The sequence below is a fragment of the Melospiza georgiana genome, chromosome 26 (assembly GCF_028018845.1).
Source record: "Melospiza georgiana isolate bMelGeo1 chromosome 26, bMelGeo1.pri, whole genome shotgun sequence".
In the NCBI taxonomy this organism is placed as follows: Eukaryota; Metazoa; Chordata; class Aves; order Passeriformes; family Passerellidae; genus Melospiza; species Melospiza georgiana.
Genome location: NC_080455.1, coordinates 7,589,416 through 7,661,504, shown reverse-complemented (window position 1 = coordinate 7,661,504; position 72,089 = coordinate 7,589,416). Strand labels below are relative to the sequence as shown.

General features: G+C 48.4%; 2 long non-coding RNA genes across 3 annotated transcripts; both read right to left on the bottom strand.

Moving 5' to 3' along the window:
• Positions 1 to 46,105: 46,105 nt before the first annotated feature.
• On the bottom strand, positions 46,106 to 49,868 carry LOC131093597 (uncharacterized). Its single transcript, XR_009115600.1, has 2 exons — positions 49,229 to 49,868; positions 46,106 to 48,394 (listed from the first exon to the last, which is right to left on the bottom strand). It is a non-coding gene; the product is annotated as an uncharacterized LOC131093597 (long non-coding RNA).
• Positions 49,869 to 62,672: 12,804 nt separating this feature from the next.
• LOC131093600 (uncharacterized) lies at positions 62,673 to 65,600 on the bottom strand. 2 transcript variants are annotated; one of them, XR_009115602.1, is made up of 4 exons: positions 65,171 to 65,600; positions 64,502 to 65,021; positions 64,044 to 64,161; positions 62,673 to 62,890 (listed from the first exon to the last, which is right to left on the bottom strand). It is a non-coding gene; the product is annotated as an uncharacterized LOC131093600 (long non-coding RNA). The 2 variants fall into 2 exon arrangements; XR_009115601.1 differs by lacking the exon at positions 65,171 to 65,600 and having other exon boundaries at positions 64,502 to 65,093.
• Between the last annotated feature and the right edge of the window lie 6,489 nt (positions 65,601 to 72,089).

The following is a 72,089-nucleotide window of genomic DNA, read 5'->3' as shown; positions in this document are numbered from 1 at the left end:
CTCTCTCCCAGTCACAACCCTCAACTCACCTGAAGCTTCAATCTCAAACATCATCCTTGACACTGGGCAGATCTCTCTTGCGACATGATCGATCTGCTGAAAAATTGTTGTTCTTGAGAGCTGAGCAATAACAACCACTTCTCTCCGCTGCTCACCTTGTCTGCTGGTATCCAGATTGACTTCCTAAAAAGAAGGACAAAGAACAGTGCTGTAACACAGTCACCATATACACTTCTGCTGCAGAGACAAATGGGGCCTCACCTGCTCGGGGCAACCCCCTCAACGGGATGGGGCCCTCTGACACAGATTCAATCCATCTCAATCTGAAAAAAAAGATAGGACAAGAGTCAAACTGCTGCAGGATAACTGAGGAGCTCCAGATATCCTGTGTCCATCTACAAATCCCACCTAGAGTCCAACTACACCCCACATTACACATTCCAAGTCCCCGGGCCCTCTCCTATCGCACCAGGCTGTGCGGCAGGGCAGAGCAGCTCCGGCACAAATGTGTGCTGACACCCGTGACGCAGGACAGACAGGACATGACAAACAAAGCACACAACACACAGACAGAAATCTACCGGCAAAGAAAATGGGCGCAAGGACTGATACAATGCAAAAGGACATGACCGAGTTGAAACTGATGGTGAGCTGATGAAGCTCAGAGAACCCTGGAGGAAGAAGGTAACTGAAGGATTTATTCCAAGAACAGCAAAACCGGATGCCTAAGAATCCTATGGTCGGAATCCTCTGCCTGCCCTCACATTCTTACAAGTCCTAATCCACCAAAATGGATCCAGGTGGGGCATAGCTGTCCGGACAGCTCAGAACAAGACCTGAAAAGACACCTGACTGGATGCTTCCAAAGAGAGAAGAGAGTCTGATGCCTGTCTGAGCTCCCCAGTCAAAAGTTCTGTGGCCAGGCTGCCAGGCCAAGGAATGCAGAGATCACAGATGCTAACAAGGATGCCAGGGTTTCTGACAGGCCCCCCTAAGGTAAAAGACATGGCATACACAAACAACACATAATGCACAACAGACAAGTGACACGAGACACACCGGGACTGCTCTGCCCTGCGCTCCTCAGCACTGGGATCAAAAGGTAGACGTGGCTTCTATGGGGCCTAAGGGGCCACTTCATGAACACCCCCCACCTCCAAATCGGACTCAAAAACCCCTCCCAGTAATTCCCAAACCAGCACCATGCCTTCATCCCCTCTGTGGGTCACAGCCCTCTACTTATCTCTCAGACATCCGGGGATGCCAGTCCGTCTCAGGTGCAGAGAAAGGCCACCTCGTCAGCTGGGAAGGTCCTGCTGGCAACGGGCTGGTGTCTCTCAGACAGCTAGATTAAAGACAACCAAACATCAGGGCCTGACCTTGGCACCGCATCGGCCAAAACCCCACCGCTCTGCTACTCACCGCGCTCCTAAGAAGGCCCGGCACCTCCTAACCCTGACCCTCTGCCACACCTGGAATGGAGCTGCACCTGAAAGAAAGTTAGAACATATGTCAAACACCACCAGGGTAACTCACAAGCAGCAAACACCTTATGTAAATCTAGGAAGAGCATCTAGAGCCCAAGTACAGCCCACATTACAAATTCCAACTCCCATGGGCTTGTCCTATTGCAGCAGGCTACACGGCAGGGCAGAACAGCTCCGGCACAAATACGTGCAGACACCCGTGACACGGAACCTGACAAACAGGGGAACGAGAAACACGAGACATCATGCTTGTTTTGAGGGCCTCTAAGGGGAGAAGGCAAAAGGCATGCCAAAGACACACTAGGGAACACGGCACAGTGGACAACATGACGCAGACCGGAGCTGTTCTGCGCTGCCCGCCGGAAAGCTGCCATCAAAAGTAGAGCCTCTCCCTTTAGCTGTCCTAAGAGGCCCTTGGACAAGATTGCTTTCCCCTCTGCTAATTTTTAAATCTGGCCCAAGAACTCCCAACCTGATACTCTCCCATCTCCAGGCCGTGACCCCCGACTTATCTTTTCAATGATGGGTGATGGGAATCCACGTTGCACCTGAAATAAGTCTGCCTCCGAGGGCCTCGTAATGACCTGCATGCCTCTCGGTCAGCTACAATAAAGAAAACCAAAACCAAAGTGTGAGTCCAGAGTTATGTGGGCCAAATCCCAGCAAGGCAGCTACTTGCCCTCTCCTGAGTGGGCCTGGCTCCCTCAGGCTCCAGCTTCATCCTGACTCCAAGGCTGCGGCCTTTATTCAGAATGGCAACTGGGTTAAACAAAGGGAATGTCAAATGGCATTCCTGTGACTGCAGTGGATGACCTTGTGTGAGAAAGACACGAAAATGCCCCTGCTATGCTTCTGAAAACCTTGGGTGGGGGAGCCCTCAAATAAACACCCTTTCACACCCTGCTGCCTACAATCCCCCCCCCCAAGAACTCCCAACTGGATACCTACTCACCCTCACTTCACCTACTCTCAATTCTCAAATCCCCTGAAGCCCCAATCTCACGCATCTTCTTGGACACAGGGACGATCCCTCTTATGACATGATTGATCTGCTGAAAAATGTACTGGAGTTGACACACCCTGGAATCTGTGAAAGCTGCCCTCCTACTAAAAACAATAGAAGAAAAAAAAAAAAAAAAACAAACACAAGAACAAAACCAGAAACTACAAACATACTTTACCCCCCCTAAACACAAAACTCGAAACCACAAACCTAAATACTCCCTGTATTCCATGGCGTTTTCTTCACTGTATTTCCCAAGCCTCTGTTACTTTAGATGCCCAGAAACACCTGCTGAAAATGAGCTGAGATAAGCTAAAAGAGACTCTTCACTGAAATGAGAGGAGAGCTCTTACCCCAGCAGTTCCCAGGGAGGGAATGAAGGCCCCCAGCCAAGGCTGGGGTTAATATACCCCTGATAGTGCCCGCCTCTTGTTCCCATGATGCCCTGGAAAAGGGAGGGGACTAATCCCACCGGGTATAAAAGCCCTCAGAAGAGCTGCAGCAGTTTGGCTCCTCTGACTCAGATTCAAGAGGAGCAAAGGGCTTGTTAAAGAAGAAAGCTCTTCATTGAAAAAACAGTGCTTTCCATTTTCACAGCGAATACTTGCAGCAGAAGAACAGAAAACTGGTAAGACATTAAACTTTTTCTTAAGGTTACATAGATAGATACATTGGGTGATAAGCTGCTGCCTTACATAATTAGTCTTTGGTAATTGCTAAGTAGAACATCATGTAGGACTGAGTAGGGTGGAGAAGAAGGATAATGACATAAATAGTCTAACTCCCATTGGGACTCCTAATTAGGCCTAACTGCATTAGAAATAAAAATGAGAAAAAAAACCTCCTGGGTGGCTTATGTGTTAAGTACACGCCGGGCTCGCTCTTCTCTAAGATACCGGCTCCAAAGGCACGGAAAAAAAGTGGCCAGAAATGAATACTTAAATTCTAAAAATGCTGAAAAAGACACAGCTTCCTTCAAGTGAACCCATAGAAATTAGACAGCGGGGCAGTTAGGTCCACTGAAACTGATAACATGACAAATAAACTGATTCTACCCTATAATTCGTTCTCCAAAAATATTGTGAAACGAAGGGTTCTCCTCAATTTAAATTCCTCAAGCAATGAAAAAACAGAATTTTTTCTGTCAATCAAAACCCTTAACAACGAGGGACAGCTGGGGAAGGTTTGCAGGAGGCACTTACGACTCACAAACTGACCTGACTTTCCGGTGGTGACGGCTTGTGTCTGTGAGACGTCTGGCGCGAGGCACGTTTTTCGGCAAGCGGCCGGCCGCTCTGGTCCGTAGACCTCTGAACGCCGGTGCTGGCCCTTATCCCTAGCAATGACAGCTAACTAACTCAGATTCAAGATGGCGATTTGCAAGAGGCACGTGGCACTACCAAAGTACCTTGAGGTGTCCCTGGTGCCAGCTGGAATCTGGAAGGCATACTTCACAAAACAGAATTTCAGGAGACACCGCACCGCTCCGGGCTACAGGCCCGTGAACGCGAACACCGGCCCTTTCCCCTGGCAAACGAAACTCACCTGCCCGGGTTGGTTCAGAGGAGGCGCTTGGGACTGACTACGCAGCCTGATTTTGCAGAGGTGCCGGTGTGGGCTTGAGAGGCATCCTGTGCCATGCAAAATATGAGGAGCCGGCTGGGCACTCGTGGCAGCTGAGTCCTGACCAAAAATGCCACCCCGTTTCCTAGGTAAACAAAACTAACCGTTCCGGGTTCCTGGTGTCCCTTTGCAGAAGGCGCTTGTTATTGTTAATGCAGCCTGAGTGTTCACTGCTGCCGGCTTGGGTCTGCAAGGCATCTGACACAATGCAGAATTTTAGGAGCCAAACAGCCGCTCCAGGCCACGGGCACCCAAACACCAAAGCTGGGTCTTTTCCCTGGAAAGAAAATGCAACAGACTACGTTCCTGATGGCAGATTGCGGGAGCGCCTTAAGACACTCAAACCAGCCTGACCTGCAAGTTGTGCCAGCTTACGACCTGGAAGCATCCTGTGCAATAGGGAATTTCAACAGGCAGCGGAACACGCTGGGCCTGAGGCGCCTGAAAAAAAATGCTGACCCGTTGCCCTGGGAAACGACGCTCAACGGCGCAGGGTCCTGATGGCAGATTCCGGGAGACGCTGGGCGCTGTCAAAGTAGCCTGACTTTGCAGTGGTGGCAGCTAGAGTCCGGGAGGCATCCTCTGCAATGCAGAAGTTCAGCAGGCGATGGGCCTCTCCGGACAACTGGCCCCTCAACACAGAGACCGGCCTTTTCCCCAATCAATCCACACTCACCAGATCACATTCGAGATGGCAGATTACAGAAGCCACTTAGCACTGTGAAACCAGCTAGAGTTGGAACTGATTCCACCTGAGGTCTAGGGGGCACCTGCGCAAGGCAAAAGGTCAGTAGGCAGACAGCCCCTAGGACCTGAACACAATAGGCAGCCCTTTACACAGGGAAGTGTAACTCACCGGCCGAGGTTCCTGATGGCAGACGGCAGGAGACGCGTGCTGAGGAAAAAGCAGCTGGAGTTGGAACTCGTGCCACCTTGGCTCGAAGAGGCATATTTGGCAATACAGAACTTTCAGCAGGCAGCCAGCAACTCCGGGCAAGGCCTCCTGAACACCACTGCCGGCCCTTTCCCAGAAGAAGAAAACTCAGCATCCCAGGTTCCTGATGGAATATTGCTGGAGCCATTTGGGACCCTCAACCGAGACTGACTGTACGGTGGTGGCAGCTTGGGTCTGGGAGCCATCCTGCGCAATGCAGAATTTTAGCCGGCTGATGGCCACGAAGGGCCCCTGGGCCCTGAATGTGAACACCAGCCCTTTTCTCGGGTAAGCGTGACTCAGCTGCCAGGTTCCTGATGGGAGATAGGAGACACGTGCCGAGGCCAAAGCGGCTGGTATTGGGACAGGGGCCAACTGGGTCTGGGAGGCAGATTGGGAAATGCAGAAGTTCAGAAGGCAAACAGCCGGCCACTCCGGGCCAAACGCCCCTGAACACTAATGCTGACCCTTTTCCCAGGTAAAGAAAACCGAGCAACCCGGGTTCCTGATTTCAAATTGCTGGAGGCGCTTAGGAGTCTCAAATCGTCTCGACTCGGCACCTGTGACAACTTGGATCTGGGAGGCATCCTGCGCAATGTGGAATTTCAGGAGCTAGCCGTCCACTAAGGGCCCCCGGCCCCTGAACGGGAACGCCAGCCCATTTCTCAGGGAAGCGTTACTCAACCACCCGGGTTCCTGATGGCAGATGGCAGGAGACACGTGCCGAGGGAAAAGGAGCTGGACTTGGAACTGGTGCCGGCTTGGGTCTGGGAGGCACATTTGGCAATGCAGAATTTCAGCAGGCAGTCAGCCGCTCGAGGCAAGGCCTCCTGAACAACGCCAGCCCTGTCCCAGAAAATGAAAACTCAGCAGCCCAGGTTCCTGATGGAATATTGCTGGAGCTATTTGGGACCCTCAAACCAGCCTGACTTGGCGGCGGTGGCAGCTTGGGTCCGGGAGGGATCCTGTGCGATACAGAATTTCACCAGACAGCCGTCCACAAAGGGCCCCTGCGCCCTGGACACAAATGCCGCCCGTTACCCCAGGTAAGTGTAACTCACCAGCTCGGGTTCTTCATGGAAGATTGCTGGGGACATTCTGAACCTTCAAACCAGCCTGACTTTGCGGTGCAGGGAGCTAGGGTCTGGGAGGCATACTGTGCGTTGCAGAATTTCAGATGGCAGACAGCCAGCCCCTCTGGACCAGAGGCTCCTAAACACTAGTGCTGTCCCTTTTCCCAGGTAAGCAAAACTCAGCCCCCAGGTTCCTTGTTGCAGATTAGTGGAGGCACTTGGGACTCTCAAATGAGCTCGACGCGAGTGAGGTGGCAGCTTTGGTCGGGGAGGCATCCTGAGCGATGCAGAACTTCAGCAGGCAGACGGCCGGCCACTCCGGGCCACGGGATCCTTAAAATTAGTCCTGTCCCTTTTCCCAGATAAGGAAAACTCAGCCACCCAAGTTCCTGGTGGCATATTGTTCGAGGCGCTTGGGACTCTCAAAAAGATCAACTAGGCACAGGTGGCAGCTTGGGGCTGGGACGCATCCAGACCAATGCAGAATTTCAGGACGCAGCAGGCCACTACGGGCCACTAAGGGCCCGGGACACCAATGCTGCCCTTTACACAGGGAAGTGTAACTCAGCAGCTCAGATTCCTGAAGGAAGATTGCTGGAGCCACTTGAGACTCCCAAACCAGCTTGACTTTGCGGTGGTGGCAGCTGGGGTGCGGGAGGCATCCTGCCCGATGCGGAATTTCACCGGGCGGCCGGCCGCTAAGGGCCCCTGGGCACTGGACAAAAATGCTGCCCATTACGCAGGGAAATGTAACCCAGCCACCTGGGTTCCTGATGGCAGGAGACACGTGCCGAGGACAAAGCAGCTGGAGTTGGAACTGGTGCCGGCTTCGGTCTGGGAGGCACGTTTGGCAAAGCAGAAATATCAGCAGGGAGCCAGCCAATCCAGTCAGGGCCTCCTGAACACAAATGCCAGCCCTGTCCCAGAAGAAGAAAACTCAGCACCCCAAGTTCCTGATGGGAGATTGCTGAAGCCATTTGGGAGCCTCAAAGCCTCCTCACTCTGCAGCGGTGGCAGCTTGGGTCGGGGTGGCATCCTGCGTAATGCAGAAATTCAGCACGCAGCAGGTCACTAAGGGCCCCTGGGCCCTGAAAAAAGATGCTGCCCTTTACACAGGGAAGTGTAACTCACCAGCTTAGGTTCTTGATGGCAGATTTCTGGGGCCATTTGGGACCCTCAAACCAGCCTGACTCTGCGGTGGAGGCACCTTGGTCCGGCAGGCGTCCTGCGCAATGCGGAATTTCAGCAGGCAGACAGCCACTCCAGGCAAGACCTCCGGAACACCACTGCCAGCCCTTTCCCAGAAGAAGAAAACTCAGCAGCCCAGGTTCCTGATGGCATATTGCTGTAGGAGCTTGGGAGTCTCAAACAAGTTCGACTCAGGTGAGGTGGCAGCCTGGGTCTGGGAGGGATCCTGCGCATTGCAGAATTTCAGAATGCAACCGGCCACTAAAGGCCCCTGGGCCCTGTATACAAATAATGCCCTTTACACAGGGAAGTGGAACTCACCAGCTCCGGTTCCTGATGTCAGATTGGTGGAGCCATTTGGGACCCTCAAACCAGCCTGACTTTTAGGTGGTGGCAGCTTGGGTCTGGGAGGCATCCTGTGCAATGTGAAATTTCAGCAGACATCCGGACACTCCTGTCCCCAGCCTCCTGAAGACACATGCTGACCCTGTACCCAGGTGAGCAAAACTCAACCCCCAGGTTCCTTGTTGCAGATTGGTGGAGGCGCTTGGGACTCTCAAACCAGCTCGACTCGGCTGAGGTGGCAGTTTGGGTCTGGGAGGCATCCTGCGCAATGTGGAATTTCAGAAGTCAGCCGGCCACTAAGGGCCCCTGGGCCCTGAAAAGCAAAGCCGCCCTTTACACAGGGAAGTGTAACTCGCCAGCACAGGTTCCTGATGGCAGATTGCTGGGCCCATTTGGGACCTTCAAACCAGCCTGACTTTGCGATGGTGGCACCTGGGGTCGGGGAGGCATCCTGCGCACTGCAGAATATGAAGAGCCAGCCGGCCACTAAGGGCCCCTGGGCACTGGAACCAAATGCCGCCCATTACACAGGGAACTGTAACTCACCAGCTCAGGTTCTTGATGGCAGATTGCTGGACTTACTTGGGACTCTCAAACCAGCCTGACTTTACGGTGGGGGCAGCTTGGGTCGGGGAGGCATCCTGCACAATGTGGAATTTCAGAAGTCAGCCGGCCACTAAGGGCCCCAGGACCCTGAAAATCAAAGCCGCCCTTTACACAGGGAAGTGTAACTCACCAGCTCAGGTTCCTGATGGCAGATTGCTGGGCCCATTTGGGACCTTCAAACCAGCCTGACTTTGCGGTGGGGGCAGCTGGGGTCGGGGAGGCATCCTGCGCACTGCAGAATATGAAGAGCCAGCCGGCCACTAAGGGCCCCTGGGCCCTGAAAACCAAAGCCGCCCTTTACACAGGGAAGTGTAACTCACCAGCTCAGGTTCCTGATGGCAGATTTCTGGGGCCATTTGGGACCCTCAAACCAGCCTGACTTTACGGTGGGGGCAGCTTGGGTCTGGGAGGCATCCTGTGCAGTCCTAAATTTCAGAAGGCAGCCGGTCCCTCCGGTCCCCAGGCTCCTGAACAGTCATGCTGACCCTTTCCCCAGGTAAGCAAAAGTCAGCAGCCCAAGTTCCTGGTGGCATATTCCTCGAGGCACTTGGGACTCTCAATCGAGCTCAACTCGGCTGTGGCAGCAGCTTGGGTCTGGGAGGCATCCTGCACAATGTGGAATTTCAGAAGTCAGCCGGCCACTAAGGGCCCCTGGGCCCTGAAAACCAAAGCCGCCCTTTACACAGGGAAGTGTAACTCACCAGCTCAGGTTCCTGATGGCAGATTGCTGGGCCCATTTGGGACCTTCAAACCAGCCTGACTTTGCGGTGGTGGCAGCTTTGGTCGGGGAGGCATCCTGCGCAATCTTAAATTTCAGAAGACAGCCGGCCCCTCCGGTCCCCAGGCTCCTGAACAGTCATGCTGACCCTTTCCCCAGGTAAGCAAAAGTCAGCAGCCCAAGTTCCTGGTGGCATATTCCTCGAGGCGCTTGGGACTCTCAATTGAGCTCAACTCGGCTGTGGCAGCAGCTTGGGTCTGGGAGGCATCCTGCACAATGTGGAATTTCAGAAGTCAGCCGGCCACTAAGGGCCCCTGGGCCCTGAAAACCAAAGCCGCCCTTTACACAGGGAAGTGTAACTCACCAGTTCAGGTTCCTGATGGAAGACTGCTGGGCCCATTTGGGACCTTCAAACCAGCCTGACTTTGCGGAGGGGGCAGCTGGGGTCGGGGGGGCATCCTGCGCAATCTTAAATTTCAGAAGACAGCCGGCAACTCCGGTCCCCAGGCTCCTGAACAGTCATGCTGACCCTTTCCCCAGGTAAGCAAAAGTCAGCAGCCCAAGTTCCTGGTGGCATATTCCTCGAGGCGCTTGGGAGTCTCCATCGAGCTCAACTCGGCTGTGGCAGCAGCTTGGGTCTGGGAGGCATCCTGCGCAATGGAGAATTTCAGCAGGCAAACGGCCGGCCACTCCAGACCGCAGGTCCCTGATCATTAGGGCTGACCCTTTCCACACGTAAGCAAAAGTCAGCAGCCCAAGTTCCTAGTGGCAGATTGTTTAAGGTGCTTGGGACTCTCAATCGAGCTCAACTCGGCTGTGGCAGCAGCTTGGGTCTGGGAGGCATCCTGCGCCATGTGGAATTTCAGAAGTCAGCCGGCCACTCTGGTCCCCAGGCTCCTGAACAGTAATGCTGACACTTCCCCCAGATAAGCAAAACTCAGATGCCCAGGTTCCTTGTTGCAGATTGCTGGTGGTGCTTGGACTCTCAAACGAGCTCGACTCGGCTTAGGTGGCAGCTTACGTCTGGGAGGCATCCTGCGCAATGCGGAATTTCAGAAGGCACACAGACAGCCACTCCGGGCCACAGGCTCCTGAAAACTAATGATGACCCTTTCCCCAGGAAAGCAAAAGTCAGCAGCCCAAGTTCCTGGTGGCATATTCCTCGAGGCGCTTGGGACTCTCAAACAAGCTCGACTCAGCTGAGGTGGCAGCTTGGATCCGGGAGGCATCCTGCGCACTGGAGAACTTCAGCAGGCAGACGGCCGGCCACTCAGACCACAGGCCCCTGATCATTAGGGCTGACCCTTTCCCCACGTAAGCAAAAGTCAGCAGCCCAAGTTCCTGGTGGCAGATTGCTCAAGGCGCTTGGGACCCTCAAATGAGCTTGACTCAGGTGAGGTGGCAGCTTGGCTCTGGGAGGAATCCTGCGCCATGTGAAATTTCAGCAGGCAGCCGGCCCCTCCAGGCCGCAGGTTCCTGAAAACTAATGCTGCCCCTTACCCAGGTAAGAAAATCTCAGCCCCCCATGTTCCTAGTTGCAGATTGGTGGAGGCGCTTGGGACTCTCAAACGAGCTCGACTCGGCTGAGGTGGCAGCTTGGCTCTGAGAGGCAGCCTGCGCAATGCAGAATTTCAGCAGACAGCCTGTCACTAAGGGCCCCTGAGTCCTCAACACCAATGCTGCCCTTTACACAGGTAAGTGTAACTCACCAGCTCAGGTTCCTGATGGCAGATTGCTGGACACATTTGGGGGCCCTCAAAGCAGCCTGACTCTCCAGTGCTGGCAGCTTGGGTCTGGGAGGCATACTGCGCAATGCAGAATTTCAGCAGGCAGACGGCTGGCCACTCCGGGCCACAGGCTCCTGAACACTAGTCCTGTCTCTTTTCTCAGGTAAGCCAAACTCAGCCGCCCAGGTTCCTTGTTGCAGATTGCTGGTGGTACTTGGGACTCTCAAATGAGCTCGATTTGGCTGAGGTGGCAGCTTACATCTAGGAGGCATCCTGTGCAAGGCAGAATATCAGAAGTCACACAGACAGCCACTCCGGGCCACCGGCTCTCTAAAACTAATGCTGACCCTTTGCCCAGGTAAGCAAAACTCAGCCCCCCAGGTTCCTTGTTGCAGATTGATGGAGCTGCTTGGGACTCTCAAACGAGCTCGTCTCAGGTGAGGTGGCAGCTTGGGTCTGGGAGGCATCCAGGTGTTCCCCCCGACCCTGTGAGAAGCTCTCGCAGTCCTTCCATGAGACAGTGCCGGGAGCGGCCCATAAACCCCTCCACTCAGCAGCTCCATGCAAAAGGGAGCTGAGGCAAAGCCTCCCCCTAAAACAGCCTCGCCCCGGCAGGAGCCACCCCCTCATCATCCTCACACTCACACCTGGGCTGCTCCCAGCCCCCATCATATATTTTTCATATTTATATTCACATGTATATTTAGAATTTATATTACTGTATAATAAAAATTATATTATATATTGCATCTCTTCATGTTACTTACATAGATTTCTATTTCTATTTCTATTCATAGTTTGGTATTATATAATAAATATATAGAGATATAAAGATATATTTCTGTATGTCGATTTACATTTCTATAGTACTTATAGTATTTAAAATAAAACCCCTGCCTCTAACGACATAAAAAGCTAAGACACCCCTTTCTTTAAAACACATTTAAAATTTTAAAAATAATTTTGTTTGTCATAATTCTATTCACATCTATATTTGTAATTTTCATTTGTTATATTTATAGATATATATATTGGAGAGAATACCTTTTTATATAATAATAGATACATTCTTTTGACACAATATATTTCTTTTACTTATATAAATATATATTAAATATTTATTGATATCGACATATATCTGATATATTTGCATTTCTAGTTTTATATTTTTTATGAAATCTCCAGCCCATACCCCAATAAAAGCCAAACAATCCCCAATTCATTTAAACTGTATTTAGACATAAATCCTGTCACAGCTGCGTTGCTCAGCAGTGCCCCAAGCTAATCTGACACTTGTTCATCTCCTGGACCTGAATCTGAACCCGCTCACCTTGATCGCACCTGGCAGAACCATTTTCGTACCTTTTTCTGGCATGTCTTGTTTTTGGTTTTTTTTTGTCTTGAGTTTTTGTGCCCTTTATTGCCTCTCTTTCTTGCCTTGTTTCTTGGGGCTTTTACTCCCTTTTTCCTTGATTTTTTTCTGGCATTTCTTGGGGTTTTTTCTTCGTTTCTTCTTGCCCATTTTGGTGTTTATTCTGGTTTTTCCTTGCCCCCCTTGGGGGTTTTTTTTCAGTTTGTTTTTTTTTTTTTTCTTCCCCATCTTGGTTTTTTGTTGTGATTTTGTTTCTTGCCCATCTTGGGGTTTTTCTCTGGTCTGTTTTCAGGGATTTTTCTTGCCCATCTTGGTTTTCTTCTGTGGGTTTGTTTTTTGTTGTTTTTTTTTTTCTTTTCTTTTTCTTTTTTCCCCCCCTAGGTTTCTCCTTGCCCTCCTTGTTTTTGGTTTTTTTTGTCTGTCTTCCTTCCTTCCTTCTTTCTTCCTTTCAGTTCCTTTCCTTATTTTCTTTTTTTCTTTCTCTTCCTTTCTTTCTTTCTTTCCCTGTATTTCTAATCTTGGTTTTCATTTCTAGCTTTAGAATAAAAAAGCAGCAGTAGAAACTTTCAGGCTATCTGGGATTAAAAAAACTCCAAAATGAAAATGATTTAAAAAAAACTATTTATTTCCTGGGAACCTGAAATTTTCTACTGCTGCACGTGACATAGAGCGTTTATTCCTTCTTATAGATAGTTGATATTTCATACTTACTTTATACAGCGCTCCCTGCTGTGTGCACCGGTGCGCTGCAGGCACAGCGCCCCCTGCTGTCTGCACAGGCGCACTGCAGGCACAGCGGTGCGGCGACGTTCAGTTCTGTTTAATGAAACTCGGCTAGGTTCAGCTTGGTTCGGCTCTTGGTCTAAACTCATTTAAGTTCGGCTCTTCGGAACAATTCGCACAGTAACGCTTTACGGCACCTTTTACGACAGTCGCGCTTTACGGCAGTGTTTACGACAGTCGTGCTTTACGGCAGTCTTTACGACAGACGCGCTTTACGGCACCTTTTACGACAGTCGCGCTTTACGGCACCTTTTACGACAGTCGCGCTTTACGGCCGTATTTACGACAGTCGTGCTTTACGACGTCTTTTACGACAGTCGTGCTTTACGGCCGTATTTACGACAGTCGTGCTTTACGACGTCTTTTACGACAGTCGTGCTTTACGACGTCTTTACGACAGTCGCGCTTTACGACGTCTTTTACGACAGTCGCGCTTTACGGCCGTATTTACGACAGTCGTGCTTTACGACGTCTTTTACGACAGTCGTGCTTTACGACGTCTTTACGACAGTCACGCTTTACGACGTCTTTACGACAGTCGCGCTTTACGGCCGTATTTACGACAGTCGCGCTTTACGACCCCTTTTACGACAGTCGCGCTTTACGGCACCTTTTACGACAGTCGCGCTTTACGGCACCTTTTACGACAGTCGCGCTTTACGGCCATATTTACGACAGTCGCGCTTTACGGCACCTTTTACGACAGTCGCGCTTTACGACGTCTTTTACGACAGTCGCGCTTTACGGCCGTATTTACGACAGTCGCGCTTTACGACGTCTTTTACGACAGTCGTGCTTTACGACGTCTTCACGACAGTCGCGCTTTACGGCACCTTTTACGACAGTCGCGCTTTACGGCACCTTTTACGACAGTCGCGCTTTACGGCCGTATTTACGACAGTCGCGCTTTACGGCCGTATTTACGACAGTCGCGCTTTACGGCCGTATTTACGACAGTCGCGCTTTACGGCACCTTTTACGACAGTCGCGCTTTACGGCCGTATTTACGACAGTCGCGCTTTACGACGTCTTTACGACAGTCGCGCTTTACGGCCGCATTTACGACAGTCGTGCTTTACGACGTCTTTACGACAGTCACGCTTTACGACGTCTTTACGACAGTCGCGCTTTACGGCCGTATTTACGACAGTCGCGCTTTACGACACCTTTTACGACAGTCGCGCTTTACGGCCATATTTACGACAGTCGCGCTTTACGGCACCTTTTACGACAGTCGCGCTTTACGACGTCTTTTACGACAGTCGCGCTTTACGGCACCTTTTACGACAGTCGCGCTTTACGGCACCTTTTACGACAGTCGCGCTTTACGGCACCTTTTACGACAGTCGCGCTTTACGGCCGTATTTACGACAGTCGCGCTTTACGGCACCTTTTACTACAGTCGCGCTTTACGGCACCTTTTACGACAGTCGCGCTTTACGGCCGTATTTACGACAGTCGCGCTTTACGGCACCTTTTACGACAGTCGTGCTTTACGGCCGTATTTACGACAGTCGCGCTTTACGGCCGTATTTACGACAGTCGCGCTTTACGGCCGTATTTACGACAGTCGCGCTTTACGACGTCTTTTACGACAGTCGCGCTTTACGACGTCTTTTACGACAGTCGCGCTTTACGGCACCTTTTACGACAGTCGCGCTTTACGGCACCTTTTACGACAGTCGTGCTTTACGACGTCTTTTACGACAGTCGTGCTTTACGACGTCTTTACGACAGTCGCGCTTTACGGCGCCCTTTACGACAGTCGCGCTTTACGGCCGTATTTACGACAGTCGCGCTTTATGGCACCTTTTACGACAGTCGCGCTTTACGACGTCTTTTACGACAGTCGTGCTTTACGACGTCTTTACGACAGTCACGCTTTACGACGTCTTTACGACAGTCGCGCTTTACGGCCGTATTTACGACAGTCGCGCTTTACGACACCTTTTACGACAGTCGCGCTTTACGGCGCCCTTTACGACAGTCGCGCTTTACGGCCGTATTTACGACAGTCGCGCTTTACGGCACCTTTTACGACAGTCGTGCTTTACGACGTCTTTACGACAGTCACGCTTTACGACGTCTTTACGACAGTCGCGCTTTACGGCCGTATTTACGACAGTCGCGCTTTACGGCCGTATTTACGACAGTCGCGCTTTACGACGTCTTTTACGACAGTCGCGCTTTACGACGTCTTTTACGACAGTCGCGCTTTACGGCACCTTTTACGACAGTCGCGCTTTACGGCAGTCTTTACGACAGTCGCGCTTTACGGCACCTTTTACGACAGTCGCGCTTTACGGCAGTCTTTACGACAGTCGCGCTTTACGGCAGTCTTTACGACAGTCGCGCTTTACGGCAGCTTTTACGACAGTCGCGCTTTACGGCAGCTTTTACGACAGTCGCGCTTTACGACACCTTTTACGACAGTCGCGCTTTACGGCACCTTTTACGACAGTCGCGCTTTACGGCACCTTTTACGACAGTTTTTTCTTGCCGATCTTGGCGCTTTTTCTGTTTTTTTCTTGCCAGTCTTGCGGGGTTATTTCCAGATTTCTTCTTGCCCTTCTTGGGGTTTTTTTTCTTGGTTTTTTCTAGGTTTTTTCTTGCCCATCTTGGGATTTTTTTCCGGGGTTTTTTTCCCTGGTTTTTTTTTTTTTTTTTTCCTGGTTTTTCTGGGGTTTTTTCTGGTCCATCTAGCGTTTTTTGTCTGGGATTCTTCCTGCATATCTTGGTGTTTTTTCTGGTTTTTCCTTGTCGCCCTTGGGGGTTTTCTTTCAGTTTTTTTTTTTTTCCTGGGTTTTTCTTTTCTGGATTTTTTCTTCCACATCTTGGTTTTTTGTTGTGATTTTTTTTCTTGCCCATCTTGGGATTTTTCGGGGGGGGGGGGTTTCTCGCCCATCCCGAGGTTTTTTTCTGTGGGTTTTTTTTCTTTTCTTTTTCTTTTTTTTTTTTTTCCTTAGGTTTCTCCTTACCCTCCTGGTTTATGGGTTTTTTTGTCTGTCTTCATTCCTTCCTTCCTTTCTTCCTGTCCTTCCTTCTTTCTTCCTTTCATTTCCTTTCCTTCTTTTCTTTTTTTTTTTTTCTTTCTTTTTTTCTTTCCCTGCATTTCTAATCTTGGTTTTCCTTTCTAGCTTTAGAATAAAAAAGCAGCAGTAGTAACTTTCAGGCTACCTGGGAGTAAAAAAAAAACTCCAAAACGAAAATGATTTAAAGAAAACTATTCATTCCCTGGGAGCCTGATTTAAAGAAAACTATTCATTCCCTGGGAGCCTGAAATTTTCTACTGCTGCACATGACATAGAGCTTTTATTCCTTCTTATACATAGCTGATATTTTATACTTTATACAGCGGCTCCTGCCGTCTGCACAGGCGCACTGCATGCACAGCGCTGTGGCGTCATTCGGTTCTGTTTAATGAAACTCGGCTGAATTCGGCTTGGTTCGGCTCTTGGTCTAAACTCGTTTCAGTTAGGCTCTCCGGCTAAACTCAGTCGTATTCGGCACGTTGTCTAAATGCAGCTCAAGTCAGCTACACTCGGCTATCGGTTCCAGTCGGCTATCATCGGCTCTTGGTGTAAACTCGGCTATTTTCGGCCGCACTGGGCTCTTCAGTTCAAGTAGGCTGTTTCCGCACTCGGCTCTTCGGGGAAACTCTGCTGTTTCTGGCCACACCCGGCTCTTCGGGGAAACTCGGCTGTTTCCGGCCACACTTGGCTCTTCGGAACAATTCGGCCCGGCTTGGCTTCCTCAGGGCGGGAAAGTGGACGCGAGAGGACCCCGGCACAGCGAGGCGTTTACCCAGATGCCTGTCACAAACCCGCCAAAATACGCTTGCCCACGGTGCCCCTGAGCCCACAGCATGTCTCGAGTACACATGAAACGCCACAGAAAAAACCGTCGGGGCTGCCATGAGGTCGGTATTCCGTGCAGGCAGTCCAGTTACACCCACCCGGTCCTCCGCTTCCCCGCCCTTTTCGCCGCCATGCTGAGAAGGTCAACCAAAAGTCCGCGACATCAGCCACGCGCCACTCCCAAGGTGGCGGCCTCTCGGTGCAGGGCTGCAGTACCGCACTCTGCCCACAAGGCGGCAGCACTGCCGCCCACCCCAGCCGGGGGCGCAGCGCGCCTCGGGGCTGCGGGCAGCGAAGGCGGCAAAAAAGAACAGGGGCGACCCCCGCCGAAAACTGCTCTGAAATAAATGCCCCAAAACAACCGGGAAGAGGAAAAAAAAACCGTCTGCCTCTAATCCAATAGGATAAAAGACAAAAAAAAATTTAAATATTTTTCAAATAAATTGATGTCTTTTTTTTTTTTTTTTTGTAGTGTTTTGTTTTAAGTATTTTTTCATATTAATATGACATTTCTATTTACGATGTATATTGATGTAAACTGTCCATTTATACATTTCTTTTTATAAATACATTTCTATTCCATATTGCATATATCCCTAAAACTTAAATAGATACTTACTATGTAAAAATATGTATAAAAATATACAAATAAATTTCTGTTACGATTTTTACTTCTGTAACACTTGGATGATTTAAAATAAAACCTTTACCTCCATCCAAATTAAAGCCAAAAAGAACCCCTTTTTTCTAAAGTGTATTTAAATATTTTTTAAAATTTTATTTTTCAGGTTCATATTCACATGTACATTTAAAATGTATACTTACGTATACTGTTATTTGTATTCTTCATTACATCTCTTCCTATTATTTGTGTTTCTTTGTATTTTGTGTTTATATATATTTATATCTTGTTTGTATATCTCAATATTTAGAAATATGAGAATAATATCTACATTCATATTATTTAAAATAAAAACCATGCCTCTAACACAATAAGAATAAAAAAACCCCAACCCTTTATTTTAAACAAAATTGAAATAGGTTTTATCCTAATGCTCAATTTTTCTATTCATATTTGTATTTATAATGTATATTAATATATATTGCTTACTTACACATTTATCTTTACCAATGTCAATTTAAAACTAAATTTCTATTCTTTATTAGATCTGATGCGAGTAGTTTTTAAAATTTTTTATATCTTTTTATTCATATTCTTTTATATTTGATTAAATATTTCTGCGTCAAGATTTTTACTTCTGGAATATTTACTACGGCAGCAGGCCATGCAGCAGGGCAGAACAGCTCCAGCACAAAGGTGTGCACACACCCGTGACACAGAACGTGACAAACAGGGGGACATGAAACACAACACATCATGCTTGTGGTGAGGGGATTGAGGTGGGAAGGGAAAAGGGACCCCAAAGACACACCAGGTAACAAGGCACACGAGACAACACCAGACAGACCAGAGCTGTTCTGCACTGCGTACCTGACTTCTGCCATCAAAAGTAGAGCCTCTCCCTTTAGCTGTCCTAAGAGGCCCTTGGAGAAGATTGCTTTTCCCACAGCCAATTTTTAAATCTGGTGCAAGAACTCCCACCCTGATACACTCCCATCTCCAGGCTGTGGCCCGCGACTTATCTTTTGGATGATCGGTGATGGGAATCCACGCTGCACCTGAAATGCGTCTGCCTCGGAAGGCTCTGTGATGGCCTGTGAGCCTCTCGGTCAGCTGCAATAAAGAAAACCAAAACCAAAGTGTGAGTCCAGAGTTATGTAGTCCAAATCCCTGCAAGTCAGCTACTTGCCCTTTCCTAAGTGTGCCTGGCTCCTTCAGGCTCCAGCTTCATCCTGATTCCAAGGCTGTGGCCTTCCTTAGGAGTGGCACCTGGGTTAGAGAAAGGCAAAGTTAAATGGCATTGTTGTGAGTGCAGTGGAGGACCTTGTGTGCTCTAAGAGACGTCAATGCCTCTGCTAGGCTTCTGAACAGACTTGTGTGGGGGGGCCCTCAAATAAACAAATAAACACCCTTTCTCACCCTGCTGCCTGCAAACCCCCTCCCAAGAACTCCTAACTGGATACCTGAACACCCTCCCTCTCCCAGTCACCATCCTCAACTCACCTGAAGCCTCAATCTCAAACATCATCCTTGACACTGGGCAGATCCCTCTTGTGACACGATGAAAAATTGTTGTGCTTGAGAGCTGAGCAATAACAACCACTTCTCCCCGCTGCCCACCTTGACTGCTGGCATCCAGATTGACTTCCTAAAAGAAAGACAAAGAACAGAGCTGTAACACAGTCACCATACACACTTCTGCTGCAGAGACAAATGGGGCCTCACCTGCTCGGGGCAATCCCCTCACCCGGGATGGGGCCCTCTGGCACAGATTTAATCCATCTCAATCTGAAAAAAAAGTTAGGACAAGAGTCAAACTGTTGCAGGATAACTGAAGAGCTCCAGATATGATGTGTCCATCTACAAATCCCATCTAGAGTCCAACTACACCCCACATTACAAATTCCAAGTCCCCGGGCCCTCTCCTATCGCACCAGGCTGTGCGGCAGGGCAGAGCAGCCCCGGCACTAATGTGTGCAGACACCCGTGACACAGGACAGTCAGGACAGGACAGGACAGACAACGGGGACACAACAGGAACAGAAATCTCTTGGCAAGGAAAATGGCTGCAAGGACTGAGAGAATGCAAAAGGAGATGACCGAGCTGAGACCGATGGTGAGCTGATGAGGCTCAGAGAACCCTGGAGGAAGAAGATGCTAACTGAATGCAGTTATTGCAATAAATCAAAGATGGATGCCTAGGAATCCTACAGTCAAAACCCTCTACCTAACCTCGTAATATTACAAGTCCTAATCCACCATAATGGAACCAGGTGGTGCATAGCTGTCCGTACAGCTCAGAAGAAGACCTGACAAGACACCTGACGGGATGCTTCCAAAGACAGAAGAGAATCGGATGCCTGCCTGAGCTCCCGAGTCAAAAGTTCTGTGGCCCGGGTGCCAGGCCAAGGAATGCAGAGATCACAGATGCTAACAAGGATGCCAAGGTTTCTGACAGGCCCCCCTAAGATAAAGATATGGGATACACAAACAACACATAATGCACAATAGACAAGTGACACGAGACACACCGGGACTGCTCTGCCCTGCACACCTCAGCACTGTGATCAAAAGTGAGACGTGGCTTTTATGGGGCCTAAGGGGCCACTCCATTAAAACACTACCCCACCCCCCCCCCAAAAATTGGACTTAAAAACCCCTCCCAGTAATTCCCAAACCAGCACCATGCCTTCATCCCCACTGTGGGCCACAGCCCTCTACTTATCTCTCAGACATCTGCGGATGCCGGGCCCTGTCAGGTGCAAAGAAAGGCCACCTCGTCACCTGGGAAGGTCCTGCTGGCACCGGGCTGGTGTCTCTCAGACAGCTAGATTAAAGAGAACCAAACATCAGGGCCTGATCTTGGCACCGCATCGCCCAAAACCCCACCACTCTGCTACTCACCGCGCTCCTAAGAAGGCCCGGCACCTCCTAACCCTGACCCTCTGCCACACATGGAATGCATCTGCACCTGAAAGAAAGTTACAACATATGTCAAACACCACCAGGATAACTCACAAGCTGCAAACACCTTATGCCAACCTAGGAATAGCATCTAGAGCCCAAGTACAGCCCACATGACAAATTCCCACTCCCTATGGTTTGTCCTACTGCAGCAGGCCATGGGCAGGGCAGAACAGCTCCGGCACAAATGTGTGCACACACCCGTGAAACAGAACGTGACAAACAGGGGGACATGAAACACAACACATCATGCTTGTGGTGAGGGCCTCGAGGGGAGAAGGCAAAAGGGACCCCAAAGACACACTAGGGAACACGGCACACCGGTCAACAGGACACAGACCGGAGCTGTTCTGCCCTGCCCACCTGAAAGCTGCCATCAAAAGTAGAGCCTCTCCCTTTAGCTGTCCTAAGAGGCCCTTGGAGAAGATTGCTTTTCCCTCTGCTCATTTTTAAATCTGCCCCATGAACTCCCAACCTGCTATTCTGCCATCCCAAGGCCGTGGCCCCCGACTTATCTTTTGGATGATCAGTGATGGGAATCCACGTTGCACCTGAAATGAGTCTGCCTCAGAGGGGTCTGTGATGGCCTGTGAGCCTCTCAGTCAGCTGCAATAAAGAAAACCAAAACCAAAGTGTGAGTCCAGAGTTATGTGGGCCAAATCCCTGCAAGTCAGCTACTTGCCCTTTCCTGAGCGTGCCTGGCTCCTTCAGGCTCCAGCTTCATCCTGATTCCAAGGCTGTGGCCTTCCTTAGGAGTGGCACCTGGGTTAGAGAAAGGCAAAGTTAAATGGCATTGCTGTGAGTGCAGTGGAGGACCTTGTGTGCTCTAAGACATGGCAATGCCTCTGCTAGGCTTCTGAACAGCCTTGTGAGGAGGGGGGCCCTCAAATAAACAAATAAACACCCTTTCTCACCCTGCTGCCTGCAAACCCCCTCCCAAGAACTCCTAACTGGATACCTGAACACCCTCCCTCTCCCAGTCACCATCCTTAACTCACCTGAAGCCTCAATCTCAAACATCATCCTTGACACTGGGCAGATCCCTCTTGTGACACGATGAAAAATTGTTGTGCTTGAGAGCTGAGCAATAACAACCACTTCTCCCCGCTGCCCACCTTGACTGCTGGCATCCAGATTGACTTCCTAAAAGAAAGACAAAGAACAGAGCTGTAACACAGTCACCATACACACTTCTGCTGCAGAGACAAATGGGGCCTCACCTGCTCGGGGCAATCCCCTCACCCGGGATGGGGCCCTCTGGCACAGATTTAATCCATCTCAATCTGAAAAAAAAGTTAGGACAAGAGTCAAACTGTTGCAGGATAACTGAAGAGCTCCAGATATGATGTGTCCATCTACAAATCCCATCTAGAGTCCAACTACACCCCACATTACAAATTCCAAGTCCCCGGGCCCTCTCCTATCGCACCAGGCTGTGCGGCAGGGCAGAGCAGCCCCGGCACTAATGTGTGCAGACACCCGTGACACAGGACAGGCAGGACAGGACAGGACAGACAACGGGGACACAACAGGAACAGAAATCTCTTGGCAAGGAAAATGGCTGCAAGGACTGAGAGAATGCAAAAGGACATGACCGAGCTGAGACCGATGGTGAGCTGATGAGGCTCAGAGAACCCTGGAGGAAGAAGATGCTAACTGAATGCAGTTATTGGAATAAATCAAAGATGGATGCCTAGGAATCCTACAGTCAAAACCCTCTACCTAACCTCGTAATATTACAAGTCCTAATCCACCATAATGGAACCAGGTGGTGCATAGCTGTCCGTACAGCTCAGAAGAAGACCTGACAAGACACCTGACGGGATGCTTCCAAAGACAGAAGAGAATCGGATGCCTGCCTGAGCTCCCGAGTCAAAAGTTCTGTGGCCCGGGTGCCAGGCCAAGGAATGCAGAGATCACAGATGCTAACAAGGATGCCAAGGTTTCTGACAGGCCCCCCTAAGATAAAGATATGGGATACACAAACAACACATAATGCACAATAGACAAGTGACACGAGACACACCGGGACTGCTCTGCCCTGCACACCTCAGCACTGTGATCAAAAGTGAGACGTGGCTTTTATGGGGCCTAAGGGGCCACTCCATTAAAACACTACCCCACCCCCCCCCCCAAAAATTGGACTTAAAAACCCCTCCCAGTAATTCCCAAACCAGCACCATGCCTTCATCCCCACTGTGGGCCACAGCCCTCTACTTATCTCTCAGACATCTGCGGATGCCGGGCCCTGTCAGGTGCAAAGAAAGGCCACCTCGTCACCTGGGAAGGTCCTGCTGGCACCGGGCTGGTGTCTCTCAGACAGCTAGATTAAAGAGAACCAAACATCAGGGCCTGATCTTGGCACCGCATCGCCCAAAACCCCACCACTCTGCTACTCACCGCGCTCCTAAGAAGGCCCGGCACCTCCTAACCCTGACCCTCTGCCACACATGGAATGCATCTGCACCTGAAAGAAAGTTACAACATATGTCAAACACCACCAGGATAACTCACAAGCTGCAAACACCTTATGCCAACCTAGGAATAGCATCTAGAGCCCAAGTACAGCCCACATGACAAATTCCCACTCCCTATGGTTTGTCCTACTGCAGCAGGCCATGGGCAGGGCAGAACAGCTCCGGCACAAATGTGTGCACACACCCGTGAAACAGAACGTGACAAACAGGGGGACATGAAACACAACACATCATGCTTGTGGTGAGGGCCTCGAGGGGAGAAGGCAAAAGGGACCCCAAAGACACACTAGGGAACACGGCACACCGGTCAACAGGACACAGACCGGAGCTGTTCTGCCCTGCCCGCCTGAAAGCTGCCATCAAAAGTAGAGCCTCTCCCTTTAGCTGTCCTAAGAGGCCCTTGGAGAAGATTGCTTTTCCCTCTGCTCATTTTTAAATCTGCCCCATAAACTCCCAACCTGCTACTCTGCCATCCCCAGGCCGTGGCCCCCGACTTATCTTTTGGATGATCGGTGATGGGAATCCACATTGCACCTGAAATGAGTCTGCCTCGGAGGGCTCTGTGATGGCCTGTGAGCCTCTCGGTCAGCTGCAATAAAGAAAACCAAAACCAAAGTGTGAGTCCAGAGTTATGTGGGCCAAATCCCTGCAAGTCAGCTACTTGCCCTTTCCTGAGCGTGCCTGGCTCCTTCAGGCTCCAGCTTCATCCTGATTCCAAGGCTGTGGCCTTTATTAAGGTTGGCACCTGGGTTAGAGAAAGGCAAAGTTAAATGGCATTGCTGTGAGTGCAGTGGAGGACCTTGTGTGCTCTAAGACATGGCAATGCCTCTGCTAGGCTTCTGAACAGCCTTGTCGGGGGGAGCCCTCAAATAAACACCCTTTCTCACCCTGCTGCCTGCAAACCCCCTCCCAAGAGCTCCTAACTGGATACCTGAACACCCTCCCTCTCCCAGTCACCATCCTCAACTCACCTGAAGCCTCAATCTCAAACATCATCCTTGACACTGGGCAGATCCCTCTTGTGACACGATGAAAAATTGTTGTGCTTGAGAGCTGAGCAATAACAACCACTTCTCCCCGCTGCCCACCTTGACTGCTGGCATCCAGATTGACTTCCTAAAAGAAAGACAAAGAACAGAGCTGTAACACAGTCACCATACACACTTCTGCTGCAGAGACAAATGGGGCCTCACCTGCTCGGGGCAATCCCCTCACCCGGGATGGGGCCCTCTGGCACAGATTTAATCCATCTCAATCTGAAAAAAAAGTTAGGACAAGAGTCAAACTGTTGCAGGATAACTGAAGAGCTCCAGATATGATGTGTCCATCTACAAATCCCATCTAGAGTCCAACTACACCCCACATTACAAATTCCAAGTCCCCGGGCCCTCTCCTATCGCACCAGGCTGTGCGGCAGGGCAGAGCAGCCCCGGCACTAATGTGTGCAGACACCCGTGACACAGGACAGTCAGGACAGGACAGGACAGACAACGGGGACACAACAGGAACAGAAATCTCTTGGCAAGGAAAATGGCTGCAAGGACTGAGAGAATGCAAAAGGAGATGACCGAGCTGAGACCGATGGTGAGCTGATGAGGCTCAGAGAACCCTGGAGGAAGAAGATGCTAACTGAATGCAGTTATTGGAATAAATCAAAGATGGATGCCTAGGAATCCTACAGTCAAAACCCTCTACCTAACCTCGTAATATTACAAGTCCTAATCCACCATAATGGAACCAGGTGGTGCATAGCTGTCCGTACAGCTCAGAAGAAGACCTGACAAGACACCTGACGGGATGCTTCCAAAGACAGAAGAGAATCGGATGCCTGCCTGAGCTCCCGAGTCAAAAGTTCTGTGGCCCGGGTGCCAGGCCAAGGAATGCAGAGATCACAGATGCTAACAAGGATGCCAAGGTTTCTGACAGGCCCCCCTAAGATAAAGATATGGGATACACAAACAACACATAATGCACAATAGACAAGTGACACGAGACACACCGGGACTGCTCTGCCCTGCACACCTCAGCACTGTGATCAAAAGTGAGACGTGGCTTTTATGGGGCCTAAGGGGCCACTCCATTAAAACACTACCCCACCCCCACCCCCAAAAATTGGACTTAAAAACCCCTCCCAGTAATTCCCAAACCAGCACCATGCCTTCATCCCCACTGTGGGCCACAGCCCTCTACTTATCTCTCAGACATCTGCGGATGCCGGGCCCTGTCAGGTGCAAAGAAAGGCCACCTCGTCACCTGGGAAGGTCCTGCTGGCACCGGGCTGGTGTCTCTCAGACAGCTAGATTAAAGAGAACCAAACATCAGGGCCTGATCTTGGCACCGCATCGCCCAAAACCCCACCACTCTGCTACTCACCGCGCTCCTAAGAAGGCCGGCACCTCCTAACCCTGACCCTCTGCCACACATGGAATGCATCTGCACCTGAAAGAAAGTTACAACATATGTCAAACACCACCAGGATAACTCACAAGCTGCAAACACCTTATGCCAACCTAGGAATAGCATCTAGAGCCCAAGTACAGCCCACATGACAAATTCCCACTCCCTATGGTTTGTCCTACTGCAGCAGGCCATGGGCAGGGCAGAACAGCTCCGGCACAAATGTGTGCACACACCCGTGAAACAGAACGTGACAAACAGGGGGACATGAAACACAACACATCATGCTTGTGGTGAGGGCCTCGAGGGGAGAAGGCAAAAGGGACCCCAAAGACACACTAGGGAACACGGCACACCGGTCAACAGGACACAGACCGGAGCTGTTCTGCCCTGCCCGCCTGAAAGCTGCCATCAAAAGTAGAGCCTCTCCCTTTAGCTGTCCTAAGAGGCCCTTGGAGAAGATTGCTTTTCCCTCTGCTCATTTTTAAATCTGCCCCATAAACTCCCAACCTGCTACTCTGCCATCCCCAGGCCGTGGCCCCCGACTTATCTTTTGGATGATCGGTGATGGGAATCCACATTGCACCTGAAATGAGTCTGCCTCGGAGGGCTCTGTGATGGCCTGTGAGCCTCTCGGTCAGCTGCAATAAAGAAAACCAAAACCAAAGTGTGAGTCCAGAGTTATGTGGGCCAAATCCCTGCAAGTCAGCTACTTGCCCTTTCCTGAGCGTGCCTGGCTCCTTCAGGCTCCAGCTTCATCCTGATTCCAAGGCTGTGGCCTTTATTAAGGTTGGCACCTGGGTTAGAGAAAGGCAAAGTTAAATGGCATTGCTGTGAGTGCAGTGGAGGACCTTGTGTGCTCTAAGACATGGCAATGCCTCTGCTAGGCTTCTGAACAGCCTTGTCGGGGGGAGCCCTCAAATAAACACCCTTTCTCACCCTGCTGCCTGCAAACCCCCTCCCAAGAGCTCCTAACTGGATACCTGAACACCCTCCCTCTCCCAGTCACCATCCTCAACTCACCTGAAGCCTCAATCTCAAACATCATCCTTGACACTGGGCAGATCCCTCTTGTGACACGATGAAAAATTGTTGTGCTTGAGAGCTGAGCAATAACAACCACTTCTCCCCGCTGCCCACCTTGACTGCTGGCATCCAGATTGACTTCCTAAAAGAAAGACAAAGAACAGAGCTGTAACACAGTCACCATACACACTTCTGCTGCAGAGACAAATGGGGCCTCACCTGCTCGGGGCAATCCCCTCACCCGGGATGGGGGCCTCTGGCACAGATTTAATCCATCTCAATCTGAAAAAACAGTTAGGACAAGAGTCAAACTGTTGCAGGATAACTGAAGAGCTCCAGATATGATGTGTCCATCTACAAATCCCATCTAGAGTCCAACTACACCCCACATTACAAATTCCAAGTCCCCGGGCCCTCTCCTATCGCACCAGGCTGTGCGGCAGGGCAGAGCAGCCCCGGCACTAATGTGTGCAGACACCCGTGACACAGGACAGTCAGGACAGGACAGGACAGACAACGGGGACACAACAGGAACAGAAATCTCTTGGCAAGGAAAATGGCTGCAAGGACTGAGAGAATGCAAAAGGAGATGACCGAGCTGAGACCGATGGTGAGCTGATGAGGCTCAGAGAACCCTGGAGGAAGAAGATGCTAACTGAATGCAGTTATTGGAATAAATCAAAGATGGATGCCTAGGAATCCTACAGTCAAAACCCTCTACCTAACCTCGTAATATTACAAGTCCTAATCCACCATAATGGAACCAGGTGGTGCATAGCTGTCCGTACAGCTCAGAAGAAGACCTGACAAGACACCTGACGGGATGCTTCCAAAGACAGAAGAGAATCGGATGCCTGCCTGAGCTCCCGAGTCAAAAGTTCTGTGGCCCGGGTGCCAGGCCAAGGAATGCAGAGATCACAGATGCTAACAAGGATGCCAAGGTTTCTGACAGGCCCCCCTAAGATAAAGATATGGGATACACAAACAACACATAATGCACAATAGACAAGTGACACGAGACACACCGGGACTGCTCTGCCCTGCACACCTCAGCACTGTGATCAAAAGTGAGACGTGGCTTTTATGGGGCCTAAGGGGCCACTCCATTAAAACACTACCCCACCCCCACCCCCAAAAATTGGACTTAAAAACCCCTCCCAGTAATTCCCAAACCAGCACCATGCCTTCATCCCCACTGTGGGCCACAGCCCTCTACTTATCTCTCAGACATCTGCGGATGCCGGGCCCTGTCAGGTGCAAAGAAAGGCCACCTCGTCACCTGGGAAGGTCCTGCTGGCACCGGGCTGGTGTCTCTCAGACAGCTAGATTAAAGAGAACCAAACATCAGGGCCTGATCTTGGCACCGCATCGCCCAAAACCCCACCACTCTGCTACTCACCGCGCTCCTAAGAAGGCCCGGCACCTCCTAACCCTGACCCTCTGCCACACATGGAATGCATCTGCACCTGAAAGAAAGTTACAACATATGTCAAACACCACCAGGATAACTCACAAGCTGCAAACACCTTATGCCAACCTAGGAATAGCATCTAGAGCCCAAGTACAGCCCACATGACAAATTCCCACTCCCTATGGTTTGTCCTACTGCAGCAGGCCATGGGCAGCGCAGAACAGCTCCGGCACAAATGTGTGCACACACCCGTGAAACAGAACGTGACAAACAGGGGGACATGAAACACAACACATCATGCTTGTGGTGAGGGCCTCGAGGGGAGAAGGCAAAAGGGACCCCAAAGACACACTAGGGAACACGGCACACCGGTCAACAGGACACAGACCGGAGCTGTTCTGCCCTGCCCGCCTGAAAGCTGCCATCAAAAGTAGAGCCTCTCCCTTTAGCTGTCCTAAGAGGCCCTTGGAGAAGATTGCTTTTCCCTCTGCTCATTTTTAAATCTGCCCCATAAACTCCCAACCTGCTACTCTGCCATCCCCAGGCCGTGGCCCCCGACTTATCTTTTGGATGATCGGTGATGGGAATCCACATTGCACCTGAAATGAGTCTGCCTCGGAGGGCTCTGTGATGGCCTGTGAGCCTCTCGGTCAGCTGCAATAAAGAAAACCAAAACCAAAGTGTGAGTCCAGAGTTATGTGGGCCAAATCCCTGCAAGTCAGCTACTTGCCCTTTCCTGAGCGTGCCTGGCTCCTTCAGGCTCCAGCTTCATCCTGATTCCAAGGCTGTGGCCTTTATTAAGGTTGGCACCTGGGTTAGAGAAAGGCAAAGTTAAATGGCATTGCTGTGAGTGCAGTGGAGGACCTTGTGTGCTCTAAGACATGGCAATGCCTCTGCTAGGCTTCTGAACAGCCTTGTCGGGGGGAGCCCTCAAATAAACACCCTTTCTCACCCTGCTGCCTGCAAACCCCCTCCCAAGAGCTCCTAACTGGATACCTGAACACCCTCCCTCTCCCAGTCACCATCCTCAACTCACCTGAAGCCTCAATCTCAAACATCATCCTTGACACTGGGCAGATCCCTCTTGTGACACGATGAAAAATTGTTGTGCTTGAGAGCTGAGCAATAACAACCACTTCTCCCCGCTGCCCACCTTGACTGCTGGCATCCAGATTGACTTCCTAAAAGAAAGACAAAGAACAGAGCTGTAACACAGTCACCATACACACTTCTGCTGCAGAGACAAATGGGGCCTCACCTGCTCGGGGCAATCCCCTCACCCGGGATGGGGGCCTCTGGCACAGATTTAATCCATCTCAATCTGAAAAAAAAGTTAGGACAAGAGTCAAACTGTTGCAGGACAACTGAAGAGCTCCAGATATGATGTGTCCATCTACAAATCCCATCTAGAGTCCAACTACACCCCACATTACAAATTCCAAGTCCCCGGGCCCTCTCCTATCGCACCAGGCTATGCGGCAGGGCAGAGCAGCCCCGGCACTAATGTGTGCAGACACCCGTAACACAGGACAGGCAGGACAGGACAGGACAGACAACGGGGACACAACAGGAACAGAAATCTCTTGGCAAGGAAAATGGCTGCAAGGACTGAGAGAATGCAAAAGGAGATGACCGAGCTGAGACCGATGGTGAGCTGATGAGGCTCAGAGAACCCTGGAGGAAGAATGCTAACTGAATGCAGTTATTGGAATAAATCAAAGATGGATGCCTAGGAATCCTACAGTCAAAACCCTCTACCTAACCTCGTAATATTACAAGTCCTAATCCACCATAATGGAACCAGGTGGTGCATAGCTGTCCGTAAAGCTCAGAAGAAGATCTGACAAGACACCTGACTGGATGCTTCCAAAGACAGAAGAGAATCGGATGCCTGCCTGAGCTCCCGAGTCAAAAGTTCTGTGGCCCGGGTGCCAGGCCAAGGAATGCAGAGATCACAGATGCTAACAAGGATGCCAAGGTTTCTGACAGGCCCCCCTAAGATAAAGATATGGGATACACAAACAACACATAATGCACAATAGACAAGTGACACGAGACACACCGGGACTGCTCTGCCCTGCACACCTCAGCACTGTGATCAAAAGTGAGACGTGGCTTTTATGGGGCCTAAGGGGCCACTTCATGAAAACACTACCCCCCCCACCCCCAAAATTGGACTCAAAAACCCCTCCCAGTAATTCCCAAACCAGCACCATGCCTTCATCCCCACTGTGGGCCACAGCCCTCTACTTATCTCTCAGACATCTGCGGATGCCGGGCCCTGTCAGGTGCAAAGAAAGGCCACCTCGTCACCTGGGAAGGTCCTGCTGGCACCGGGCTGGTGTCTCTCAGACAGCTAGATTAAAGAGAACCAAACATCAGAGCCTGATCTTGGCACCGCATCGCCCAAAACCCCACCACTCTGCTACTCACCGCGCTCCTAAGAAGGCCCGGCACCTCCTAACCCTGACTCTCTGCCACACATGGAATGCATCTGCACCTGAAAGAAAGTTACAACATATGTCAAACACCACCAGGATAACTCACAAGCTGCAAACACCTTATGCCAACCTAGGAATAGCATCTAGAGCCCAAGTACAGCCCACATGACAAATTCCCACTCCCTATGGTTTGTCCTACTGCAGCAGGCCATGGGCAGCGCAGAACAGCTCCGGCACAAATGTGTGCACACACCCGTGAAACAGAACGTGACAAACAGGGGGACATGAAACACAACACATCATGCTTGTGGTGAGGGCCTCGAGGGGAGAAGGCAAAAGGGACCCCAAAGACACACTAGGGAACACGGCACACCGGTCAACAGGACACAGACCGGAGCTGTTCTGCCCTGCCCGCCTGAAAGCTGCCATCAAAAGTAGAGCCTTTCCCTTTAGCTGTCCTAAGAGGCCCTTGGAGAAGATTGCTTTTCCCTCTGCTCATTTTTAAATCTGCCCCATGAACTCCCAACCTGCTACTCCGCCATCCCCAGGCCGTGGCCCCCGACTTATCTTTTGGATGATCGGTGATGGGAATCCACGTTGCACCTGAAATGAGTCTGCCTCGGAGGGGTCTGTGATGGCCTGTGAGCCTCTCGGTCAGCTGCAATAAAGAAAACCAAAACCAAAGTGTGAGTCCAGAGTTATGTGGGCCAAATGCCAGCAAGGCAGCTACTTGCCCTTTCCTGAGTGTGCCTGGCTCCTTCAGGCTCCAGCTTCATCCTGATTCCAAGGCTGTGGCCTTCCTTAGGAGTGGCACCTGGGTTAGAGAAAGGCAAAGTTAAATGGCATTGCTGTGAGTGCAGTGGAGGACCTTGTGTGCTCTAAGACATGGCAATGCCTCTGCTAGGCTTCTGAACAGCCATGTGAGGAGGGGGGCCCTCAAATAAACAAATAAAAACCCTTTCTCACCCTGCTGCCTGCAAACCCCCTCCCAAGAACTCCTAACTGGATACCTGAACACCCTCCCTCTCCCAGTCACCATCCTCAACTCACCTGAAGCCTCAATCTCAAACATCATCCTTGACACTGGGCAGATCCCTCTTGTGACACGATGAAAAATTGTTGTGCTTGAGAGCTGAGCAATAACAACCACTTCTCCCCGCTGCCCACCTTGACTGCTGGCATCCAGATTGACTTCCTAAAAGAAAGACAAAGAACAGAGCTGTAACACAGTCACCATACACACTTCTGCTGCAGAGACAAATGGGGCCTCACCTGCTCGGGGCAATCCCCTCACCCGGGATGGGGCCCTCTGGCACAGATTTAATCCATCTCAATCTGAAAAAAAAGTTAGGACAAGAGTCAAACTGTTGCAGGATAACTGAAGAGCTCCAGATATGATGTGTCCATTTACAAATCCCATCTAGAGTCCAACTACACCCCACATTACAAATTCCAAGTCCCCGGGCCCTCTCCTATCGCACCAGGCTGTGCGGCAGGGCAGAGCAGCCCCGGCACTAATGTGTGCAGACACCCGTGACACAGGACAGGCAGGACAGGACAGGACAGACAATGGGGACACAACAGGAACAGAAATCTCTTGGCAAGGAAAATGGCTGCAAGGACTGAGAGAATGCAAAAGGAGATGACCGAGCTGAGACCGATGGTGAGCTGATGAGGCTCAGAGAACCCTGGAGGAAGAAGATGCTAACTGAATGCAGTTATTGGAATAAATCAAAGATGGATGCCTAGGAATCCTACAGTCAAAACCCTCTACCTAACTTCGTAATATTACAAGTCCTAATCCACCATAATGGAACCAGGTGGTGCATAGCTGTCCGTACAGCTCAGAAGAAGACCTGACAAGACACCTGACGGGATGCTTCCAAAGACAGAAGAGAATCGGATGCCTGCCTGAGCTCCCGAGTCAAAAGTTCTGTGGCCCGGGTGCCAGGCCAAGGAATGCAGAGATCACAGACGCTAACAAGGATGCCAAGGTTTCTGACAGGCCCCCCTAAGATAAAGATATGGGATACACAAACAACACATAATGCACAATAGACAAGTGACACGAGACACACCGGGACCGCTCTGCCCTGCACACCTCAGCACTGTGATCAAAAGTGAGACGTGGCTTTTATGGGGCCTAAGGGGCCACTCCATTAAAACACTACCCCACCCACCCACCGCCAAAATTGGACTTAAAAACCCCTCCCAGTAATTCCCAAACCAGCACCATGCCTTCATCCCCACTGTGGGCCACAGCCCTCTACTTATCTCTCAGACATCTGTGGATGCCGGTCCCTGTCAGGTGCAAAGAAAGGCCACCCCGTCACCTGGGAAGGTCCTGCTGGCACCGGGCTGGTGTCTCTCAGACAGCTAGATTAAAGAGAACCAAACATCAGGGCCTGATCTTGGCACCGCATCGCCCAAAACCCCACCACTCTGCTACTCACCGCGCACCAAAGAAGGCCGGCACCTCCTAACCCTGACCCTCTGCCACACATGGAATGCATCTGCACCTGAAAGAAAGTTACAACATATGTCAAACACCACCAGGATAACTCACAAGCTGCAAACACCTTATGCCAACCTAGGAATAGCATCTAGAGCCCAAGTACAGCCCACATGACAAATTCCCACTCCCTATGGTTTGTCCTACTGCAGCAGGCCATGGGCAGCGCAGAACAGCTCCGGCACAAATGTGTGCACACACCCGTGAAACAGAACGTGACAAACAGGGGGACATGAAACACAACACATCATGCTTGTGGTGAGGGCCTCGAGGGGAAAAGGCAAAAGGGACCCCAAAGACACACTAGGGAACACGGCACACACGACACCACGACACACACCGGAGCTGTTCTGCCCTGCCCGCCTGAAAGCTGCCATCAAAAGTAGAGCCTCTCCCTTTAGCTGTCCTAAGAGGCCCTTGGAGAAGATTGCTTTTCCCGCTGCCAATTTTTAAATCTGTCCCAGGGATTCCCAACCTGCTACTCTCCCATCTCCAGGCCGTAGCCCCAAACTTATCTTTTGAATGATCGGTGATGTGGATCCACGCTGCACCTGAAATGAGTCTGCCTCGGAGGGCTCTGTGATGTCCTGTTTGTCTCTGGTCACCTACAATAAAGAAAACCAAAACCAAAGTGTGAGTCCAGAGTTATGTGGGCCAAATCCCTGCAAGTCAGCTACTTGCCCTTTCCTGAGCGTGCCTGGCTCCCTCAGGCTCCAGCTTCATCCTGATTCCAAGGCTGTGGCCTTCATTAGGGGTGGCACCTGGGTTAGAGAAAGGCAAAGTTAAATGGCATTCCTGTGAGTGCAGTGGATGACCTTGTGTGCTGCAAGACATGGCAATGCCTCTGCTAGGCTGCTGAACAGCCTTGTGGGGGAGCCCTCAAATAAACAAATAAACAGCCTTTCTCACTCTGCTGTCTTCAAAGCCCCCTGACCACATTAACTCTGAACAGGATACCTGCTCACCCTCCCTCTCCCAGTCACCATCCTCAATCACCTGAAGCCTCAATCTCAAACATCACCCTTGACACTGGGCAGATTTGTCTTGTGACACGATGAATCTGCTGAAAAATTGTTGTGCTTGAGAGCTGAGCAATAACCACTTCTCTCCGCTGCCCACCTTGGCTGCTGGTATCCAGATTTATTTCCTAAAAACAAAGACAAAGAACAGAGCTGTAACACAGTCACCATACACACTTCTGCTGCAGAGACAAATGGGGCCTCACCTGCTCGGGGCAATCCCCTCACCCGGGATGGGGCCCTCTGGCACAGATTTAATCCATCTGAATCTGAAAAGAAAGTTAGGACAAGAGTCACACTGTTGCAGGACAACTGAAGAGCTCCAGATATCCTCTGTCCATCTACAAATCCCATCTAGAGTCCAACTACACCCCACATTACAAATTCCAAGTCCCCAGGACTTCTCCTATCGCACCAGGCTGTGCGGCAGGGCAGAGCAGCTCCATCACAAATGTGTGCAGACACCCGTGACACAGGACAGACAGGCAGGACAGGACAGACAACGGGGACACAACAGGAACAGAAATCTCTTGGCAAGGAAAATGGCTGCAAGGACTGAGAGAATGCAAAAGGAGATGACCGAGCTGAGACCGATGGTGAGCTGATGAGGCTCAGAGAACCCTGGAGGAAGAAGATGCTAACTGAATGATTTATTCCAAGGACAGCCGCGATGGATGCCCAGGAATCCTACTGTCAGAATGCTGCACCTAACCTCATATTATTGCAAGTCCTAATCCACCATAATGGATCATTGGGGGGCAGAGCTGTCCGTACAGCTCAGAAGAAGACCTGACAAGATACCTGACTGGATGCTTCCAAAGAGAGAACTTCTGACTGGAGAGCTCAGACAGGTGTCAGAATCGCATCTATGGCCTGGGTGCCAGGCCTAGGAATGCAGAGATCACAGATGCCAACAATGATGCCAGGGTGTCTGACAGGCCCCACAAAGGCTCACGTAAAAGAAACGGGATACACAAACAACACACAATGCGCAATAGAAAAGTGACACGAGACACACCGGGACTGCTCTGCCCTGCACACCTCAGCACTGCGATCAAAAGTGAGACGTGGCTTTTATGGGGGCCTAAGGGGCCACTTCATGAACACACAACTCCCCGCCCGCAAAATTGGACTCAAAACCCCCTCCCAGGAATTCCCAAACCAGCACCCTGCTTTCATCCCCTCTGTGGGTCACAGCCCTCTACTTATCTCTCAGACATCTGGGGATGCCGGTCCCTGTCAGGTGCAAAGAAAGGCCACCTCGTCACCTGGGAAGGTCCTGCTGGCACCGGGCTGGTGTCTCTCAGACAGCTAGATTAAAGAGAACCAAACATCAGGGCCTGACCTTGGCACCGCATCGCCCACAACCCCACCACTCAGCTACTTTCCGCGCTCCTAAGAAGGCCCGGCACCTCCTAACTCTGACCCTCTGCCACACATGGAATGCATCTGCACCTGAAAGAAAGTTACAACATATGTCAAACACCACCAGGATAACTTAAAAGCATCAAACACCTTATGTCAATCTAGGAATAGCATCCAGAGCCCAAGTACCGCCCACATTACAAATTCCAACTCCCCATGGTTTCTCCTACTGCAGCATGCCATGCAGCAGGGCAGAAGAGCTCCGGCATAAACGTGTGCACACACCCGTGACACAGAACATGACAAACAGGGGGGACAAGAAACACGACACATCATGCTTGTGGTGAGGGCCTCGAGGGAAGAGAGCAAAAGGGACCCCAAAGACACACTAGGGAACACGGCACACTGGACAACACGGCACACAGCGGAGCTGTTCTGCACTGCCCGCCTGAAAGCTGCCATCAAAAGTAGAGCCTCTCCTCTCCTCCTAAGAGGCCCTTGGAGAAGATTGCTTTTCCTGCTGCCAATTTTCAAATCTGCCCCAAGAACTCCCAAACCCACTATTCTCTCATCTCCAGGCCGTGGCCCCCGACTTATCTTTTGGATGATCGGTGATGGGAATCCACGTTGCACCTGAAATAAGTCTGCCTCGGAGGGCCTCATGATGGCCTGTGAGCCTCTCGGTCAGCTACAATAAAGAAAACCAAAACCAAAGTATGAGTCCTGAGTTATGTGGGCCAAATCCCACCAAGGCAGCTACTTGCCCTTTCCTGAGTGTGCCTGGCTCCTTCAGGCTCCAGCTTCATCCTGATTCCAAGGCTGTGGCCTTCATTAGGGGTGGTACCTGGGTAAGAGAAAGGCAAAGTTAAACGGCATTGCTGTGAGTGCAGTGGAGGACCTTGTGTGCTGTATGACATGGCAATGCCTCTGCTAGGCTTCTGAGAAGCCTTGTGTGGGGGAGGCCTCAAATAAAAAAAAGACCCTTTCTCACCCTGCTGCCTGCACACCCCCTCCCAAGAACTCCTAAACTGGATACCTGATCACCCTCCCTCTCCCAATCACAATCCTCAACTCACCTGAAGCCTCAATCTCAAACATCATCTTGGACACTTGGCAGATCCCTCTTGTGACATGATCAATCTGCTGAAAAAAATGTTGTGCTTGATACAGCTTGGAATTTCAGGGAGTTGCACTCCTCAATTAAAAGAAAAAAAAAAAAACCAAAAAAAAACCAAAAAAAAAAACCAAAATTCAAAACAAATCCCAAAAACAAACAAATAAAAAAAAAAAAAAAGAAACAAACAAAAACCCACAAAAACAATAAAACCCAAAACACCTAACTCCCCACAGGAACAAAAAAACCACAGAAAACATCAAAAAATCCACAAACCCCACAAAAACCAACTAAAAACCCCAAAATGAAAACCAAAAAAACCAAAAATTCCACCAAAAGAAATCCAACCAAAAAAACAACCAGAGCAAAATTAAAAGTTACAAAAGCACCTTACCACTCCTAAACACAAAACCCAAAATCATAAACCTAAATACTCCCTGTATTCCATGCTGTTTTCTTCACAGAATCTTCCAAGCCTCTGCGCTTTAGATGCCCAGAAACACCTGCTGAAAACAAGCTGAGACGAGCTGAAAGAGCCTCTTCACTGAAATGAGAGGAGAGCTCTTACCCCAGCACATCCCCGAGAGGGAATGAAGCCCCTCAGCCACGGCTGGGGTTAATATACCCCTGATTGTGCCCGCCTCTCGTTCCCATGGCACCCAGGAAAAGGGAGGGGGCGAATCCCACCAAGCCCTCAGAGCAGCTGCAGCTGTTTGGCTCCTCTGACTCACATTCAAAGGCAGTAAAGGGCTTGTTATAGAAGAAAACTCTTCAGAAAAGTAACCGTGTTTTCTTTTTTGCAACAACTACTTGGAGCAGAAGAACAGAAAACTGGCAAGATATAAAACTTTGTGGTAAGGTTACATAGCTGGATAAATTGGGTAATTGAGTAATTTGCTGTTACCTTACATAATTATTCTGTGTTTAACAAAAGCCATCTAATAAATTCACACCCAAAACTCCAGCAGCCCAGCTGGCCCTACCAAAGCTCTATGTTTATGCATACAGTAAACAAAACCAAAATCCCAGTAATACCTATCAGAAGTCTGTGAAAGAAATCTATTGAAATTGATCCTACCTCAAATAAAAAACAACTGATGCAAAGTTAGCTTCACTCAAAAAACAATTTACACAGAGCTAATAACACCAAGAAATAAAACAACACACCATATACCAGCAAAGAATATAATAGTGAAGAAAAAAGAAACCACTTTTTTTTTTTTTTTTTTTTTTTAATTTAAACTAACTTCTTTTATTAGCTAGAACAAAAGCTTTTGCCAGGACTGCAACAACAACTTCTTCTCCTTCTGAAATGTCCCTTCTCCTTCCTAAATTCCTTACAACTTCTGAGTTTCCATCCAAGCAAAAAGCAAAATTCGTGCACTTGTGCATTCGATGCTCCTGTCAGATTCTCTGTTTCTCTCCACATCTTCTTACACTTTCAGTCTTCACGCTGTCCTGCCGTGATGAGTTTGACGGAAGAATTGGTAAACGTTAGGAGAGGATTTCCCTGCCTCCCTCCCCAAAGCTGGTTTCCTTAGTGCATTTCACTCAATCCCAAGCCGGCAATGATGCACGCTCACCTCAAGGCTCACAGCTGCTCGGCTAAACTCGGCTGTAATCGGCTAAACTCGGCCACTGTCATCTGCATTCGGCCAGACTCGACCCTTCGGCACAGCTCGGCTCACTTCGGCCGAACTCGGAGCCGCTCTCTGCGCTCGGAGCGGCTCAGCTCGCTTCGGCCGAACTCGGAGCCGCTCTCTGCGCTCGGCGCGGCCCGGCTCGCTTCGGCCGAACTCGGAGCCGCTCTCTGCGCTCGGGCCACCTTGGCTCGCTTCGGCCGAAATCGGTACGGCTCTGCAGTGATTTTAGCTCCCACCGAGCAGTCCCCAGTCACTTTGCACACCCCTGCATAAGTCGTCCTGGATGCCCACGGCCCCGTTCACAGGTCTAGTGCCTTTGCCATTTTCATTCAAATTGCCAGCCCTGCAGTCCACTTCCCAGCCCCACAGAGATTCCAGCCGCACCCCAAGAGGTGCCATCACAGGCGCAGGCAATATTCTAGCATCGACGGGGTTTTCAGGCGCGAGCTTGCCGCCCCCTTTCCCCACTCCACACATCCTGTTCTACTATTAGCGGCAATACCCAGCCCCTGCACCCATGTCCCAGGCCTACAGTGACCTCGGTGCAAGAACAATACACTGCCTTTACCAGCCCTAAGGTTGCTGTCATGTGTTAAGCTGCAATGCCAGTCCCACAGTGATTAAGACCAGGCCCAGTGATTTCAGCTCTTGACCCACAAGCTTTATTTTACTGCCAGCTCTCTTCTTCCAGCTCCAGCTCTGTGTTTCTCCAGCTTCAAATGGCAGCATCTGGCTCTTGGCTCCAGCTGGGCAACAATTCAGCTCTGGCACGAGCCTCTGGAAGCCCACCCCACCATCCATATGCTAGCCCTGCAGTGATTTTAGCTCCCACCGAGCAGTCCCCAGTCACTTTGCACACCCCTGCATAAGTCGTCCTGGATGCCCACGGCCCCGTTCACAGGTCTAGTGCCTTTGCCATTTTCATTCAAATTGCCAGCCCCGCAGTCCACTTCCCAGCCCCACAGAGATTTCAGCCGCACCCCAAGAGGTGCCATCACAGGCGCAGGCAATATTCTAGCATCGACGGGGTTTTCAGGCGCGAGCTTGCCGCCCCCTTTCCCCACTCCACACATCCTGTTCTACTATTAGCGGCAATACCCAGCCCCTGCATCCACGTCACAGGCCTACAGTGACCTCGGCGCAAGAACAATACACTGCCTTTACCAGCCCTAAGGTTGCTGTCATGTGTTAAGCTGCAATGCCAGTCCCACAGTGATTAAGACCAGGCCCAGTGATTTCAGCTCTTGACCCACAAGCTTTATTTTACTGCCAGCTCTCTTCTTCCAGCTCCAGCTCTGTGTTTCTCCAGCTTCAAATGGCAGCATCTGGCTCTTGGCTCCAGCTGGGCAACAATTCAGCTCTGGCACGAGCCTCTGGAAGCCCACCCCACCATCCATATGCTAGCCCTGCAGTGATTTTAGCTCCCACCGAGCAGTCCCCAGTCACTTTGCACACCCCTGCATAAGTCGTCCTGGATGCCCACGGCCCCGTTCACAGGTCTAGTGCCTTTGCCATTTTCATTCAAATTGCCAGCCCCGCAGTCCACTTCCCAGCCCCACAGAGATTCCAGCCGCACCCCAAGAGGTGCCATCACAGGCGCAGGCAATATTCTAGCATCGACGGGGTTTTCAGGCGCGAGCTTGCCGCCCCCTTTCCCCACTCCACACATCCTGCTCTACTATTAGCGGCAATACCCAGCCCCTGCATCCATGTCCCAGGCCTACAGTGACCTCGGCGCAAGAACAATACACTGCCTTTACCAGCCCTAAGGTTGCTGTCATGTGTTAAGCTGCAATGCCAGTCCCACAGTGATTAAGACCAGGCCCAGTGATTTCAGCTCTTGACCCACAAGCTTTATTTTACTGCCAGCTCTCTTCTTCCAGCTCCAGCTCTGTGTTTCTCCAGCTTCAAATGGCAGCATCTGGCTCTTGGCTCCAGCTGGGCAACAATTCAGCTCTGGCACGAGCCTCTGGAAGCCCACCCCACCATCCATATGCTAGCCCTGCAGTGATTTTAGCTCCCACCAAGCAGTCCCCAGTCACTTTGCACACCCCTGCATAAGTCGTCCTGGATGCCCACGGCCCCGTTCACAGGTCTAGTGCCTTTGCCATTTTCATTCAAATTGCCAGCCCCGCAGTCCACTTCCCAGCCTCACAGAGATTTCAGCCGCACCCCAAGAGGTGCCATCACAGGCGCAGGCAATATTCTAGCATCGACGGGGTTTTCAGGCGCAAGCTTGCTGGCTTGCGCCCCCTTTCCCCACTCCACACATCCTGTTCTACTATTAGCGGCAATACCCAGCCCCTGCATCCATGTCACAGGCCTACAGTGACCTCAGTGCAAGAACAATACACTGCCTTTACCAGCCCTAAGGTTGCTGTCATGTGTTAAGCTGCAATGCCAGTCCCACAGTGATTAAGACCAGGCCCAGTGATTTCAGCTCTTGACCCACAAGCTTTATTTTACTGCCAGCTCTCTTCTTCCAGCTCCAGCTCTGTGTTTCTCCAGCTTCAAATGGCAGCATCTGGCTCTTGGCTCCAGCTGGGCAACAATTCAGCTCTGGCACGAGCCTCTGGAAGCCCACCCCACCATCCATATGCTAGCCCTGCAGTGATTTTAGCTCCCACCGAGCAATCCCCAGTCACTTTGCACACCCCTGCATAAGTCGTCCTGGATGCCCACGGCCCCGTTCACAGGTCTAGTGCCTTTGCCATTTTCATTCAAATTGCCAGCCCCGCAGTCCACTTCCCAGCCCCACAGAGATTTCAGCCGCACCCCAAGAGGTGCCATCACAGGCGCAGGCAATATTCTAGCATCGACGGGGTTTTCAGGCGCGAGCTTGCCGCCCCCTTTCCCCACTCCACACATCCTGTTCTACTATTAGCGGCAATACCCAGCCCCTGCATCCATGTCCCAGGCCTACAGTGACCTCGGTGCAAGAACAATACACTGCCTTTACCAGCCCTAAGGTTGCTGTCATGTGTTAAGCTGCAATGCCAGTCCCACAGTGATTAAGACCAGGCCCAGTGATTTCAGCTCTTGACCCACAAGCTTTATTTTACTGCCAGCTCTCTTCTTCCAGCTCCAGCTCTGTGTTTCTCCAGCTTCAAATGGCAGCATCTGGCTCTTGGCTCCAGCTGGGCAACAATTCAGCTCTGGCACGAGCCTCTGGAAGCCCACCCCACCATCCATATGCTAGCCCTGCAGTGATTTTAGCTCCCACCGAGCAGTCCCCAGTCACTTTGCACACCCCTGCATAAGTCGTCCTGGATGCCCACGGCCCCGTTCACAGGTCTAGTGCCTTTGCCATTTTCATTCAAATTGCCAGCCCCGCAGTCCACTTCCCAGCCCCACAGAGATTCCAGCCGCACCCCAAGAGGTGCCATCACAGGCGCAGGCAATATTCTAGCATCGACGGGGTTTTCAGGCGCGAGCTTGCCGCCCCCTTTCCCCACTCCACACATCCTGCTCTACTATTAGCGGCAATACCCAGCCCCTGCATCCATGTCCCAGGCCTACAGTGACCTCGGCGCAAGAACAATACACTGCCTTTACCAGCCCTAAGGTTGCTGTCATGTGTTAAGCTGCAATGCCAGTCCCACAGTGATTAAGACCAGGCCCAGTGATTTCAGCTCTTGACCCACAAGCTTTATTTTACTGCCAGCTCTCTTCTTCCAGCTCCAGCTCTGTGTTTCTCCAGCTTCAAATGGCAGCATCTGGCTCTTGGCTCCAGCTGGGCAACAATTCAGCTCTGCCACGAGCCTCTGGAAGCCCACCCCACCATCCATATGCTAGCCCTGCAGTGATTTTAGCTCCCACCGAGCAGTCCCCAGTCACTTTGCACACCCCTGCATAAGTCGTCCTGGATGCCCACGGCCCCGTTCACAGGTCTAGTGCCTTTGCCATTTTCATTCAAATTGCCAGCCCCGCAGTCCACTTCCCAGCCTCACAGAGATTTCAGCCGCACCCCAAGAGGTGCCATCACAGGCGCAGGCAATATTCTAGCATCGACGGGGTTTTCAGGCACGAGCTTGCTGGCTTGCGCCCCCTTTCCCCACTCCACACATCCTGTTCTACTATTAGCGGCAATACCCAGCCCCTGCATCCATGTCACAGGCCTACAGTGACCTCAGTGCAAGAACAATACACTGCCTTTACCAGCCCTAAGGTTGCTGTCATGTGTTAAGCTGCAATGCCAGTCCCACAGTGATTAAGACCAGGCCCAGTGATTTCAGCTCTTGACCCACAAGCTTTATTTTACTGCCAGCTCTCTTCTTCCAGCTCCAGCTCTGTGTTTCTCCAGCTTCAAATGGCAGCATCTGGCTCTTGGCTCCAGCTGGGCAACAATTCAGCTCTGGCACGAGCCTCTGGAAGCCCACCCCACCATCCATATGCTAGCCCTGCAGTGATTTTAGCTCCCACCGAGCAATCCCCAGTCACTTTGCACACCCCTGCATAAGTCGTCCTGGATGCCCACGGCCCCGTTCACAGGTCTAGTGCCTTTGCCATTTTCATTCAAATTGCCAGCCCCGCAGTCCACTTCCCAGCCCCACAGAGATTTCAGCCGCACCCCAAGAGGTGCCATCACAGGCGCAGGCAATATTCTAGCATCGACGGGGTTTTCAGGCGCGAGCTTGCCGCCCCCTTTCCCCACTCCACACATCCTGTTCTACTATTAGCGGCAATACCCAGCCCCTGCATCCATGTCCCAGGCCTACAGTGACCTCGGTGCAAGAACAATACACTGCCTTTACCAGCCCTAAGGTTGCTGTCATGTGTTAAGCTGCAATGCCAGTCCCACAGTGATTAAGACCAGGCCCAGTGATTTCAGCTCTTGACCCACAAGCTTTATTTTACTGCCAGTTCTCTTCTTCCAGCTCCAGCTCTGTGTTTCTCCAGCTTCAAATGGCAGCATCTGGCTCTTGGCTCCAGCTGGGCAACAATTCAGCTCTGGCACGAGCCTCTGGAAGCCCACCCCACCATCCATATGCTAGCCCTGCAGTGATTTTAGCTCCCACCGAGCAGTCCCCAGTCACTTTGCACACCCCTGCATAAGTCGTCCTGGATGCCCACGGCCCCGTTCACAGGTCTAGTGCCTTTGCCATTTTCATTCAAATTGCCAGCCCCGCAGTCCACTTCCCAGCCCCACAGAGATTCCAGCCGCACCCCAAGAGGTGCCATCACAGGCGCAGGCAATATTCTAGCATCGACGGGGTTTTCAGGCGCGAGCTTGCCGCCCCCTTTCCCCACTCCACACATCCTGTTCTACTATTAGCGGCAATACCCAGCCCCTGCATCCATGTCCCAGGCCTACAGTGACCTCGGCGCAAGAACAATACACTGCCTTTACCAGCCCTAAGGTTGCTGTCATGTGTTAAGCTGCAATGCCAGTCCCACAGTGATTAAGACCAGGCCCAGTGATTTCAGCTCTTGACCCACAAGCTTTATTTTATCGTCTTTGTGCCAGCCCTATAGTTCCCGCGTTGTGTGCAGACCCGATCCCAGTCCCACAATGATAAGACCAGACCCAGTGATTCCAGCCCTTTCAGTTCTTGACCCACAAGCTTTATTTTACTGCCAGCTCTCTTCTTCCAGCTCTGTATCCCATTCCACGTTTAGTCCTGAGATCCACAGTGTGTATCCCTTGTAGCAATGACTGTTTCTGCAGCACTGCAGTCCCCACCCCGTCCCCAGTGATTTCAACTCCAGTCCCACAAGCTTTATTTAACTGCCAGCTCTTCTCTTGCACTTCCTGCTCAACATCTTCACAGTAGTGCCACACGATACTACTTGTGCTTCTCAGGACAGGATCTTTGTTTTAGCTCTAGTTCTTGAGCTCAGATCACAGCCCTCACAGCAATTTCAATTCCAACCATGCAGTTCACCTCCCCACTCCACAATCCCTATCCCAGCCCCACAGAGGTTTTACATCAAACCCTACCATATTTCTGTCTCCTCCAGCTCTGCTGCCTCAGCTCCAGCTCCTCAGCTTCCTACTGGCTGCAGCTAAAAGCTGCTCATGCTTCTCACTGCACCTTGGGGCTGTTGATAAGGCCACAAATCAGTTACTGCCATCATTACAATTTCAGTATCTCTAGAAGCTGTCCCATCCACCCACCCAGCCCTAAGTGGCAACCCTAAGTGGCATCCCAACTCTGGGGACACTGGAAGCCTGAAGCTCAACATCCACCCTCCCCCTCACCCTGGCTCTCAGCCCAGCACCTGCACAAAGGCCCCCTCACCTCCCCTCAGGCAGCTCCAGGGGCTGGGAACAGCCACTGGACTCCTGCCCCCCCATCCCAAAAGGCACTCTTGGGCTGGTTCTTGAGCCCTAGAACCCTCTGAGCCCCCACACCCTCAGCCCCTCGTTGGTACCATAGGGCAGGGGCTGGGAACCCCCAGGCATAACCTGCAGGCCCTGTGCTGCAGCTCCATGCCTTCCTCCCATGGCATTTATCTAGCCTCAGCATTTCCACCCCTCCACATTGTTTTGGGCCTGACTCATGCCAAAATCATTATTCCACACCCTGGGGTTTCATGTCCCCACTGCTCTCACAACTGGTGTTTCAGCCCCAGTCCCACAACCCTTACCGAATTAACATGAGATAGCTAGTAAAGAAAACAAATCAAACCAAAAAGATGTATTAAAACGGGCAATACTAAAATAACACAATTAAGAAAAAAAACATAACAAGTAAAAAGAAAATAAAGTAATAAAAATACAAAAAGCAAGCTTTATTCCTCGTATTCTGAACATTTCTTTAAATCCAGAAACCGCAAAGCAGCTACTTCCCAGCCCCCAGTGACAGCAGGCGGCGCCCCCCCCCCACCGCGCCACTCCAGGCCCCACACCAGCCGCCGGCTACCCGAGCCACGCAGGGCGCGGCAGAAAGAACTGGACACGGCCGGCCCCAGATACTGCCGCAGGCGTCGCGCCCGTGCTCACCGGCGCTCCCTGGATCAGCTGCCGCGGGGGTCCCGTCCTGGCGCAGCGCCGCTCCTCGGACCTCGCATCCGCAGCTCCCGTCGCTCACACCTTCACCGCCCAACTGACGCCGCTGCCGCCCCAACGCCCGCTATTTATGCCCCACGGGCAGACAGCCAGCCAATCACAACCCGAAGCAGCGCCTGCCGGCTCCACCAATCCCAGCCCGCCCATTCCCGCCGCGCGCGGATCCGCGACTCCCCGCGGTCCCCTCAAGCGCTGCTCCCGCCGCCGCCATTGCTGTGGCCGCGTCCGCCCGCTCCCCGCCGCCTGCCCGTTTCCCTGGACCAGAACCTGATCCCGACCAGGACCTGAACTGGAAGCTCCCGGCCGCCCTTCCCGTCCGCAACAGCGCCTGCCGAGGCAGCGGCAGCGGGGACGCTGCTCCGCCGGCTCCCAAAGCGGCGGTGGCGGGAGCGGCGCCTCAGGCGTACGGGCGAGCGGGGCCAGTCTGAGGCGGCGAGCCGCGACTGAGCGGGCTGAGATTGGCGGGACCGCCTCCGGTTTGAAAGGGCGGCTGTGATTGGACAGGGCGGACGGAGAAAGGCGGGCCGTGATTGGCACGCTTAGGAGCCGTCAGGCTGCGGCCCGTGGGAGCGTGGGGCGGAGCTCGGGCTGCCCGAAGGGCTCGCAGGCGGCGGCGGCGGCGGCGGCGGCGGCGGCGGCGGCGGCGGCGGCGGCGGCGGCGGCGGCGGCGGCGGCGGCGGCGGCGGCGGCGGCGGCGGCGGCGGCGGCGGCGGGCGCGCGCTCGCCAAACCCCCGTCCCCTTCTCCGGCCTTCTCTCGTGCCCAGGTCCCGGCGAAAGGACCCCCGCAGAGCCCCTACCGGAGCGCCCCAACGGCACTCGGGGCAGGAGGCGGAGAGGAGTGTAGCCCGGGAGGGGTTCCGGGTCGTCTTTGCGACAGCAGGGCGGACTAGGGAGCGGCGGCGATTTGGTGAGGAGAGGGCTCGGGAGCGGGGAGGGCGTGCAGCGCTTCTGCGGGGACTTGGCCTGCCCCGACTGGCCGAGATCAGCACCCTGGCCAAAGTTAAGTGCCCGCGTCCCCCTGCCCGCCCTCCGCCTGCTGCGGGCCCGCTGCTCACCCTCGTCGTCGGATGTTATAGATGATAAAACAATACTGGCTTTCACATTCATAGATTAGCTTTTTGCATTACAAGTATTTTGATGTGGTAAAACTTATTCTTACTTTGAACTGCTTTGTATAGTGTAATATGCCAGTTTATGTATGCACTGTATATTTCATATGAATAGTAGCATGATAAATATATGGTAGGCTTTAGCAAAATGTTAAAATAGAAACTAAAATACTTCTATGTAACTAACTCAGAAAATGGTGTAAAGCAATTATTCTGCTTCTTATAACTGCAGACTGCCCCTACCAAGTGATAAGATAATAGTGACACAAAAAGAGCTTAAGCATCCAGGAAGGATTTATCGACTCTTACCAGTGTTATCAGGGAGTGTGAAGCAACAGGATAAAACTACAGGAAGAAATAAAATATGTAGACCTAATTTACAGAACGTTCTGCAGACAAGTCAGAGGTTAAAACCAAACAAGAGAGTTCCCGGAACATCAAAAAGTCAAAGGAATGTTTGAATAATGTGTAAGTTAATGAATATGCCTGTAACCTCAGCAATGTAACAGTATATAGTGAACATGTTTTTAAGCTACCTCTGTGCTCTTTGGCTGTGTGCTAAAAGCATCCCAGTGCTGGATTATTTTGTCCTTTTATCCTTTATTAAAATTTTAAAAATTATAAAGAGTAAACTCTGTTTATCACATCAGTGAAGCTTAAGCTGATCTGCATCCAGGTGTTTTGGGACCTGCTGGGGCAGGCCATCGAGGTAAGCGTGGGGCTACCGCAGTGGAGGCCAAGTATTTCAACACAATAGCATAATCAGCAACGTTAATTAATTTTGTATTCTTCATGCAAGCCTCAGCCTAAAGAACGCTACCAGCCTCTACTAGGATTAATAATACGCATAGTAAGTGTTACTAGTATTAATATTTAGGTAAGAACTGTTAGTGTTAACACTGGCAGTCAGTGTGTTAGCTGGTGTTTACTGTGAAGCTCTGCTCTCCCACAGTATGACAAGATCCTGAAGCTGTCCTCAGGTGCACAGTTAAGTGAGCACTGCTGTCCTTACCACGGTCCCCCAATGGAGCCACGCTCCAGAGACGGGCAGCAGTGACTCTGCAGACGCCTTCCCAAGGTGACAGAGCTCGCCCTCCTTCCCATCTGCAGTCAGGGGATGTGAAGGCAACCATTGCTGTCCTCGGCTTCATCATCTCCAGTGCAGCCAAGCACAGTATAGACAATGAGTCTGTCAAGTGAGCTGCAGCAGCTGGGACTGCCCAAAGGCAGGGGAAGCCCTCAGGGTGGCACCATCAGCCAGACCTGCTGGGATGTTGCTTACAGTTCCCAGCCCTGCCTTCTTCACACCCAGATGGAGGGCAGGCTGCCTGCTGTGCTGTCCTCCATCACCTCCCTTCTGTACCATCAGTCCCTGGGGGCTCCTCAGGTGCTTTGGTGAGGTTTGGCAGCTGCAGGTCTGGTGTGAGCAGAGGAATTCTTCTCTTGTCTCCCCTCATGAGCAAAGCATGCCAGCCAGCTGTGCTGTTTTACATGTGACTGACCCACAAAATTGCAGGAGACTGAGGACTCGTAACAGGTGCAGGACAGGTTCAAAAGCAACTTGGGACAAAACCTCTGTCTTTGTCAGTCCAAAGGGACAGCAGAGCTCACATCTGCTCACAATAATCCTCTGGGGAGTAGAGCAATGTCTGTATGGAAAGATGACTGGGGGTAAAATCAGTGGAAACCGAGAAGTTACATTTGTATCCTAACAGGAGCTATAATGGGACAGAAATTTTAGGGTAAAATACAAGTGCTGTTCCCAGGATGGAGCTGGGTTGGCATGCTCCACGATGATTCCCCATGCAACCATAAGGACCTGCTAAGGGTGGTGGAGTGGAGTGGGGCACCACAACCAGGCTCTGCCAAAATCTTTGCAGGGGCAGCAACTCCATGGTAATTTGAAGCTTATTAATTGCATAGCAAGGGCTATTTGGCATATGTAGGAACACTTTCCAACCTAGCGTCTGAAGACCAATTTAGAGGAGGCGCCTCTAAGTCGAAAGCCAGCCAGACCTTATGTTCTTAGCACCATTCATTTAGAAGAAATCCTGTGACATTTGCAAATTTAAGAGGTGACACCCCCATTCAGACCATGGCTCCTGGGTGCGAACAATAGCTCTTTTCAACAGCAAGGAAATCTGCATGCCCTAGTGTCTCAAGGTCACTTCACCTGAGAGTCCAGAGACCCAAATCCAACCAGAGTCCTAGTTCCCAAAAAACTTCTGCTATAAGAAATCCTTCAAAGTGTGCAATTCTAGGAGTAGAAATCCTACAGGAAACATGAGGCTTCAGGCTGCAAATGGGATCTCTTTTCCACACAATGGAAAACTCAGCAAGCCCTTCTGGCAAGACCAGTTCACAGGAGGCCCACAATTCTCAAGGGCCAGGCTTGAGAGATCCGACTCCATGGAAGCTTTAATCTGAGAAAAATCCTGTGATGTTGGTACTTTTAAAAGGCAGAATGGCACATTTAGACCTTGGCTGATGCTTTGGAGAGTGATTCTTTTACACAGTAAATAATGATTTCATTCCAATGTCTGTAGGTCACTTTGGAAACAGCCCCTGAAACCCAAGACCAAGAAGAGCCATACTTCATGACAGCTGCCATCTGGGAGGAATCCTATGACATTTGTGATTCAAGAAATTGAACCCAAAATTTCAACAGCTGATATGCAGATGCAAAAGACTGCTGTTTTCCTGAGATAAGAAATACTCCAAACCTAACATTCTGAAGGAGTTCAGAATACACACCCAGGACTGCCATACCCCCCAAAGCGCTACCTCCTGGCAGATTGTCTCTATGGTAAACCGTCACACTAGAAATGTTAGGAAGCAGAACCCAAACTACAGCACAAGCACCTGTAAGGAAAAGGTACCTCTGTTCATGAGATAGAACCCTTTCTGTTCCCTTCAGCCCCTGCAGCTGTTCTCATGCTTTCAGGGCACTTGATTGGTTCATTCCTAGATAAAACTTATGTCTTTATTTTCAAAGCTATTACCCATCTCTAGTCAGAGTTTCCTACATTCCTGTATACAAACAAGTGGATAGAGAGAGGGTTTCTTTCCAAATGAATTTAGAGATAAATTCATTTTCTTTGCCAATACCTATAAAAATGAAAACCTTGAACGATTTTAGTATTCTACACCCATCCCTCCCTGTGAAATTTATGGCAGTTTTGGGTCCCTCTGGGAGACGACATCCAGCATGTCATGCTGGACTGTTCTAGAGAGTAATTTTCAAATGTAAGCTTAGCAAAGTTTGAATTGACTTGAACAGAGATAAAAACTACAAGTGAACACCTACACCTGCCTACAAAGAGCTAACAAGCCCCTGGCAGCTGCCAGCATCAAAGCACAGCGGATGTCTCTAATACAGGGTAAGGATAACAATATCACCTTCTGTTCTCTCCAGCTTCTTTTCCCTGCAGTCATATTTTGCTTCTTATGATTTTTTTAGTCTCTGTATCTTCTTGGACAGCACCGAGCCCGACAACAAGGATACGAGAGTCTTTCCCTGCCGGACGGAGAGAACCAGGAAAACAGTTCAAATAAGAACAGGGCAGTTTGAAATTCATACTTGCAACGAGAGGCAGCGCCTAACCAACAGAACAAAAGTAAACGAAGCATGATACCTCCCTGGGGACAGAAGACTTACAAACTCTCCAGGATTTACAATTCTAGCGACCAACCCCTTCAGGACAGCAGCCAAGTGTCCCCTGGGGTGGTGCTGCACCAAAGAACCATCTGAGAGGTTCCAAAGAGTGAAATGCACAATATTTTGCAAAGACAAAAAATCCTGCAAAATAACAAAAATACAATAGATGTAAACTACAGGGCAAGAGTACAAGTGTTACCTTTGGCAGCTGGAACCATCCAGGTGAGCACCTGATAACTGGATCCTCACCAGAGTTTGAACCCTTCAGGACACAGAAGGGTTTTCCCCAGAAATTTCACAGACTGAGTTTTGACAGAAGCACGCTCGCCGGATCCTCAGAAACGTCGCCCATTCTCCAGGCGTCTGGAGAGAACTGCAAATGGCTCTCACGTATTTGGAGCTGGTTCTGTAAGGTCTCAGGGTGAATTTCACCAGATGCAACTGAATTGGGCAACTCCCAGTGAGACAGAAGGAACCCAAAGCTTGTTTTACCCAAACCTTGGGTAAGCACAGCTCCAGCAAATACTGAGGAAACAGACATAACAGGGTAAAAATAATAAAACTATTGCTTTTTCTTTAATCTTGCCTTTTTTTTTTTATTCAGATGAGCAAAACAATGAAGGAGAAGGTGAAAAACTCACCATTACTGAACATTTCATCATCTGTAAGCTGAGCATCCTTAGCATAGAGGACTCCAGAGTTAAAATTCACTGATCCCTGGGAAATAAAACCAAATATATGACAAACAGTCAAACAGAAGGCGTAAAAATTTGTTTCCTCTACGGACTTTCAAGTATGTATCTTTGTATATATCCTACACATTACAACATACACTTTATACCATCTCCTAATATATAATAATTTACCTTTAAACTTTGATAGTATAGTGTGGAGAAATGGCTCCATGACAGAGGTCACGCAGACATTCGCTCGTTAGCCGACCAGGAGCTGGGAAAGTACCGAACACAGGTATTTTTGAGTTTTGCACCTGCAAGATAGCGTGTGCCTGGGCCTAGCTGGGTAGGATAACAAGTAGACAGAGAGACGTGGGAAATAGGGAATGTAGGCCCAAAGGAATGAGGAAGAGTTGATGGTATAGTTTAACCAATAGATCGCTTGGCTTACAGAATATTCATAAGCTTATTATGTGCTGTATAAGTGTCTGATACTCTCTGCAATAAACATAGCTTGCTGATCTCATATTGAGTGTCCGAGTCTTCCCTCACCCAAGAGTATAGCATAAAATTATTAACTAAAATTGGTGATCTATTATTATTAAGTTGTGCTTAAAGTTATTTTTGCTGTCATGTTCAAAACAATTTTTTTTTTTTTACTGTAATGAATGAGCAATTGATCTCAAAGTCATCACAAGCCCATCAAAAAAACAAAGCTCTATTCACCAGGCACGTCTGTGAGCTAGAGGGTAGTTAGGCTTGTACTTACCTCTTGCTCTTCATGAACCAATAAATCCTGTCAACAAAACCAGGATCTTTAGCCCACTCCTATTAAAGATTCTACAAGGATGATGGTTTGATTTGTGTTTAGAAGTTTAGATTTAAAATGGCCAGTCCAATGGATAAATAAAGACAGTTGAAGTAGTATTACTTTACTCTTATTATTATTATTATTGGTATTAGTATTATCAGCTACTGGAAGAAACAAACCAGTAGTACCTATACTTAATTACTTTTATTTCCAGAAAAAAATAAAGAAAAAGAACCAAACCAAAAAAAGTCACTTCCTACCTTTTGTATCTCAGGATGATGAATTTCTCTTGGGCACTTCTCCAATTTATCAAGACTCATAGCACTGAAAGGCAAACAAAACAGTGCTTTATAGAAGGCCAAGTGCACGTTTCAAGGCTGAACCACCAACTGATTGCAGTGACAGCAGTTACAACATGAATCAGCCCAAGGGCCTCTCTTAAATGGAATGGAATGTTTTGTGGAACTGCCATTTCTTTCCCAAAATACTAACTTCCAACACTTCCTAAACTTATTTTGCATTTTAAAAACAGAAATTAGTAAGACTCTGTGTGGACATCAGGTTTATTTCCTTCTAACGCACAGAGCTCTGTTCCATCATCCTTCACTTTGGCTCTACACAGAATCATGTTGAGCTTTTTAGGAGTGCTCAATAAAAAATTCTATTTCTTTTCCTAGTTTTCTCTCTTCTTCAATAATTAAAGGCAAGTCAAATGAAAAATGACAAGTTCAGCATCAGAGTCACACTTTTCCCCTTTGTCTGCTCAAGAACAGGCTTTAAATCCACTTATTGCTGCCTTCAACGATTCAGACTTGCAAAACCATTCTTACATGTTTTACAGGTTTATCATAAAACCCACAGAACACAAGCTCTGAATTACGGGAAAAGGTACACAGGCAAATATCTAAACTGATTACTTATTTGAAAACACATACCTTAATTCAGATTTCACCCAGAATGTTTCTGTGGGACACTAAGGGAGACATATTTTGTGAGTACCCTGTAAACGAGAAAAGCTAGCATAGATTACAGGACATACCCACTTTTTCTGCATATTCAAATAGAATTATTAATAAAAACAATTAAGTTTAAAAAGAAGGAAGATAACCAAGGAAATTTTACTCAGCTATATTTACTCCCGATTTAGAGAAAAAAAAAAAGGCCCGGGTGCTGCAAAGAAAAAAAAAGTGAACCACAAACGCTTACAGTAGAATTTTAAAACAATCGCTTGGATAAAAGAATCTTATGGAACGTGAAGTAGAAAAAAAGTGAAACCACTATCAGACCTGCCTATTTTCTCACCAGTGTACAAGAAAATCCTAAAAGCAGTATGAAGACACTGCCTAAAACCGGTCATGGGATGTAACCAAGAACAATTTAGGCATTTGCTAATCGAGACAGAAACCTTTTCTGGATGCTAGTGTCAAATCACAAGTTTTGTCTCTCAGAAGCTCGACAATGCTGGAAAGCATTTTCCCCGGGGCTCGGGAGGGCAGGGGTGGAAGGGGGGGTGACTTTGCAGCTCGCACCTGTGCCATCCGAAGCACACAGCCCGGCCGCTCCCTGCGCTGGGCATTCTCCCGGCCATCTCTGGCTTTACCGCCCAGCGCCGCTCCATCCGCTGTCACGGCACAAAGAGCCACGAGCACTAACGCAGGCAGCAGCCCCGTCATGCCGGCGATACCGCAGCGCTCCCTGCTCGCAGCGCCCAACACGGGCGGAGCCGCCTCCGCCCGCAGCACCGGCAGCAGCCCGAGGGAGACGGCTGCAGCTCGGGGGGCTCCTCCGGCGCCTCCGCCAGCCCGAGGGCGGCCGCCCCACCGGGACCGCGGGAGCGTCCGGCGCCGCTCGCCCGGGGCGGCTCCCGCAGCTCCCGGCCCGCGGCAGCAAAGCACCGCCTCGCCCTCCGCCATCGGCGGGCGGCAGCGCCCCCGCCCCCGGCACCGCTGAGGGAGGCCGAGGAACCGGGCGGACGCTCATTCCGCGCTGCTCAGCTCCGGGCGGGCGGCCAGACGGAGGCTTCGCCCCTCCAGCGTCGCTGTCCCGCGCGGGAGAGGCGCCGGCAGCTGCCTGCGCACAGCCCCGCGCGGCCGCCTGGCACGCCAGCCACTCATGTGCCGCGTCGGCCGTTACGTCACACGCCGCGCCAGCAGCAGGGCCTGCCGGGAGTTGTAGTCTCGGGCTGGCAGCCACGGCTCCGTCCCCCGCCACCGGCAGCTGCAGTCCCTCCTGGGCATCAAACGGGTCCTTCGCCCCAGGGCGGGGAAGCACCTGAGGCAGCACCGCTCCTCCCGGATGCCCTCTCTTTTTCCCTCCAACTCTTTTTACTTTTTTCACTCTGTTTTTCACCACTTCCCTTCCCTCTTCCTCTCCTGCTTCCATTCCTTTCCTTTCCCTTTCCTTCCCTTCGCCTTTCTTGTATTTCTAATCTTGGTTTACCTTTCCACCTTTAGAATAAAAAAGCAGCAGTAGAAACTTTCAGGCTACCCGGGAGTAAAAAAAAAAAAATCCAAAACGAAAATGATTTAAAGAAAACGATTTATTCCCTGGGAGCCTGAAATTTTCTACTGCTGCACGTGACAAAGAGCTTTTATTCCTTCTTATAGATTGTTGATATTTTATATATATTTATAGTTTATATTGATGCATTATATTAATAACTATATTTAATATGCACCTTATTCAAAAATATACGGGAATTATTTTTTAAATTATTTACCATATCTACTGCTACAACTTATTTTTCCTTATATTTCTAAATTTTATATAAATCTTTAATGTGTTTATGATATATTTCTATACTTATATTTCTACCTTTATATTATTTGTATTTGTAATTTTTACACTAAAACCCCTGCTTTGGCAAAAAAAAACCAAAACCATCCATTATTTTAAACTACCTAATTTTTTTTTATATTTATATTTATCATAATATACAACAAATGATAGATATAAATAGATAGGTATATCACATCCGTATTTATATCTATTTTATATCCATTTCCTCTAATATTTTTCATAAAATATATGCAGTATTACGTGTATTATATATTGTATCAATTTATGTTATTTTACATTTACAATTTATTATTAATTTTTTATAGATCTCCATATAGTTGCAATACATTTATATATTTGTATTTTTTTGGGTTGTATTTACATTTATATTCTCTATTCATATATCTATAAACATACACAATACTCTATTAAAATTAGAGTAACTTATTGTAACATATAATGACTTATGTTACATGTTAAATTTTAAAAATTGACCGAATATATAAAAATAAAATTGGCTCATTCCCATTGCTACACATCTATTTCTTTCGTTACAATATAGTTAGAGTCATAATTGCATATTTAAAATCCAATTCCTAAATGAAATGACAGAACAAACAGCATCAAATTCCCACCAATATCTTCCAAAAACATCAAGATACCTCCAACACCCAAACAAGTGTCAGCGAAAAAACAAAGAACACTCTTTTCAATAACAATTCTCATCACGACAGAAAAATGGAACCAAAATAAAAAAAAATCCTATAGAAACAAACACAGCAAATTACAAAAAGTACTAAAAAAAAGTCAAACCAATCTACTAAACTCAAGCCAGTGCCACTCACCCTGAACGACGTTACTAAAAACAAACAAAAAAAAAAACAAAATTCTACCTCTACACTAACTCAAAGAATAAACAATCCTCTGTAAAAATAACTTTAAAACCTGAACTAATTAACAAAATGGGAAAACATCTCAACCACTAAAAACTAAGAAATTAACTACCCAAAATTAATAAATACTTTAAAAACCCACCATATAAATACCCATGTTCCCAAAAAAAACCCTGATAAACAATACTCAAATACATTAAAAGACAACAACAACAATAACAAAAAAAAAAAGAAAATAAAGAAACCAACAACGAGAATAATACCAAAAAACAGATAAACTTAAATCTGCAACAAAAAAATAATTCCCAACTGAATAAACCCATAGTGCCTCAAGCTATCAAAATAAAAATACCACCTAGAAACAAACACAAAGACTAAAGACAAACGTAACCATAAACAATGTCCCCCAAATTACCCGTAACCATAAAACATACACTACAATCAAACAAACCAAACAAATAAAAGCCCTGGAAGACGATAAACACACATGCAATTATAAAGATTAAAAACCCGCTGCTATGAACGACAGGACGCTTCCCCAAGCCCCCCAAAACAAACACTACACACTCACGCTAATAAAAGCCACCGCAACAGAATTATAATCCGAACCGCTGCTTCACGCTACGACCCGTAAAATCCATTGCGCACCCTTCTAAACATAACACCCCGGGGAAAAAAAAATCCGACTACAAAACCCAATCCAAAACAAACCATTATCATCCCTACCGGCACCGAGAACCGTGCCCACTCAGGAAGAACCCCATATCCCTTAGCGGACAGCCGCTGCAAACCGAACCCAGCGATGCCATCAACGCCTCCAAAGCGCCTCCGAGCCACGGCACCGCCGAACTTGGAGCGGCCGAACCCCGCGCTCGCTGCCGGCCCCGGACGGAGCGCGGCTCCCGGCAGGAAAGCGGCTCCTGCGGCGGCTGCTCCGGCGCGCGGGGCCGGCGCCGTCCCGGGGAGCCCCGCCCGCTGCCCCTGCCCGGCGGGGCCGGCACCGGGCCCGGGGCTACCGGCGGCGCCCGAGCCCCGCGCCCGGAGCGGACGGAGCGGCCGGCACCGCCCGGGCCGGCGCAGCAGCGCCCGCGCCGCCTCTGCCGCCCTTGGCCGGCCCGGCCCGGCTCCGCTCGGCTCCGCACGGCTCGCACCGGCGCGGCTCCGCCACTGCCGCCCTCGGCCGGCCCGGCCGCGCCGAATCCCCCGTGCGCCCCGGCAGCTGCCCGGGCCGTGCCAGCAGCGCTCCCGAGCGGGAACGTTCCGGGCCGGGCCGCGGGCACGGGCAGCGCCCTCCAATGCAGCGGCACAGCCCCATTGCAGCCCTGCAAACGCTGCCGGAGCTGCGGCTTCCCGCAAGCCAGCCCCGAAACCGCAGACGGGGCGCACCTCACTTCAACAAGGGCAAAGAAATGCCTTCTCCCCTCCAATTTCACCCCCTAGGAGAGCAGAAAAGAAGGGGCGCTCCCCAAATGAAAGCCTTTGACTGATGGGAAAGGGCGATTTCGACCTCCATGCAAACCCTTCAAAAGGAGGGACACCAGGGCTGCCCCCTCCATTTAAACCCGAGGGTGGTGCAAATGGGGTGGCTGCCTTCAAATCAAACCCATAATACCACAAGAATACTTTTCCCATTCCCCTTAGAATAGAACGCAGGGATTCCCTGTCACCCCCGGGATACCCCTAACAGCCTGGAAAAGGCAGCTTTTCCTGCAATCAACACCCTTAAAACCACAAGTCAAGAGGGATCCCCTCAGGTCAAACGCAGACAATAAAAGAAGAGGAGCTGCTTCCTTCTCCTTAATCCCTTTTGTCCTCACAAGCTCCATTTTTGTTCCTGGGGACCCGGGGAGGGACTGGCAAGATGAAATTGCAAAGGGGAAGGAGAAAATTCCCCGCTCCAAACCCACACGGGCTCACCTGTTCGGCTGCTGCTCCCCGGCACAAAGATTCGTCCCTCGGCACCTCCTTTAAGCGATGCTCCACGTACCCAAGCGCGGATCCAGGTGTCCCCCCGACCCTGTGGGAAGCTCCCGCAGTCCTTCCATGAGACAGCGCCGGGAGCGCCCCATAAACCCCTCCACTCAGCAGCTCCATGCAAAAGGGAGCTGAGGCAAAGCCTCCCCCTAAAACAGCCTCGCCCCGGCAGGAGCCGGCCCCTCATCATCCTCACACTCACACCTGGGCTGCTCCGAGCCCTCATCATCCTCACAGCTCACACCTGGTGCTGATCTGAGCCCTCATCATCCTCACACTCACACCTGGGCTGCTCCGAGCCCCCATCACCGTCACACTCACACCTGGGGTGCTCCGAGCCCACATCATATATTTTTCATATTTATAGTCGCATGTATATTTAGAATTTATACTACTGTATAATAAAATTATATTATATATTGCATCTCTTCATGTTACTTACATAGGTTTCTATTTCTATTCATCGTTTGGTATTATATCTTTATATCTCTATATATTTATTATATATTTCTGTATGTCGATTTACATTTCTATAGTACTTATATTATTTAAAATAAAACCCCTGCCTCTAACGAAATAAAAAGCAAAGACAACCCTTTCTTTAAAACACATTTAAAATTTTAAAAATAATTTTGTTTGTCATAATTTTATTCACATCTATATTTGTAATTTTCATTTGTTATCTTTATAGATATTATATATATTGGAGAGAATACCTTTTTATATAATAATAGATATATTCTTTTGACACAATAGATTTCTTTTACTTATATTTATATGTATTAAATATTTATTGATATTGACATATATATATGATATATTTGGATTTCTAGTTTTATATTTTTTATGAAATCTCCAGCCTATACCCCAATAAAAGCCAAACTATCCCCAATTTATTTAAACTATATTTAAACATAAATCGTGTCACAGCTGCATTGCACAGCAGTGCCCCAAGCTAATCTGACACTTGTTCATCTCCTGGACCTGAATCTGAACCCGCTCACCTTGATCGCACCTGGCAGAACCATTTTCGTACCTTTTTCTGGCATGTCTTGTTTTTGTTTTTTTTTGTCTTGAGTTTTTGTGGCCTTTATTGCCTCTCTTTCTTGCCTTGTTTTTTGGGGCTTTTACTCCCTTTTTCCTTGATTTTTTTCTGGCACTTCTTGGGGTTTTTTCTTCGTTTCTTCTTGCCCATCTTGTTGGGTTTTTTTGGTTTTTCCTTGCCCCCCTTGGGGTTTTTTTTTCAGGTGTTTTGTTTTTTTTTTTTTTTTTTTTCCTTGGATTTTCTTGGCCTTCTTTTTTTTCTTTTCTGGATTTTTTCTTCCCCATCTTGGTTTTTAGTTCTGATTTTATTTCTTGCCCATTTTGGGGTTTTTCTCTGGTCTGTTTTCAGGGATTTTTCTTGCCCATCTTGGGTACTTTTCTGGTTTTTTTTTTTTTTTTTTTTCTCTGCCTTTCTTACGGTTTTTTCTGGTTTATTTTTTTTTCTGGGATTTTTCTCGCCCATCTTGGGGGTTTATTCTGGGCTTTTTCATGCCCATCTTGGGGTTTTCTTCTGCGTTTTTTTCTTGCCCATCTTGTTCTTGTTTTTCGTTTTTTTTTTTTTTTTTTTTTTTTTTTTTTTTTTTTTTTTTTTTTTGTCTTTATTTTGTTTTATTCCTGTTTTTATTTCTGTGGTATTTCTGGGATTTTTCTTGCTCATCTTGGATTTTTCGGGCAGGGGGGTTTCTCACCCATCCCGAGGATTTTTTTTTTTATGTGGGTTTGTTTTTTTGTTGGTTTTTTTTTTTTTTTTTTTTTTTTTTGGTTGGTTTTTTTTTTTCCCGTAGGTTTCTCCTTGCCCTCCTGGTTTTTGGGTTTTTTGTCTGTCTTCCTTCCTTCCTTCCTGTCCTTCCTTCTTTCTTCCTTTCATTTCCTTTCCTTATTTTCTTTTTTTCTTTTTCTTTCTTTCTTTCCCTGCATTTCTAATCTTGGTTTTCCTTTCTAGCTTTACAATAAAAAAGCAGCAGTAGTAACTTTCAGGCTACCTGGGAGTAAAAAAAACTCCAAAACGAAAATGATTTAAAGAAAACGATTTATTCCCTGGGAGCCTGAAATTTTCTACTGCTGCACATGACATAGAGCTTTTATTCCCTCTTATAGATAGTTGATATTTTATACTTTATACAGCGCCCCCTGCCGTCTGCACAGGCGCACTGCATGCAGAGCGCTGCGGCGTCGTTCGGTTCTGTTTAATGAAACTCGGCTGAATTCGGCTTGCTTCGGCTCTTGGTCTAAACTCGTTTCAGTTCGGCTCTTCGGCTAAACTCGGTCGTATTCGGCACGTTGTCTAAATGCGGCTCAAGTCGGCTACACTCGGCTATCGGTTCCAGTCGGCTATCATCGGCTCTTGGTGTAAACTCGGCTGTTTTCGGCCGCACTGGGCTCTTCGGTTCAAGTCGGCTGTTTTCGGCCGCAGTCGGCTCTTCGGGGAAACTCGGCTGTTCCCGGCCGCAGTCGGCTCTTCGGGGAAACTCGGCTGTTCCCGGCCACACTCGGCTCTTCGGGGAAACTCGGCTGTTTTCGCCCACATACGGCTCTTCGGGGAAACTCGGCTGTTTTCGCCCACACTCGGCTCTTCGGCTCTTCGGAACTATTCGGCCCGGCTCGGCTCCCTCAGGGCGGGAAAGCGGACGTGAGAGGACCCCGGCACAGCGAGGCGTTTACCCAGATGCCTCTCACAAACCCGCCGAAATACGCCGGCCCGCGGCGCCCCTGAGCCCACAGCATGTCTCGGGTACACATGAAACGCCACAGAAAAATCCGTCGGGGCCGCCATGACGTCGGTATTCCGTGCAGGCAGTGCAGTTAAACACCCACCCGGTCCTCCACTTCCCCGCCCTTTTCGCCGCCATGCTGAGAAGGTCAACCAAAACTCCGCGACATCGGCCACGCGCCACTCCCAAGGTGGCGGCCTCTCGGTGCACGGCTGCAGTACCGCGCTCTGCCCACAAGGCGGCAGCACTGCCGCCCGCCCCAGCCGGGGGCGCAGCGCGCCTCGGGGCTGCGGGCAGCGAAGGCGGCAAAAAAGAACAGGGGCGACCCCCGCCGAAAACTGCTCTGAAATAAATGCCCCAAAACCGGGAAGAGGGGAAAAAAACTTCTGCCTCTAGCCTAATAGGATAAAAGACAAAACAAAACAAAACAAAACACAACACAAAAAAAAAAAAAAAAAACCAAAAAAAAACAAAGAAAAAAAAAAAACAACAATTTCTTTAAAAAAATATTTAAATATTTTAAAAATATTTTTTCATATTGATATTCACATTTCTATTTACAATGTATATTGATGTACACTGTCCATTTACACATTTCTTTTTATAAATACATTTCTATTCGATATTGCATATATCCCTACAACTTAAATTTATTTGTATATTTTTATAAATATTTTTACATAGTAAGTATATATTTCTGTTACGATTTTTACTTCTGTAACACTTGGATTATTTAAAATAAAACCTTTGCCTCCATCCACATTAAAGCCAAAAAGAACCCCTTTCTTCAAAACTGTATTTAAATATTTTTTTAAATTCTATTTTTCAGGTTCATATTCACATTTACATTTAAAATGTATACTTATGTATACTGTTATTTGTATTCTTCATTACATCTCTTCCTATTATTTGTATTTATTTATATTTTGTGTTTATATATATATTTATATCTTGATTGTATATCTCAATATTTAGAAATATATAACAATAATATCTACATTCATATTATTTAAAATAAAAACCCTGCCTCTAACACAAGAAGAATAAAAAAAAACCCAACCCTTTGTTTTAAACAATATTTAAATAGATTTTATCCTCATGTTCAATTTTTATATTCATATTTGTATTTATATTGTATATTAATGTCTATTGCTTACTTATACATTTATCTTTACCAATGTCAAGTTATAAATAAATTTATATTCTATATTACATCCGATGCGAGTAGGTATTTATATTTTTTATATATTTTTATTCATATTTTTTATATTGATTAAATATCTCTGCGTCAAGATTTTTACTTCTGGAACACTTATAATATTCAAAATAAAAACCCTGCCTCTACTTAAATAAAAGCCAAAACATTCCCTTTCTCTTAAACTATATTTACATATTTTATATTTATATTCCCATTTATAATTTATATTGCCATATAATGTTATTTATATTCTATGCTACAACTCTTCATATTACTTACATACATTTATATTTAAATTTATATTCATAGTTTAGCAATTCCTCTTAATATATTTATTATATATTTCTATCTTAAGATCCACATTTCTATATTGCTTATATTATTTAAAATAAAACTCCTGCCTCTAACCAAATAAAAACCAAGGACACTCCTTTATTTGAACCAGATTTAAAATGCAGGAAGTAAATTTATTTTTCAAAATTATAATGATATTTATATGGATATTTTTATTTATTTTATTCATAGATATTATATATATTAGAGAGAATACCTTCTAATATAATCATAGATATATATTTTCCGTATTATTTATATTTTCTTACTTATATTTGTTTAAATTAAATATGTATAGATATTTGTATTTCTATACATATTTGTATATCTGAATTTATATTTTATTTCTATCATTTAAAAACCCCAGCCTATAACCTAATAAACGCCCCCAATTTACTTTAACTCTATTTCAATATTTTTATATTTACAATCTATATTTATTTATCTTTGTGTATATATATATATAAAATAGACTACCATTTATCTATATGATAATATGTTACAATTATATACTATGTATTTTAGTTTTATGTATGTATCTGTTATCTATATTTATGTTTACCACTCTAATGTTATATTTATTTTCAAATTTATATTTATTTCTATTTTCATCCCTATATTAAACCATGTCAGTTCATTAACCCGACACACCAGAGCCACAACAATACTGTACCTTTGTCAGCGCCGGCACGCAGCACACGCCCATCCCATCGCAGCACAGCAAAACAAAACCTATTTCTATTACTAACGGAACAAACATCCCACAACGTCACTGAACCCTAATAAAAACTCAAATAAACCTAACTGTAAATAAATTTTAAATCCCACTATAAAGTAGCCCAAAACCTCCGCACATGCTCATCATAAACTTCCTCCTAAACCAGTATCTCAAAAACCCCAAAAAACTCAAACACACCTTGAAAATGACACAACTGCTAATAAAAAGAAACACCCAATAAAAATTAAATCAAACCAACTCACTAGACTCAAAACTGCACAACTGACCCTAAACATTACTAAAAAAAGTCCCCAAAGCTCTACCTTTATGCTAATGCACAAATAATAACCTATGATCTATCAAAGTTATTTGAAAAAATTAAAAAAAATAATTAAAACCATGAAAATAAAAAACCTAAACTATTAAAATACTAAAAAATATCACTACCTAAATTAAAAAACATATTGCCTATAAAAACCCACCATATAAATGCTCCTGTCCCAAAAAATAAAAATAAAAAAAACTATCCAACCAGAAAGAAATCAGAACTTAGGAACACCAAAACCATAATGTCCAAAAGGTCACACCACATCCCTTATCATACACCAACTACAAACAAGATAAAACAATACAATGAATTCTTAAAAACCACCTTAAGACCACTACATTGAAAAACATTTCAAAAATTAAAAACTGCATCTAACAAAAGCCATCTAATAAATTCACACCCAAAACTCCAGCAGCCCAGCTGGCCCTACCAAAGCTCTAGGTTTATACATACAGTAAACAAAACCAAAATCCCAGTAATACCCATCAGAAATCTATGAAAGAACCCTATTGAAATTAATCCTGCCTCCAATACAAACCAACCCATCCAGAAAGTCAGCTTCACTCAAAAAACAATTTACACAGAGTTAATAATACCAAGAAATAAAACAACACACCATATACCACCAATGCATATCATAGTGAAGTAAAAAAAAAAACACACTACATTTTTTTCTTTTTGTTTTTTTTAAACTAACTTCTTTTATTAGCTAGAACAAAAGATTTTGCCAGGACTGTAACAACAACAACAACAACTTCTTTTTCTTCTTCTCCTTCTGAAATGTCCCTTCTCACTCCCAAATTCCTTTCAACTCCTGAGTTTACATCCAAGCAAAAAGCAAAATTCGTGCACTCGTGCGTTCGCTGCTCCTGTCAGATTCTCTGTTTCCCTCCACATCTTCTTACACTTTCAGTCCTCACGCTGTCCCGCCGTGATGAGTCTGACAGAAGAATTGGCACATGTTAACAGAGCATTTCCCTCCCTCCCTCCCTCCCTGTGCTTTCCTCAGCGCATTTCAATCCATCCCAGGCCTGCAGTGATGCACGCTCACCCCAAAGCTCACAGCAAGCATGCAGCAGCTCAGGCTCACTCGGCTCCAGGGCCCAGAGCCTGCAGGCCCTGCAGCTGCCACACGGATGGACCTGGTTCCCTCTCCGGGTGCCCAGAGGGAAACCTGAGGGCAGGCGTCCACCCCGAGGGTGCACCCGCAGCCCCGGGCAGGCATGGAGTCGCCGGCTGCTCTCTGGGGACGACACCCTCCCTGCAGGCCACACTGCCTCGTCCTCTCCCTCCCTGGGGGACAGGCACCTCCAGGGTCTGTGACCAGCCCCCTTCCGTCAGCATCCAGGGGCTCTGTCAGAGCCAGAGGGCTCAATTCGTGGTGAGTACCGATGGCACACAAATGGCAGCCTGAGGAAATCGTGTTCTGGGCTCTAAGTGCTTGGGACAGAGTCTGATTTTTTGTTTTGTACTTGTATGATGATTAGTACAACAGGGCTCTGATGGATGACATGGCAACACAGAACTAAAAACTCCTCGATAGGATTACATCGACTTCTAGGAAAAGACAAAAGCCTAGGACCCTTCTGAAATCTACTTTTAATCCAAAGCACGGGGATTGTCAGCATGCTGCACCTTCCAGCTTTTCAAAGCAGCTTCCCTCTGAAGACCAGGAAACATTGATTTCTACAGAAACAATGGGCAACCCCCAGGCTAATCTCAGCACTACTGTTTAATAGGGGACCTGCCAGCGTGCCAGCCCAGCTTCAAGTGTGCTTTACTTCAGTCTAACATCCCCTCAAAATTCTTCTCACATCTTCCAACCCTGAAATCTTATTTTCCCCTAAAGCTCCTCTTCATTAGCAATTTCCAAGTAACATGGTATTTTTACAACATTCAAAAATGTCATGCTGGACTGTGCTACAGAGTAATCTGCAAATATAAGCTTAGCAAAGTTTGAATTGACTTGAACAGAGATAAAAACTACAAGTGAACACCTACACCTGCCTACAAAGAGCTAACAAGCCCCTGGCAGCTGCCAGCATCAAAGCACAGCGGATGTCTCTAATACAGGGTAAGGATAACAATATCACCTTCTGTTCTCTCCAGCTTCTTTTCCCTGCAGTCATATTTTGCTTCTTATGATTTTTTTAGTCTCTGTATCTTCTTGGACAGCACCGAGCCCGACGACAAGGATACGAGAGTCTTTCCCTGCCGGACAGAGAGAACCAGGAAAAAAGTTAAAATAAGAACAGGGCAGTTTGAAATTCATACTTGCAACGAGAAGCAGCACCTAACCAACAGAACAAAAGTAAACAAAGCATGACACCTCCCTGGGGACAGAAGACTTACAAACTCTCCAGGATTTACAATTCTAGCGACCAACCCCTTCAGGACAGCAGCCAAGTGTCCCCTGGGGTGGTGCTGCACCAAAGAACCATCTGAGAGGTTCCAAAGAGTGAAATGCACAATATTTTGCAAAGACAAAAAATCCTGCAAAATAACAAAAATACAATAGATGTAAACTACAGGGCAAGAGTACAAGTGTTACCTTTGGCAGCTGGAACCATCCAGGTGAGCACCTGATAACTGGATCCTCGCCAGAGTTTGAACCCTTCAGGACACAGAAGGGTTTTCCCCAGAAATTTCACAGACTGAGTTTTGATAGAAGCACGCTCGCCGGATCCTCAGAAACGTCGCCCATTCTCCAGGTGTCTGGAGAGAACTGCAAATGGCTCTCACGTAGTTGGAGCTGGTTCTGTAAGGTCTCAGGGTGAATTTCACCAGATGCAACTGAATTGGGCAACTCCCAGTGAGACAGAAGGAACCCAAAGCTTGTTTTACCCAAACCTTGGGTAAGCACAGCTCCAGCAAATACTGAGGAAACAGACATAACAGGGTAAAAATAATAAAACTATTGCTTTTTCTTTAATCTTGCCTTTTTTTTTTTTTATTCAGATGAGCAAAACAATGAAGGAGAAGGTGAAAAACTCACCATTACTGAACATTTCATCATCTGTAAGCTGAGCATCCTTAGCATAGAGGACTCCAGAGTTAAAATTCACTGATCCCTGGGAAATAAAACCAAATATATGACAAACAGTCAAACAGAAGGCGTAAAAATTTGTTTCCTCTACGGACTTTCAAGTACATATCTTTGTATATATCCTACCCATTACAACATACACTTTACACCATCTCCTAATATATAATAATTTACCTTTAAACTTTGATAGTATAGTGTGGAGAAATGGCTCCATGACAGAGGTCACGCAGACATTCGCTCGTTAGCCGACCAGGAGCTGGGAAAGTACCGAACACAGGTATTTTTGAGTTTTGCACCTGCAAGATAGCGTGTGCCTGGGCCTAGCTGGGTAGGATAACAAGTAGACAGAGAGACGTGGGAAATAGGGAATGTAGGCCCAAAGGAATGAGGAAGAGTTGATGGTATAGTTTAACCAATAGATCGCTTGGCTTACAGAATATTCATAAGCTTATTATGTGCTGTATAAGTGTCTGATACTCTCTACAATAAACATAGCTTGCTGATCTCATATTGAGTGTCCGAGTCTTCCCTCACCCAAGAGTATAGCATAAAATTATTAACTAAAATTGGTGATCTATTATTATTAAGTTGTGCTTAAAGTTATTTTTGCTGTCATGTCCAAAACAATTTTTTTTTTTTTTACTGTAATGAATGAGCAATTGATCTCAAAGTCATCACAAGCCCATCAAAAAAACAAAGCTCTATTCACCGGGCAGGTCTATGAGCTAGAGGGTAGTTAGACTTGTACTTACCTCTTGCTCTTCATGAACCAATAAATCCTGTCAACAAAACCAGGATCTTTAGCCCACTCCTATTAAAGATTCTACAAGGATGATGGTTTGATTTGTGTTTAGAAGTTTAGATTTAAAATGGCCAGTTCAATGGATAAATAAAGACAGTTTAAGTAGTATTACTTTACTCTTATTATTATTATTATTGGTATTAGTATTATCAGCTACTGGAAGAAACAAACCGGTAGTATCTATACTTAATTACTTTTATTTCCAGAAAACAATAAAGAAAAAGAACCAAACCAAAAAAAGTCACTTCCTACCTTTTGTATCTCAGGATGATGAATTTCTCTTGGGCACTTCTCCAATTTATCAAGACTCATAGCACTGAAAGGCAAACAAAACAGTGCTTTATAGAAGGCCAAGTGCACGTTTCAAGGCTGAACCACCAACTGATTGCAGTGACAGCAGTTACAACATGAATCAGTCCAAGGGCCTCTCTTAAATGGAATGGAATGTTTTGTGGAACTGCCATTTCTTTCCCAAAATACTAACTTCCAACACTTCCTAAACTTATTTTGCATTTTAAAAACAGAAATTAGTAAGACTCTGTGTGGACATCAGGTTTATTTCCTTCTAATGCACAGAGCTCTGTTCCATCATCCTTCACTTTGGCTCTACACAGAATCATGGTGAGCTTTTTAGGAGTGCTCAATAATCAATTCTATTTCTTTTCCTAGTTCTCTCTCTTCTTCAATAATTAAAGGCAAGTCAAATGAAAAATGACAAGTTCAGCATCAGAGTCACACTTTTCCCCTTTGTCTGCTCAAGAACAGGCTTTAAATTCACTTATTGCTGTCTTCAACGATTCAGACTTGCAAAACCATTCTTACATGTTTTACAGGTTTATCATAAAACCCACAGAACACAAGCTCTGAATTACAGGAAAAGGTACACAGGCAAATATCTAAACTGATTACTTATTTGAAAACACATACCTTAATTCAGATTTCACCCAGAATGTTTCTGTGGGACACTAAGGGAGACATATTTTGTGAGTACCCTGTAAACGAGAAAAGCTAGCATAGATTACAGGACATACCCACTTTTTCTGCATATTCAAATAGAATGATTAATAAAAACAATTAAGTTTAAAAAGAAGGAAGATAACCAAGGTAATTTTACTCAGCTATATTTACTCCCGATGTAGAGAAAAAAAAAAAAAGGCCCGGGTGCTGCAAAGAAAAAAAAAGTGAACCACAAACGCTTACAGTAGAATTTTAAAACAATCGCTTGGATAAAAGAATCTTATGGAACGTGAAGTAGAAAAAAAGTGAAACCACTATCAGACCTGCCTATTTTCTCACCAGTGTACAAGAAAATCCTAAAAGCAGTATAAAGTCGCTGCCTAAAACCGGTCATGGGATGTAACCAAGAACAATTTAGGCATTTGCTAATCTAGACAGAAACCTTTTCTGGATGCAAGTGTCAAATCACAAGTTTTGTCTCTCAGAAGCTCGACAATGCTGGAAAGCATTTTCCCCGGGGCTCGGGAGGGCAGGGGCGGAAGCGGGGGTGACTTTGCAGCTCGCACCTGTGCCATCCGAAGCATACAGCCCGCCCGCTCCCTGCGCTGGGCATTCTCCCGGCCATCTCTGGCTTTACCGCCCAGCGCCGCTCCATCCGCTGTCACGGCACAAAGAGCCACGAGCACTAACGCAGGCAGCAGCCCCGTCATGCCGGCGATACCGCAGCGCTCCCTGCTCGCAGCGCCCAACACGCGGCGGAGCCGCCTCCGCCCCGCAGCACCGGCAGCAGCCCGAGGGAGACGGCTGCAGCTCGGGGGCTCCTCCGGCGCCTCCGCCAGCCCGAGGGCGGCCGCCCCACCGGGACCGCGGGAGCGCCCGGCGCCGCTCGCCCGGGGCGGCTCCTGCAGCTCCCGGCCCCGCGGCAGCAAAGCACCGCCTCGCCCTCCGCCATCGGCGGGCGGCAGCGCCCCCGCCCCCGGCACCGCTGAGGGAGGCCGAGGAACCGGGCGGACGCTCATTCCGCGCTGCTCAGCACCGGGGCGGGCGGCCAGACGGAGGCTGCGCCCCTCCAGCGTCGCCGTCCCGCGCGGGAGAGGCGCCGGCAGCTGCCCGCGCACAGCCCCGCGCGACCGCCTGGCACGCCAGCCACTCATGTGCCGCGTCGGCCGTTGCGTCACACGCCGCGCCAGCAGCACGGCCTGCCGGGAGATGTAGTCTCGGGCTGACAGCCACAGCTCCGTCCCCCGGGAGCCACCGGCAGCTGCAGTCCCTCCTGGGCATCAAACGGGTCCTTCGCCCCACGGCGGGGAAGCACCTGAGGCAGCACCGCTCCTCCCCAATGCCCTCTCTTTTTCCCTCCAACTCTTTTTACTTTTTTTCACTCGGTTTTTTTTTTTCACCACTTCCTTTCCTTTCCTTTCCTTTCCTTTCCTTTCCTTTCCTTTCCTTTCCTTTCCTTTCCTTTCCTTTCCTTTCCTTTCCTTTCCTTTCCTTTCCTTTCCTTTCCTTTCCTTTCCTTTCCTTTCCTTTCCTTTCCTTTCCTTTCCTTTCCTTTCCTTTCCCCTTCCCCTTCCCCTTCCCCTTCCCCTTCCCTTCCCTCTTCCCTTTCCCCTTTCTTGTATTTCTGATCTTGGTTTACATTTCCACCTTTAGAATAAAAAAGCAGCAGTTCTGTGTCACGTACAGCAGTAGAAACTTTCAGGCGACCCGGGAGTAAAAAAAAAAAATCCAAAACGAAAATGATTTAAAGAAAACGATTTATTCCCTGGGAGCCTGAAATTTTCTACTGCTGCACGTGACAAAGAGCTTTTATTCCTTCTTATAGATTGTTGATATTTTATATATATTTATAGTTTATATTGATGCATTATATTAATAACTATATTTAATATGCACCTTATTCAAAAATATACGGGAATTATTTTTTAAATTATTTACCATATCTACTGCTACAACTTATTTTTCCTTATATTTCTAATTTTTATATAAATCTTTAATGTGTTTATGATATATTTCTATACTTATATTTCTACCTTTATATTATTTGTATTTGTAATTTTTACACTAAAACCCCTGCTTTGGCAAAGAAAAAACAAAACCATCCATTATTTTAAACTACCTAATTTTTTTTAATATTTATATTTATCATAATATACAACAAATGATAGATATAAATAGATAGGTATATCACATCAGTATTTATATCTATTTTATATCCATTTCCTCTAATATTTTTCAAAAAATATATGCAGTATTACGTGTATTATATATTGTATCAATTTATGTTATTTTACATTTACAATTTATTATAAATTTTTTATAGATCTCCATGTAGTTGCAATACATTTATATATTTGTATTTTTTTGGGTTGTATTTACATTTATATTCTCTATTCATATATCTATAAACATACACAATACTCTATTAAAATTAGAGTAACTTATTGTAACATATAATGACTTATGTTACATGTTAAATTTTAAAAATTGACCGAATATATAAAAATAAAATTGGGTCATTCCCATTGCTACACATCTATTTCTTTCGTTTCAATATAGTTAGAGTCATAATTGCATATTTAAAATCCAATTCCTAAATGAAATGACAAAACAAACAGCATCAAATTCCCACCAATATCTTCCAAAAACATCAAGATACCTCCAACAGCCAAACAAGTGTCAGCGAAAAAACAAAGAACACTCTTTTCAATAACAATTCTCATCACGACAGAAAAATGGAACCAAAATAAAAGAAAATCCTATAGAAACACACACAGCAAATTACAAAAAGTACTAAAAAAATGTCAAACCAATCTACTAAACTCAAGCCAGTGCCACTCACCCTGAATGACGTTACTAAAAAAAAAAAAAAACAAAATTCTACCTCTACACTAACTCAAAGAATAAACAATCCTCTGTAAAAATAACTTTAAAACCTGAACTAATTAACAAAATGGAAAAACATCTCAACCACTAAAAACTAAGAAATTAACTACCCAAAATTAATAAATACTTTAAAAACCCACCATATAAATACCCATGTTCCCAAAAAAAACCCTGATAAACAATACTCAAATACATTAAAAGACAACAACAACAATAACAAAAAAAAAAGAAAATAAAGAAACCAACAACGAGAATAATACCAAAAAACAGATAAACTTAAATCTGCAACAAAAAAATAATTCCCAACTGAATAAACCCATAGTGCCTCAAGCTATCAAAATAAAAATACCACCTAGAAACAAAGACTAAAAACAAACGTAACCATAAACAATGTCCCCCAAATTACCCGTAACCATAAAACATACACTACAATCAAACAAACCAAACAAATAAAAGCCCTGGAAGACGATAAACACACATGCAATTATCGAGATTAAAAACCCGCTGCTATGAACGACACAACGCTACCCCAAGCCGCCCAAAACAAACACTACACACTCACGCTAATAAAAGCCACCGCAACAGAATTAAAATCCGAACCGCTGCTTCACGCTACGACCCGTAAAATCCATTGCGCACCCTTCTAAACATAACACCCCGGGGAAAAAAAAAATCCGACTACAAAACCCAATCCAAAACAAACCATTATCATCCCTACCGGCACCGAGAACCGTGCCCACTCAGGAAGAACCCCATATCCCTTAGCGGACAGCCGCTGCAAACCGAACCCAGCGATGCCATCAACGCCTCCAAAGCGCCTCCGAGCCACGGCACCGCCGAACTTGGAGCGGCCGAACCCCCCGCTTGCTGCCGGCCCCGGACGGAGCGCGGCTCCCGGCAGGAAAGCGGCTCCTGCGGCGGCTGCTCCGGCGCGCGGGGCCGGCGCCGTCCCGGGGAGCCCCGCCCGCTGCCCCTGCCCGGCGGGGCCGGCACCGGGCCCGGGGCTACCGGCGGCGCCCGAGCCCCGCGCCCGGAGCGGACGGAGCGGCCGGCACCGCCCGGGCCGGCGCAGCAGCGCCCGCGCCGCCTCTGCCGCCCTTGGCCGGCCCGGCCCGGCTCCGCTCGGCTCCGCACGGCTCGCACCGGCGCGGCTCCGCCACTGCCGCCCTCGGCCGGCCCGGCCGCGCCGAATCCCCCGTGCGCCCCGGCAGCTGCCCGGGCCGTGCCAGCAGCGCTCCCGAGCGGGAACGTTCCGGGCCGGGCCGCGGGCACGGGCAGCGCCCTCCAATGCAGCGGCACAGCCCCATTGCAGCCCTGCAAACGCTGCCGGAGCTGCGGCTTCCCGCAAGCCAGCCCCGAAACCGCAGACGGGGCGCACCTCACTTCAACAAGGGCAAAGAAATGCCTTCTCCCCTCCAATTTCACCCCCTAGGAGAGCAGAAAAGAAGGGGCGCTCCCCAAATGAAAGCCTTCGACTGATGGGAAAGGGCGATTTCGACCTCCATGCAAACCCTTGAAAAGGAGGGACACCAGGGCTGCCCCCTCCATTTAAACCCGAGGGTGGTGCAAATGGGGTGGCTGCCTTCAAATCAAACCCATAATACCACAAGAATACTTTTCCCATTCCCCTTAGAATAGAACGCAGGGATTCCCTGTCACCCCCGGGATACCCCTAACAGCCTGGAAAAGGCAGCTTTTCCTGCAATCAACACCCTTAAAACCACAAGTCAAGAGGGATCCCCTCAGGTCAAACGCAGACAATAAAAGAAGAGGAGCTGCTTCCTTCTCCTTAATACCTTTTGTCCTCACAAGCTCCACTTTTGTTCCTGGGGATCCGGGGAGGGACTGAAATTGCAAAGGGGAAGGAGAAAATTCCCCGCTCCAAACCCACACGGGCTCACCTGTTCGGCTGCTGCTCCCGGGCACAAGGATTCGTCCCTCGGCGCCTCCTTTAAGCGATGCTCCACGTACCCAAGCGCGGCTCCAGGCGTTCCCCCCGACCCTGTGAGAAGCTCTCGCAGTCCTTCCATGAGACAGCGCCGGGAGCGCCCCATAAACCCCTCCACTCAGCAGCTCCATGCAAAAGGGAGCTGAGGCAAAGCCTCCCCCTAAAACAGCCTCGCCCCGGCAGGAGCCGGCCCCTCATCATCCTCACACTCACACCTGGGCTGCTCCGAGCCCCCATCATCCTCACACTCACACCTGGGCTGCTCCGAGCCCCCATCTTCGTCACACTCACACCTGGGGTGCTCCGAGCCCCCATCATATATTTTTCATATTTATAGTCGCATGTATATTTAGAATTTATATTACTGTATAATAAAAATTATATTATATATTGCATCTCTTCATGTTACTTACATAGGTTTCTATTTCTATTCATCGTTTGGTATTATATCTTTATATCTCTATATATTTATTATATATTTCTGTATGTCGATTTACATT